The 72,089-nt window shown below is 38.1% G+C and overlaps 3 protein-coding genes, 1 long non-coding RNA gene and 2 pseudogenes across 4 annotated transcripts in view; 3 read left to right on the top strand and 3 right to left on the bottom strand.

Moving 5' to 3' along the window:
* Positions 1-5,198: 5,198 nt before the first annotated feature.
* LOC122149076 lies at positions 5,199-10,989 on the top strand. The gene is made up of 3 exons (XR_006162833.1): positions 5,199-5,733; positions 10,040-10,178; positions 10,825-10,989. It is a non-coding gene; the product is annotated as an uncharacterized LOC122149076 (long non-coding RNA).
* Positions 10,990-20,983: 9,994 nt separating this feature from the next.
* LOC122148913 lies at positions 20,984-23,031 on the top strand (annotated as a pseudogene).
* A 3,255-nt stretch (positions 23,032-26,286) lies between these two features.
* Positions 26,287-34,373, bottom strand: LOC122148914 (annotated as a pseudogene).
* Positions 34,374-35,772: 1,399 nt separating this feature from the next.
* Positions 35,773-41,879, top strand: LOC109057694 (protein FAM167A). Its single transcript, XM_019074927.2, has 4 exons — positions 35,773-35,883; positions 38,299-38,443; positions 38,546-38,887; positions 40,934-41,879. Exons 3-4 carry the CDS (start codon positions 38,549-38,551, stop codon positions 41,195-41,197), a joined length of 603 nt encoding a protein of 200 aa, XP_018930472.1. The 5' UTR covers positions 35,773-35,883; positions 38,299-38,443; positions 38,546-38,548; the 3' UTR covers positions 41,198-41,879.
* A 3,531-nt stretch (positions 41,880-45,410) lies between these two features.
* On the bottom strand, positions 45,411-56,316 carry LOC109057691 (cerebral cavernous malformations protein 2 homolog). The gene is made up of 10 exons (XM_042777579.1): positions 55,977-56,316; positions 50,890-51,066; positions 49,906-49,989; positions 49,638-49,819; positions 49,373-49,505; positions 49,010-49,145; positions 48,739-48,796; positions 48,516-48,657; positions 48,220-48,358; positions 45,411-47,057 (listed from the first exon to the last, which is right to left on the bottom strand). Exons 1-10 carry the CDS (start codon positions 56,004-56,006, stop codon positions 46,771-46,773), a joined length of 1,368 nt encoding a protein of 455 aa, XP_042633513.1. The 5' UTR covers positions 56,007-56,316; the 3' UTR covers positions 45,411-46,770.
* Positions 56,317-61,759: 5,443 nt separating this feature from the next.
* LOC122148960 (XK-related protein 6-like) overlaps positions 61,760-72,089 on the bottom strand; it is a 59,872-nt gene continuing 49,542 nt past the window's right edge. Inside the window, 2 exon segments of the mRNA XM_042777580.1 lie at positions 61,760-63,691; positions 65,093-65,289. Of these exon segments, the coding sequence (XP_042633514.1) occupies positions 62,718-63,691; positions 65,093-65,289 (1,171 nt within the window). The 3' untranslated portion in view covers positions 61,760-62,717.

The raw sequence follows: 72,089 nt of genomic DNA on the forward strand, positions 1-72,089 counted from the left end.
TGTCAAAGAGAAAGCTCCATAAATGCAATTACCTGAAATTGAAATTGTATTCACCCAGAGAGATTAACCAAAATTAAGTATGAAACTGATTCGGGGCATTTATGCAGTTAAAACAAATTTTAACCAAAGAATAGACTTTGAACCATAAAAGTTATCAGGCGCTCGAAACATTCATATACGGTTTCCGCAACCCCCTTTTCGGGAAGCGTGTATATATTGCTGCAGCCTGGAATTGAACTGCTGGTTTCGTCTGTGGTCAGAGGAGAACTGGCCCCCCGACTGAGCCTGGTTTCTTCCCAACCTGTGTTTACACCGACAAACTGCTTTGTGTTGCCATCAATCCATTCAGACATGGAGCATTGTCACTGATGGAAGTTTTGGTTATTGCCTAAGGGTAGGATAAACTGCTGTTATTGCCTCTGGCTTGGCTTGAGTTGGGGCCTAATAGACACAGACAATCTGATTACAGCTACAGCGATATTGTTGACAGTGCTTGATTGCAAATTACAGTTGCACCACAGAAAATACTATTTAAAACATGAACTGAGCTGCCAGGCATCTATTAAGCATGACAGCGCACGTACTCTCCACACCAGAAACATCACTGAATTCAATGAAAGCTGAACTGCCTTTACTACTGTCATTTTGCATTACTGACACACTGTTTTATCCTAATTAATGGCTGTTGTTCAGTTGCTGTAGCATTTGACGTAATCTTTTTTGTTTAAAGCGCTATATAAATAAAGGTGCCTTGAACTTGACTTAAATGCTAGAATGAGAGTCTGTTGACGAGTAAGTGTGTGTGGCTACCACGTCCACATATGTTCCCCCCCCTGCAAGGAGAAATCCTCACAGCATAAAAACACTAATAAAACTTAGTTTTGGAAAAGTACTTTGTATTACAAATCTTTATATTATTTTGCTTTCTGTTGCAATACAATGAATCACAGCCATTTAGTCTCCCCATGGCTTAAATTATTGGCAGTTTAGCGTTTAGTAAGTAATTTACACCAAAACAAAAGATAACATCCATCCTTTCATGTCCGAAAACATTATTTTAGTCTTACATTGCATAATAAATTCAGACAAGCTCAGTACTGACTTGTATTTCATCAGTTTATTTTCATGAAATGGAATGGGTACAAAGGATTGTGGAGGATACATCCAGTGGATCCTTCAAATTCAGCTGAATGAAGGTTGCGAAATTGCGAAATACGAGAAGGAAGGATGCCTTCCAGGGATCCTTGTGATTGAGATGACCTTCAGTGACATTTGATGACGTGGCAGCCGAGATATGCAGCCTTCGTAGGATGCAGCCTTAAATTTTGAGAAGAACCAATGGTGATGATTTGAAACGAAAGGATTAAACATAACTTTTTCAACATGAAAAAAAGACAAATAATGAAAATACTGATAGAGTAAGCAATAAATTCAAGTGGGGTAGTTGCTGGCGACTGGTAAAAAATTTTTGTTGGTTTTTTCTATTTGCAGGACAGCGAACAATGGTCTTCAAACATCCATCTTGTATAGGAATTTGGCATATATTTTATATCTGTTTTGGGTTATGTTTCATGTTCATGTTTTCATGTCTTTTATTTTATAGTTTGATTTATGCTGTTTGTGTCATGCTTCCCTTGCCCTCATGTATCTCTGCCTTGTGTATGTGTCATGTTCTGATTGGTTTATTGTCTTGTCATTTATCAGTTCTGTTTTTATCATTGGTTGTTTTAGTCATGTGCCTTGTTCCCCATTGGTTTGTTCATGTCATGTGTCCATCATTGTCTGTTATAAGTAGTCATGTTTTTGTCATTAGCCCTTGTCGTGTATTAACATTGTAACCTACTGTCGGTGAGTCAATTCTGTTCATGCCATGTCAAGTCTGTTCATGTCAAGTCTGTTTCAAGTCTAGTCCAGTCTGTTTCATGCCAAGTCTGTTCAAGCCTCGTCAAGTCTGTTCAAGTCAAGTCTTTGTTTATTGTTTGGATGTTTGGATTGCACTCTGTAAATAAACTGCACTTGGGTTCATCTACACTCTCCTTCAGTGGACTGATCGTTACAATATTGCATTCTTTTCAGTTTCTCTCCTTTCTCGCTGTATATTTTTGTTCATTTCTTCATTCCTTGAAACAGACTGTGTGCTTGTCACAGTCATGGACTTTTAGTTTGTTGTCTTTCCTCTTGTTTTCCTGTTTTGACATATGGTGTTTCTCAAACGGAAGGCTGCATCCTTTTTTTTTTTAATTAATTAAACATTTGTTCAGAATTACAAGTATGACAGAACATATGCCAAGGAAAAGAATCAGGGGTTCAAGGAACACCAAACAAAAATTACAAATCAAAAGAAAAAGAGTAGAAAAATAAATAAGATAAGATCAATAAAATAAATAAACAACAAAAAAATACTCTTCCCTAAAAAAATAAAAAAATTATCAGATAAAAATTTTATACAAAAACACCAAAAAGTGAACATACATTCAAAGTTTTAGTTGCCTTTTTGTTACAGGAGGTAGACAAAGATTTAATATAAATTTTAATATCTTCTTGAAAGTAAGAGAAGATGGGGGGTAACTTTCATAACCTTGCATTTGGGGATAAAATATTTTCTAAGTTTTGGATTTTTGGATATTACTATTCCAAGGTAGGTTATTGCCTCTTTGACTTGGATATTACATATACTGGAAACAGAGAGTTGCTTAACTGGCATCAATTCACATTTGTGCACTTAAGAAGAAACCCAGAAGCATTGGAGAACATTTTAATAGTATTAAGAGCTGGAATCCGGTCTGAATTTTTTAGGAAAAGGGTAGTAATAATCAGCCAATTGGCTGATGATGATCTCCCTTCCCATGATACTCATTCCTTGCGAGGTACTATTCTTAATGTGACTGGCTAATAATTGAGTAGTCAATATAACAAATATGGCTAAATGGGGCACCCCTGACGACAATGCTTTAGGCAAATTTGTTTTCTGAAATTTACAGTAGTATTTTCAGTGGTGTAATGTAACAAAGTAATAATACTTCGTTACGGTACTAAAGTATTTTTTTGGGAGTATCTGTACTTTACTTGAGTTTTTATATTTCACGCAACATTTACTTTTACTCTACTATATTTCCTAATTAAAATGTATAGTCTACTTTTACTCCAATACATTTCCCCAAAGCATATTCGTTACTTTCTACAAAATAGAAGTCAGAAGAACACAGACTGCAGGAAAGCAGATTTAACAAATCAGTGGTCTGGCATTTTCAAGTTACACTTCTAAAAACACCTTTGCTCATGTGCAAACAAGTGCGCACACGACCGCGGATGATTCATTTTACACTTAAGTCTGGGGCGTACGATACAGCATCGTCTGCGACAAGTGTTGTTGTAATGATGTGTGATCTGAAATTATCAAGTATATCATCACACACAGAGTGCATGCACATTGACTTATTAGTCTGTTAACACTCAAAATTTAAGGCATTCTAAATTGTAGATGGCAAAAATGCTTCTGTATGCTTTTTATATATATAATTTAATATAGTTAACAATCTATGTCACGCAAGAGTACCGTTTTTTCTGCAAATATCAGCATGAACACATTTAATAATCATTTTATACACGTTCAGTTAAAGCAATAAGTGACTTACATTTTAGACATAATATTGCTTTTTTTTTTTTTTGCTCAATTTTGACAACGAAAATAGTTCCAAACAAAGATCACAGCACTGTTTGCGTCTCTCTGAACTGATCAGTGACTCACTCAATGACAAACGCTTCAAATGCTTTGTTCCTGAACGAATCAGCTGTTTGAATAAATCAAATCAATCTAAACTAAAATGCTTTGTTCCTGAACGAATCAGCTGTTTGAATAAATCGGTTGAATCTAAATGACTCTCTCTTTAACAGTCGCTTGCTGTCACCTTCTGGCAGTTTTAATTAAACATTTCAATAATTTTTTCATATTTTAAATAATTTCAGATATCAGTATTCAACATTTTATGTTTAAAACAAAATTATTTATGCAGTTGTAACTGCAGGTAAAATGCATCCATGTCCCATCTGAGATACATAAACTGTGTAAATACATCTAAATGCCATTTCAGATGCAGATCTGAAATGTCGGCGACATCCGCTATGTGCCGGCCGGCACGGTGTGGGTTTCAGCGGAGCCTGGGACCTGGCCCGTAGAAATGGGCATTGTGTCCGATCTCCCTGTGCCGCTGCTCCTGGGACAGGACTGGCCGGGGTTCAAGAAGCTCCTCCACACTACCAGGACGCCAGGCCGCACCGCCCGGAATGTGCCACGGCAAAGAAGTCGGGGACCGCCCAGCCCAAAACTGGCCTATCTGCCAACGGATAGCGAGAGGGAGGGTGAGTGTCAACTAGCTAACCTACCGTCTGTCTACCTCGATGTGTTTTCGCAGGTCACGTAAGGGGGCTCCTTCGGCCGAGAACAACGAGAAGACGACCACCTGCGGAATTGTTGGGAACAAGTACGCTGCATTGACGAGGTAGACAGGGTACCAGGCTAGGGATGGGCGATATCTTATCGTTTGCGATATACTGGTACAAATTCTCCCCATGATAAGAATTAGTCTTCCCGCGATAATAATGATAAAATCTAGTTGTTGACGTATTTCTGTGTGCGACTGTGTGGGAGTGATGTGAAGGAAGGAGAACATGAAATTGAGAAGCTCCTTCTACAATCTGGAACAGGTTTGGATGGACACTGTACAGTGCGACAAAAATCGGTTTGAGCCTTGAATAAATGTACTACAGTAGCACGTGTGCAATACAGTTTTACATGTGTATGAGTCGGTTACAAACCTGTTGTCCAACAAAGATATTATTCATTGATGTGCCTTTTCTCCATATTAACTTCATAACATAGTAGAGTGTTTGAAATAACTTATTTTTGAGATCAGATGTGCTTTCGTATCAGAATAAGGCAGAAATCCTACTATTTTATAGCATTATATACAGTGATAAAGGCTATGTTGATTACCATTGCATTATAAATACACTTTACAAATACCCAAGATTGCTTGAAGAACACAGACCATGTATTTTGTGCAATCGCATGTTTATTGGCTTCAGGGTTCCTCAGTAAAGATTTCTCTATCTGCGTTTTATTCAGCTACAGCGATCACTGGATACCTCTGTCCATAATAGTGATTTCCTGGAGCATTACTTCTACTATGCATATGTGTGTACTGCTCACAACACCCTATTTTGGGTAAAAATAGGAAATATAATACTTTTCTCTAAAAAAAAAACAGGATTCCCTAAATTATCGTCGTTTGATATCGTTATAGCAATAAATTTCAGAAATTATCATGATACATTTTAAAGCCCATATCGCCCATCCCTATACTGGGCCCACATCCCCTCCCTCACTTTATTATAAGAAATGGTCTGCTGTACTGTGTCGCCCACAGGCAGGGGGAGGAAAAAGTGCTTCTGGTCGTGCCAAAGACCAAGACGGAGATAGTCATGGAACTAGCACATGCCCATCCGATGGTGGGACACCTGGGAGCCGAGAACACAGTCCAGCGCATCCGGGACCGTTTCCACTGGCCAGGCCTGGATGCTTAAGTGAAATGGTTCTGCCGAAGCTGCCCTACCTGCCAGAAGAAGGCGCCCCATCGACCGTGGCGCAAAGGATGGGACGATCCTTTGCCGTCTTCAGTTGCTGGAGAATGGATGGCTTGGCTGGAAGACCTTCATGACCTTGAAAATTGGAAGGTCAGTAGGTGCTTAAAGCCTGTGGACTGTGGTCGTCTTGTTTCTGCTCAGCGCTGCCACTTTGTAGATGCGAGTGAGGAGGGATTTGGGACTGTGACTTACCTGTTGCTCCATGACGATTGTGGGCGAACTCACAGTGCATTCATAATGGGAAAGGTTAGAGTAGCTCCTCTAAAACTTGTCACCATTCCCTGTATGGAGCTGACTGCCGCGGGGTGGGTGGCAAGCATGATGGATAAGTTGTGGAGGAAGGAACTGCAAATGGACCTCCAAAGAGTCAGTTTTTTGGACAGACAGCACTTCTGTTTTGAAATACATAAAAAACGAGACATCTAGATTTAAAATATTCATAGAAAATAGAGTGTCTGAAATATTGAAAATGTCTAACGTATCTCAGTGGAGGTACGTGAATACATCAACCAACCCTGTGGATCTAGCCTCCAGAGGTGTTAAAGTTCAGTTATTGCTAAAGACTGGTGCATGGCTCTGTGGTCCTGACTTTCTTCATGAGCCTGAGAGCAGGTGGCCCAAAAACCCTGAGAGCCCTGGGAGACTCTCTTGTTGTAGACCCGGAGGTCAAGGGCTGTGGTGGTGAAACACTGCTCAAGTTGAGCATGTCAGTCCAGTGGAGAAGCTCATTGATTACTTTTCCTCCTGGCTTCATCTTAAAAGGGCTGTTGGTTGGCTTCTCAAGTTTAAGACCTTGCTTTTGTCCCGGGTGCGACATCGCAAGCTGCTGAGAGAAACCCTTTCAGGATCGGACCTTTGTGCCGAGCAGCTGGGGAAAGCACTACAGGTCTAGATGGAAGGTCTTAAGGCTCAAGTGCCAAAGGATGTTCTGTCCATGGAGGATATGGTTGCAGCAGAATCAGATATTAGCCGTTTTTGTAAAAAAATAAGGTTTCCGGAAGAACTGGCCAACTTTGTGTAAGGAGGAAAATAAGGGTTTCCATTAGGACGGCTTAACTGGCCAACAAAACAGTCCCAGTTATTGGCTAAAGCGTCAAATGCCAACCAAGAAACAGGGCATGGTGGACAAAACCATATGCTTTCTCATCTGTGTCATAAATATTGGATTCCTGGTGCCTGTGCTGCCATTATAAAGGTTTTGTCTAGGTGTGTTAACTGTCGTAGATTGTCTGCTTCACCTGGACATCAGAAAATGGCAGACCTTCCTTACAATAGAATAACTCCTGATGAGCCTCCTTTCAGTCGAGTTGGTTTGGACTGCTTTGGACCGTTTGAGGTTAAACGTGGAAAAGCTGTGGTCAAGAGGTATGGGCTCATTTTAAACATGCTTGGCGATACGAGCCATACACCTTGAAGTTCTTTCATCTTTGGACACTGTCATGACCTGGCCTAAAGCCATGACAAAAATATGAAGGACGCAGTTTTAACCCACAAAATGAAATTTATTAACTAAACAAAAACACCAGATACAACAACTAACATAACATAATACAACCGTGACGTGTGAAAATCAGTAAGGTCAGTAGAATGAGGTGCATGTTTGGATGAATGGAACGTATACTGTTGCGTGTTGCATGAACAAAGCAATTAGTGCACGGGAGAGAAGGGCTCTCCCTTAACAAAGAGAGTGGTAGGTTTATAAAGGCGTGAAACACCTAGGCCCAGGTGTCCCCAATCTCACTGACAAATGCTAGCCACGCCCCCTGCAACAGAGACAGACCAGACGCAAGGAAACAGGCCAGACCAACAGGCCATCACAACAACAGACTCCTTTATCAATGGTTTTAGAAGGTTTGTGGCGAGACGGGGTCAAGTCCTTGAAATCCGCTCAGATAATGGTACTAACATTGTGGGCGCTGAACGTGAATTGAGGGAGGCCATTGAGAATCTGAACCATAACCTCATAAATGACGTGCTGTTACAAAAAGGTGTGAAATGGGTTTTCAATCCCCCAGTGGCATCACACCATGGAGGTGTTTGGGAAAGATTGATCCAGTCAGTTCGTAAAGTGCTAAACTACATTTTGAAGACTCAGACTCTGGACGAAGAAGGCTTGGTGACGGTGTTTTTGTGAGGTTGAGGCAATTGTTAATGGCCGTCCCAATATCAAAGCATCAACAGAACCCTCAAGACTTGGAGGCGTTGACTCCTAACCATCTACTTTTGCTTAAGTTCCAGGCGCGGCCGTTGTTGCCACCAGGATTGTTTGGAGCAGGAGGATGTTTCACTCGTCGTCGCTGGAAACAAGTGCAGTATATGTCGGATTTGTTCTGGAAGCGGCTGGGTGAAGGAGTACCTTCCTGGACTTCAGGAGCGTCAGAAGTGGAATGCTGCTAAAAGAAACTTTGTTCCAGGACATCTCATCGTGTTAGTGGATGATATGGCACCGCGCAATACTTGGATTACAGGAAGAATTGTGGATCCTGTTCCGGACAAAAATGGACTGGTGCGAAGTGTACGGATTAAAACTAAAACCAGTTATCTGAACAGGCCAATAACTAAAGTCTGCCTACTGCAGGAAGCAGAGGGGCAGTGAAGATCTTTGGATACAGCGGATATGAAACTTTGTCTTTAAAGGACTAAAAGTTCACTTTGCATTTTGATTGATGTCTGTCTCCCACAAGGTGGTTCTGGTGGTCAATTATTACTATGAAATAATTTGGGGCCGAATGTAGGAGCCATTCATTTGGGTTTGATTAGTCTTTTATGATATTTCCTCCTTTTGTTTTTCTATACTGTTGTGTATGTGCATGCGCATAGTGACGTCATTGGTTACTGTGGGTGTCACCGGGGGTGTGGTGTCTGTATTAATGCGTGTGTGCTCACCTGTGTGGGGGCGGGTGTTTGGATTATGGCTGCAGGGTGAGTGTGTGGAGAAACTTTCTGTTGACCGTCGCCATCATCATCTTCTGTTACTGCACTGTCTGAGGTATCTTTGCACGACTTATGAAATGCATCAATTCAAGTAAGTGTTGGTTCTTGCTAAGCTTGAAAATGGAACAATAAAGACGTCCCATCATGTGCAATGTTTCAGCGTGACGCGTCTTCAGTGTAAACCCACATGTCTTAGCCTGCTGCGGCTTTGAATTAGTTTTAAAGTTTATATGCCGCAATAGTTACTAATAATATATTTCTGCCTCATCATTTGACCAAAATCTACAGTGGATTACAATCAGAAGTTTTTACAAATACTTAATGGTGACTGATAGTGACTTTTAAATAAAAGTGTTTGAAATATGATTATATTTCATAAAGTATTTTATAAAAAGAAATGACATAAGTTCATAAGATTTTTAATTTTAGTAATATAATTTGTTTTGGGATCAGAGGGATGTGGGTGGGCAAGCCAAGTAATGCCAGAGTAAAGTAATACCACAACTTGCTCATCTGTGTTCAGATCACCTTTTCTCCTGACAAAATCAGTGTAATAGCAATATTTCCATCCTCTGAATTTAAGTTTTTCCATATTCCAAGCTTTCCTGATGCACTGGTGACTTCATGTCCATGTGCAAGTCGTGAAACATTATGAAAATAAATCTAGGAATTATTGGATTGTAGGATTTCAAATCTTTAGTTTGGTTTTAGAGAGGCATCAAAAGTAACTAACTGCATGTATTATGGATGGTAACTCTAATATTATTACTCAAAAACCACAATTAATTATAAACACTATATATAATCAAAAAATAAATACTATAAAAAAAACTAATTACCTAGTAATTAGTTACTGCCCAACAACTGGTGTCCCGTCAAAATTGGTTAAATAATGTTAACCACAGTCTGCTTTAAGTATTTTTGTCATTATCACATTGTTTGTTAATAGTTATGTTGTCACAATGATTGTTGGTCATCAGATTAAGTAGCAGTTATGTAACAATCACGTATTATGGTTAGCTGGGTATATTTTGGTTTACAATGCAAATTTAATAAGAGAAGTAAGTCACAGTCAATTTTGCAACAGGTACTGTATTCAGTTTACAGCATTACACATTCATTTCTATCAGCAATACCCATGCTGTGCTAGAAATCTCACCCTATTGTCTGCCCTTAAATAGTGCAATATTTGAGGGGACAGCCTTTTGTACTGGAAATTGAGTACATTCATTCAATCCCATAATACACCTCATTAAAGAGTGTACATGACAGATAGCTGCTAGAGAACACACCGAGTGTTGCACTGAATCAGTGCTAATCTGGTTGACATTCCCCAGTTTGGGTGAGACAACTTGACAATGTAGCAGTTAAACCAGCAGTTAAACAATTTACGTAACAACCATTATTTTTTATTGTTTTAAGATTTTAGATATATGAAGAGTGTGTGTCTGTGTGTTTCTAGGAGCTACTGGCTGAACTGCATCTAGAAGTAATGGTTGAATATGTGAGGCAAATGATGAAGAGAAAATGGAAACTAAAAAATAGACAAAGAGCAGCAAGAAGCAGCTGCTGAGTTCATCTGCTCTGTGTTTGCCAAAGTGGTGAGATCACATCCAGACCCACACTTATATGCATATGAACACACTGTATACTCACATGTGACCAAAACATATAAAATACTCTGGCTTTCTTCCTGGAACATTCAAGTAAACATCATGAATTCCCGACTCGTGTATTAGTAACACATGGTTGTCATTATGTTTTAAAACCTTCAGTTTCTCTCCTTTACATTTCTGTTTCTCTGAATCATATTTTTAATGTAATGTAGAAGACCAAAAAGGAAAGGAAATATGTTTTTGTGTGTGAGTTTGTGTTTAATTACAGTTCCCAAACCTCCCCATGAAGCCTGCTTAATTAAAATAACAATTAAATGTTATTTTATAGGCTTGTTTCAATGTTTATTGGTTACAATGGTTTGGAAAATTGAAAACATTTATGTGCTTGACATGCTGCCAATAACATACAGTAGTACTATTGTTTTAGACACAATATGATATTGAGTCCCAGACAAAATATGGACCTAATCAATGTATTATCTTTAAAGTATTGTCTTTGTAATAGCATAATGAATTGTGGGAATGCAGAATGTAAGAGCTGGGAAGAAGCACTGCAGATATACTGATTAAACTCTTAAGAGAATAAAAAAAATTGAGATGTCTAAATCAGGCACCATTCTCTTCTCTCTAGGGATCCAGAGAGGAATGGCTCTGTCAAACACTGCCCAAATCATCAGAGATTCTGAGACTGTAGGATCCTGGGAGTTTGCAACATAGTAAGAGACTGTTTTAACATTATGTGTGTCTGTTAGATAGCAACTGGCAAGATGCAGATGTTTAACCTAAGAGGCAGATGCTAGGCATTTCACTCTTTGACATTACTGACCAGAGTCGACATACTGACCCAGAGCGCGGTAATTTTTTTTATAATTTTCAAATGTCTGCATTTTTTCCCTTATAATATTATACAAATACCATTTTAGACAGTTCCAGTATAGATAGCATTAGCAGAATGAACAATTGTTTGAATTTAGAGTTTTAGAATTTGATGATCAGTCTTAGGCTGAGTTTACACTTTTGCTACGGTTATGCCAGTCATTTACACTACTCCAGCATTTTCAACCCTCAAAAACAGAGACTTTCAAAAATGCTGCAGACCCCATTTTAGTTTGAAAACTCTGGGGTTGCATTTCAGTGTAAACGAACCAGAACTGAGACTTTTGAAACTGATGCCGTGGCTGCCAACATTCCCTCTGCGTATCCTTGACGACCGTGTAAACAATTACATCATGCTCGTTGTTGTACCTGCATGAATGGTCATGTGACAATCCAAACACTTGTCTGATGTTATGAAGTGAGTTTAGAGTAAAAACATGCTATTAAATGTAGTATTTAAATCGTAACATATTTTTATTTTTACATTTTATATATATGTACATACATGTATTTGATATACTTTATATACATTTTATTATACTTGTTACATGTTTTAGCATATAGATATTAACAGCGTTTACCTGAATACTAATTTTTTTCTAAATATGAGCATTAGTCTTAACATCTATAAATACCTGATATTAAATAAGTTAAATGTATAGACATGGATCTCATGCATTATATGCATTACTGGAATTTGTCAGTAAGGTTTTATACTTATTTTTTTGATGGAAATTAATACTTTTCTTCAGTAAGAAGACATTAAATTAATCAAAAGGTCAAAGAGTGGACATTTTGCTATAAATAATTACAAAAGTCTATATATTGTATTTTTTTTTTTTTGCACTGCCTAGATGGGTGGTCAAGCTCGGTCCTTTCACTGTGTAATTGAAGCTGAATCCGATTTTTGTCTGGTTTATCTCCAGGCTAAAGGAAATTAACAGCATATACATATACATACAAATACATTAATGTGAAGCTACATAATGACTCTTTCATACAGTCCACTATTGGTATTTTAAAATATAGATCTAAATAAAAGACCCTAACAAAACCTCCTTTCTCTCTGATGTATCAGACATGTGTTGTATGTCAATAAGTCATCTTGGTGGGTGTGCTCGAGAAGTTGTGAGACCGTACTGAGTCAGTGTTTTTCTTCATCATCACTGTCCCCGTCGGGCCCTCTAATTACCAGCCTCATCAGCCTTTGTGACGTTTCTTTCCCTTCAGTTGTTCTAAACAACATTGTCTGCCTGTTACCTGGTGACGGTGACTCACGCTACGCAGCCTGTCCCTCAATTTCAATGACTGTATCACTGAAAAGGAGATCATCTTTGTGACCTACCTTAACTAACCACTCTCCATTGGAGTACACTTCAGTGTGAGCTTGGAGTCCGTGCTGTTGACTGGCTTTACTGCCACTTGTTGATTATACACATAGCTCATTTTCTTCCTTGTACTTACTTCATGGAAATGCCTGTTTGTTTCCTTTTTTTTTTGTGTTTTGGAGAGAATGAATAAAAAAACTTGGTGTCATTCTTCCCTTGATTATGGGTGCTCTTCACCCTGATATGCATGTAAAGGATTTTGGGGTAAACACCCAACAGACACCAAGAGGTTTTAGGAGCCAGATCATTAACCAAATTTAGCAGATTTGTTATACTGCCACCTGCAGTACATTTGTCAGGCTGCTAATGTTTTCAGGTTAGCATTAGTTGGGATCCATCATTGAACTGGTCTCTTGAGTTTTATTAACCTGGCACTTGACACTATCAGTGAGTTTTGGAGGGCGGTCTACACAATGATTAATTTCCTTACCTGTCCGACAAAAAAAAGAGAAGCAGCTTGGTCGTCACTCAGGGATTTTCTTTTCTCCGTCTTTCAACTGTGGTGTTTTTGCCAAGGTACGTTGTAACAGCACTACGTTTAGCATCGGTATGATTTCGCGTCTGTGCACACATGAACTCTATCTTGAGCTTTTCTGGCTTCTTCGACCATAGAGGGACTATGTACTGACTCTGCGTTCTTATTAATCAAACTACGAATGGTGCTTTAGAAAAGATACTTGGTTTTAAAATGGCGACTGTCATCCATCATAGCTATAATAGGATCCTCTCAGACGTAAACAAAGATCCTCACATACTTAAACAAAACGGAGAAACACAACTTTCAACATGGAGAAATACAAGATTTCTATGCAAATACTTTTAAGTACAAATAAGTACAATCTTCGTCTCATGGGTGCACACCATTATGTCTTTTTACAAAAAGAGTATTTGTGTAAATGTGTAAACCGTTTTAAATTAACACCAAATACCTGAATGTCACACCTTGGACCTTTGACTATTGTCCAGTTGAAACCATGTTGCGTTGATTGCACTGTTCTTGTGGTTCTGCCTGCGCCACTGGTCATTAAGTGTATAGCAACAAGACCAACTACAACAGTTCGCAATAACATCAGCAAAATTCAATAATATACCATTAAATAGTTAATGCTTACCATGATAGCAATCACGGAGATGTCCTATTTGACTATCTGTCATGTTGACATCTACTGCAAGACATATTTTTTAGAGTGTTTTGCTCATGCTGTCATATTCGGTCAATAGGACTCTTTCTCTTTCAGATGTCAAATAAAGACTTGAGAAAGATGTCTTTAAGATGTCTTTATTGGTGCTTAGAACATGTAAGGTATCGGGGCTGGCATGCTCAAGGACGTCTATCAATGTTTGGCGCCCATCAAAATGGGCCGTTCCATTGATGAAGGCAGTCCTTTAAACAGGACAATCCTCCCAGCACAGTACGAGGCCGCCATCTAGGGTTGTGTGCTGCATTTGATTAAACGTGTTACTACTCCTGGTGTGCCAAATGAAACCTTTTTGTCATTAATCAGCTTAACCGCCATGTCGTTCCCAACCTGTAAAAGCTTCGTTTGTCGTTGGACACAATTTAAGGATATTTAGTGGATTCAACCCGAGGACGGCTTGGAGACTGTCCCCATAGACTGGGCCAAATAAATAGACACTGTCAAAGGGTCCGAGAAAGTATAAGGAAAGGCCTCGGGGGGTCAGGATAGTGCTCCATCTGTCTCACGTGATTCAACCTGTCAGCGTCATTGGAGGCCGGGAACGGGCGGAAGCGCAGAATTCGGGTTTGGTACACGAAGAAAACAAAAATGACGACTTTATTCAACAAATCCCTCTCTCCTCTTTCTCTCCAAATCAATCGTAGCGTGCCAGTTTTTGGAAATCTCGGCAGCAGCACGCAGATGTCGTACGCTCTTCTGTGTCAGCCGCGCTGCGCTGATGCGTTGTTTGCTTTCAATCCAAGAGCGTGAATAACATGTAAAAAAAACGTTATCATTGTGTGCACGGCATCATACAGAAGAGCGATACGCCCTCTGCATATTACTCAGAATTGCCAAAATGGCACTTACCGCTGATTTTGCAAGAGACACAGAGGATGAGGAATTGTTGAATACTAGTCGGGATTTTTTTTTTTCTTTTCATTTACAAGAGTATTCTCGTCGCTTCATAACGTGTTACGGTTGAATCAAGGTTCTGATGGCAGATGGACTATTCTGATGATGCTTTTTCATACTTTCCTGGACCTTGACACTGTTATTTATTTAGGCAGTTTTCATATGTTCTCATATGTTTTCAAACCTTATAAGTGTGTAGTGAAAGGGAAGTTATGTTTGAAAAAATTAAACGGTGACAAGAAGAAAACAAGACAGAAATACCATTATGAGTTTTTATTTAAGATAGAAAGTTGTTCCAGGTTTTTTAACATTTAAACAATTTCTCTTTTTTTTTTTGCACAGAACTTCTGCTTTAGAAAAAACTTGTTCACATGGCACAGATGTTAGGCTGAATTTGACAAGTATTTTTTTGGCAAGTGTGTTACAAGATGAGGGAAGAAAGTTGTTTTGGTGTGTTTGACGTATCGTGTGTACCTCCAACCGTTGCATCTGCAGTGACACTGTGGACCTTTGGTGTTTCACTTCTATTATTATCCAAGAGTTCCCATAGGTTCTGCTCTCTACTGACAAAAGCAACGTCCTTAAATCCTGGATTCAAAAGGATGGCTTTTTGCAAGGGCACTGTGAGCAAAAAAACAAAAAAAAAAAATACGGCAAACCTCCAGTTAACAATATAACTCGAATCATGTCGTTGAGACTGGGGTTGCTTTTTTAGCAGAGAGCAACATGATAACAAAATGCATGCAAATCCCTTTTCAGCCAGCAGAGGATCTGTACTCGGGCAACAATCTTTCAATCAGCATGGTAAGCACACAAGGAAAAACTAATGAAGAGCAAGAAATGGTTGTTATATTCGGAACACCTCTATCCAGAGCACTGACTCCAAACCAACAGAGGATATCTGTAATAAACCTGAAGATACCCACAGATGTTCTCACCTGTTTTGGCAGAGTGGAGCAAATATTCCCTGGAGAATGTGCAAATAAAATCACAAACAAAACCAAAGTAAAGAAATGGTGCCTCTTATTTTCAGAAGACTTAACATTTTAATGCTTTAAAGGACTTCATAGTGGTGAAACTTTAATGGTTACATTTCTGATACCTATAAAGTATATCTTATGTTACCCTGTTTAGTTTTTGTTAAACATATATAGCCAGACATATTTTAAATGTCCGTTTTATTGGCTAAAAGTTGTGTCCACTTTTGACACTACATGAGATTAAAGGATAGTCGCATCCAATAATTACAATATCTGTTCATCCTTTACCTCACCATCCTGTCATTCAAATTACTGTCTTTGCTTCTGTGGAAGCTACACATAATACATCAGGAAGAATGTTGATAACTAAACAGTTTTGCGCTTCCTGTTGACATCATTTGTATGGACACAAAATACAATGGGCAAGTCAGTGGTAACCCACGACTGTTTATCCAACAGCCTTCCGAAATCTCTTATTGTTGTTGTTTCCACACAAGAAGAAAGTCATACAATGTTTTGCCGTTTCTATTTCTACAAGAGGTTGAGTAATTGATGACAGGTTTCCTGCGTAACGAGGTTACTACTGACTTTCAAGTTCAAACTATGACATGGTGCTATTAATTCTAATGGTTCAATCTCCAGTGAATGGCTTGTACGGATAATATATATATAATTATTGATATTATAATTGTGGATAAAGGCATCTGGCTAATCTAATCATAACTTATTGTCAACAGAAGGCCCATTCCACCTTAAATTCACCAAGGAATCACTTTATTTTTTCACTTCAGAACAAGTGTACTGAGTTTCAATGATAGAATTTTTTTTTTGTCTGTTTTGTTGCTGTCAACACACCATTATAACCTTGTATTCAGTATTATAATGCCATGCTAACAAATGTTTGTTTTCCCCTAATGTTATAACTTGTAGGATAGTTTTTCTTTGTATAGCCAACAGTAACCCTCTGAAACCTGAAATGCCACAGGAATCCAGTGAACCCACACTGGCTGCTGTCCTCTGCATTCCTCTTCTGGCCTACGCCGTGATGTGCACCGCCATGAAGCTTTGTTCCATTGGTTTGAAACACTCCCAGAAAATTCCTCGTGGTTGCAATCCCCTTCCCAGGCTATAATGTGGAAATGGGTGATGCTTTCCAAAGAAAATATTTACAAGGAGAGGCAATCTTAAAAAAAAAAACAGCTTTTGTAAATGGAATCTTTTCATGGCACTTTTGTTTAGTTTATATAGTTGTATCAAAAAAACACTAAAAAAAAAACATTTATACCACAAAAAAAACAATCAAAACTTATTTGGAAAGAAATATTTTTAACTTAGATAAAATAAAAAATGGCTCAAGCCAAAACCAATGTAATTTTCTACACTCGACTATGGACTTTCCAGTTCGTATAAAGTTGTGATTTTAGCCAATATATCAAGACCAAATAGGATGGGGGACTAATAATCCATAACCAGTAATTATTATGACAAATATTGTGAGAAATATTTGAAAATAGTAGTAAAAACAGGACTAAAGTCGCATTAAACAATATATTACAAAATAACACATTATCTGAAACATCTAGGTTCTTAGTCTGACAAAAGGGAAACTATTTGGTTGGCTATTGTCATCATCTTTACCGCTTCCATATACACTGAGAGAAAAAAAAAAAAAACATGTACAAAAGTAATGTTATGTTAACAAAAAAGACATCTTTTCACAATCAGCAAGTAAAGTGGCATGCCAACCTGTTCTCAATATGATTGATCGCACAATTTGACCCCAATTAACAATAGAACCCAGTGAGGGGCCAAAGCCAAATCAAGACATCCATATAGAAACCTGGGGCGGGGCTAGTTTGGTAGCCGAGTTAAGATTAGGAAGTCACGATGGTTGCTCTATGTGCTAATCGTGTGTTTAGCAATACTAGCAGAAGAGTGCGAGCACTGGTGAGTAAAACTTCACGAAAACATTATTGGCCTATCCATCAAGGAATTCTTCTAAATAAGGAATTCTTCTTTTTTTGGAAGTCACAGTTGTAAATATAGTCGGACTGAGGCTTAAGGAGATACTGCTCGTGTTAGGTTTCTGGTAACGCTTGCATATGTTAGCTGGACTAGCTTTCAATACGTCAGTCCAGTTGGGAAGCTCACAACGGCAATTATTATTGCAAAGTTGTATAGTTTTGCTCGAATGCTGTTTACACTTTCAGGTCCCATGAGGGCGTCGTGAGCTTTCTCTCCAGGTAATACGCTCCTGCTCCGCAAGGTGTAACGTTAACCCCGTCAGGGCACGCCGTTCCGACCCCTAACTAGCGGTTTCACACCTAAATCGACCAGATGAACCAGTAGTTCACTCTTCTCAGGGCGACCAGCGGTGTGTTTATGTCTTTTGTTTTGCGGAAAACGGTGTGAGTACCTGGACGACAGGAGCTACGGATGGGAAAGGTACGTTTGATCTCTGTATTTTTCTCTCGTGTATGTGTGTGTGCTCGTGTAATCTCGCGATAGTTGGCTCGTCTAATCGGAATGTAGGAGTTCGCGTCAGTTCATATGTAAGTTGCATGCTGCCACCCGATAAAAATGGCGTCCTCCCATTGTTGGTGACGACACTTTCGCAGTATGTGCTTGCTCAAAGAGAGGCCCTATTTGGGTGTTTCATTACATCAGCATTCAAGTAATTGCAGCACCCGAATGACTGGGTTCTGAATATGTGCCATTTGTTTTCTATACTTAACAGCAATATGATTCAGTTTTGAGTTGTGTGAAAACAGCACATTGACATGTAGACCCCATTATCACAATGACAGGTGGTCCTAGTAAAGATAACTAGCCAGGCTTACTGAGATGGGCACACCACACCTCGATTTATATGTCTGCTGTGTTGATACTAGGGTGGAAATGGTGCCAAACTATGCGATTACTAGTTGTTTCCTGCTCTTAATCCTCATTCTCATGTCCTTTTTGCAGTGCTATAGTGCAGTTGCCGGAACCTGTTGGGGGGAACTTAGTCAACGAGCCCGAAGCCTGGAGCCTCAGTGGCTGTGCACTTTTCATGTCAGAGACAAAACTACTCTTGCAGTCGTTTATGTCATCCCCTCCTCTTCAAAACAGAAGCTACTAATAATTGCCAATTCAAGATCTTCTCGTCTTGCTGATAAACCGTTACGGGAAGCCAAATGTCCATCAATGTCAATCGCAGCGTGTTAGACCAGTTCTACCGCTATAAAACATGCACCCGACTCATTGCTAAGGTGGGTGTTAAACATATATGGCTGGGGTTAATATTTATTTATTCATAATGAATGTTAATATTGATCAAATAATGATATGTAAATAAAATGATGGTATTGCCTATTAATAAATACACACAAATAAAATGTATACTTTCTTTGTCTATGTATATACATTAAAATGAATATCCACCTATAAATGTTAAAAATTACAGATGCAACTTAAACCATGTTTGTTTTTACAGGTGGAAGGCAAGGGGAATGGAATAAAGACTGTCATAGTCAACATGGTTGATGTTGCCAAGGCTCTGAACAGGCCTCGACATGTGAGCAAGCTTTTAAACGCAGTGTCACTTCTGTTTTCTTAAATATTGATTTTCCCATTTGACATTATATTGTAACCTTTGTTTAGATCCCACCAAATTCTTTGGTTGTGAGTTGGGAGCCCAGACCCAGTTTGATGCCAAGAATGACCGCTACATTGTCAATGGATCTCATGAGGCAAACAAACTGCAAGACATGCTAGACGGATTCATTCGCAAGTTTGTGCTGTGTCCTGAGTGTGACAATCCTGAAACTGATTTGGTGAATACATCCTCCGTTTCCATTTTGCCATATTCACTTAGACTTGCATAGAAAGGTCATGGTTGAAGTGAGACTATTGATGAACAGGTGCATGTTGAACTGGGTGCTCTTTATATTTTTAAGATTGTTGCTGAGTATGTGGGTCTCTGTGGGGTCATGCATGTTCCATGCTTCCATGTGTTAAGATTGTTTTGCAGGTGCACAGAGGAAATAAGCTGTGTCATTAACTGTATAAAAGCCACCTTCAGGTTTTCACTGTTACATTCAGTCTCTTGTTTTCAGCTTCCAAAACCAATCAGCCAATGGCAGGAGGGTCTCATCATATTGGGATTGTTAACCCAGAAATTAAACATTTACTCATGTCATTCTAAACCCATAAGACATTCATTCAAAGAGCACACGCATGTATCTGTCAGATCACCTGAAAGAGCAAGCTGGATCAAACTGTATGCTTATGAGTTTGATGGAAGTAAGGCAATATAAAGCATGTCTCGTGTAAAGGACAGCTCACTCTGTGTCCTTGCTATTTTTCAGATGTGCTTACAACATCAAACTACTGTTGACATAAACAGTATTTACTTATCCTAAATCATTTTTGAAAATACAAAAATACCTTATAAAGTCAATGTTCCGCTCAGCCCTACTTATAGAGCATCATATATGGATCACGTATGGTAAACGGAAGCTCAAACATACCTGCTTGATGTATGAGAACCAATGAGATTTTGATCTTGCATGTCATGCGAGCACATTTAAGCTTCTGCAAGAACCCAGTGAGGTTTGTTCTTTGCATCACTCAAGTATGGTTGAGTATGGACTTTCAGTGGAGGGGACAGAAGTTTCATGTTTCATTAAAAATATCTTGTTTCGAGAGATGAAAAGCCTTGGGTGAATTTTTTTTTTTTTTTGTTTTTGGACTTTTGCCCCTGCTGATTTTCCTCTGCAGTGCAGTACTGAGGACTTCATGAGATTTTTGCATAGTCCCCGCTGGCCTGGTTTCTGTTTCATGCTGCAGTCAGCCTTATATCCTCTCTGTAGGGTCATAAGACATACTGTAACACACAGCCTATACCTGTATACAGGCAAAGGATACATTTTTTTCAGCAACAAAATGGTTTCTGCAGGTTTCAAGTATACAAAGCAATTTGCCTAACAGATTTGTAGCTGGATTCATTGTTGCACAGCCTGTTTATAGTTTAAAACGGTCACTTCAAATGTTCTCTTCATTGTAGCACATTAATCCCAAGAAGCAGACCATTGGAAACTCCTGCAAGGCTTGTGGTTTTACCGAGGCATGTTAGACACCAGACACAAACTCCTGCACCTTCATTCTCAAGAATCCACCAGGTGATTTAATTAATTAATTTTGTTCATTTTGTTACTTTAATGTTGCACAAACCTTTCACTTTCAAATAAAACTGAAGGATGGCCTGGGTATTTTGGTAACGTAATCTATTTTAGACTTAGTATGTGATTGTAAGCAGTACGTATCTCTTGTAATGGTGGTCAAAACCTCTGATTTTCTGCCCCATGGCATGTTGATTTGATGTTCATGAAACTAAACTCTATTGCTCTTTTGTTAACTTCCTCTCTTCCTGTCCTGTTGGTGCAGAGAATGACAGTGGATCTGTTTAAAAACTAGAAAAGGAAAAGAAGAACCGAAAGAAGGACAAAGAGAATGGCTCAAGTGGTGGAGAGGCTGGAAACCATAATGACATAGATGCCCCTGATGCTGTGGTGAGTGCTGAAAAACCACTTTCAGACTAACCAGCGTGAGAGGAGATGAAAATACTGGTGTTGACTGTGATCTAATGATAGGAGGATGATGATGATGGAGACTGGGCTGAGGAGACCACAGAGGAGGCCCAGCGTCGCAGGATGGAGGAGATCAGCGAGCATGCCAAGGGTCTCACGCTCACCGAGGACTTGGAGAAATCCCTGGAGGAGAGGGTCAACATATTTTACAACTTTGTGAAGGTGTTTGTCCTAATATTAAACTGAAAATATGGGGAAAATTGCTCTTTATATATAGACACTTCTTATTTAGCATTGTTCATTGTTTCTGCTCTTTAGGGAAAAAAGGACAGTGGCGCGATTGACGCTGCAGATAAAGAGATCTTGGCTGAGGCTGAAAAGGGCTGGATGTGAAGGCCATGGGTCCTCTGATCCTGAGCGAGCTGCTCTTTGATGAGAACATCCGTGAACAGATCAAGAAGTACAAGCGTCACTTCCTCAGGGTATGTCCTCATAGCTGTTAACATTTAAAACCGTGTTTCTCAACCTTTTTGATTCCAAGGACTACTGTTTCAATAGGACAACAATATTTGAAGCAAAGTTTTAAGGGTTGAATGTTTTTTTTTTTTTTTCATGGTTCCCACTCTTTGTCCAATGAGTCAGCTCACTCTTTGGAACTCACAATTTAATGTAGTATAAAATAAATATTCTTATAAAAAATGGTTATGGAGTTTTAAGATCATAATTCACATTCACCTTTTCCAGAAATAGAAATCATACTTTTAAAATTAGGTTGTATCATACATTTGTTTCCCAAGATAATTGGAAACCGTGTTTTACTTCTGGTTTGCTGAGGGTGTGAAATGAATTGTCATTATTTCATTATTATTTTTTTATTTCGCCTGTATCGATGCTTTTTCCTCATTTTAAATCATTGAGGCGCCTTGAGTTAGAGTGTGACTTGAAACTGTAACTCTGATAGCTTGAATGCTTCTAGTTACACTAAAACAAACTTTTTTTCCCCCTTAGACGTAAAATATTTACTTGAAGTCCCCACTGAGATAAATATTGTTAATATTTCAGTAATTTAACAACAAATTCACATGCTATGATTTTAATATTATAGTAGTAGTATGATTTGAACCCCTGTTTGGGAAACCTGCACTACAGCAGCAGTCTTCCTGTGTGTACAAACCTCATTCCTTTTGTTAAAATGCACTAGTGCTGCTTTTACAAATAACACTGTCATACTGGCTTGTTAATGCACTATATTAAGTGTAAGAAGTATACATTTTCTGCCCACAGTTCTGCCACAACAATAAGAAAGCCCAGAAATATCTTCTGGGTGGCTTTGAGTGCCTGGTGAAGCTGTATCAGACTCAGCTCTTTACCCAGAGTCCTCATTATACTCAAAGACCTGTACGACGCGGATCTGCTGGAGGAAGATGTCATACTCGCATGGGCTGAAAGGTTAACGGCCGCCAACACACAGCCTCTAGACTTGACCTTCTAGAATCTCAGATGAACTATGTAGGCCAAAGCCAAAAAATCTGATGATGTAAGTAGTTAGATATCCATGAATCCAATTCTGATCTCTGGCAGGTCTCTGAAAAATCATAGATGGAAGGATGATGTGGTCAGTTACTTTTTGCTAGGCAACCCTTGTTATTTTAGCCTGAGCGTCTGCGGGGGTTGTAATATGATAACGTCTGTGACCTGCATGCGGCTGGAGAGCCCGGGTCTGATAGCAGCAAGCACACTTGACTAGTCTAGTGTTCTCGAGTTTAAGCCTGCTTGTGATGATTCTGCTATAGGTGTCTAAGAAGTATGTCTCCAAAGAGTTGGCTAAAGAGATTCATGCCAAGGCAGAGCCCTTTGTTAACAATGGCTCAAGGAGGCACGAGGAGGAGGAAATGAGTGAGGGCAGCGAGGAAGAGGAAGATGAGGCATGACAATGTTGAGGTAAAAAAAACTCATTACATTTACCATGTTTCATAACCAGGATTTTAAGATTTCATAATGAAAAAGTAAATATAGTAGTTGTTATATACTTGATAAACATTGTAAGATAACCCCAGAATTCACTTTTATCTTCCTATTCTCTAGGTGGTGTATTCCTCCTCTGCCCGATGAGTTGAAAAATGGAGACCACAAAACCACTGAGAAGTCAGACCACGAGGAGGAGACATTGATATTGAGGCCATTTTCAAGATGAAACCAAAAATCTTCAGTTGCCCTCTTCACAGACTGCTCAGCTTCCTGTTCTGTCAGACGACATGCCTTTCACCTCCTTTGGCCCTTTCCTTCAGCTGTAGGCCTGGGGTTTAGCGCTCTGCTCAAAGCCTCTTATTTTAGTTTTTTATCACAACAGTCTATTGATGAAATTTTGCTGTTGTTTGTATGCATGAGTTTCTTAGATTATAGAGCATAAATTTAAAACAAGTTCCCCTTGTATTTTTTGCAACTAATAAAGATTTGCCTGTGAGTTCCACCTTTTGGTCTGTGTAGTTGCATTTTGACCCTTTATAATATTAAATATTAATAGTGTTCAAAAGTTGGGGTCCGGTACTTCCTACAATAGTAACTAAGCAGCATATAATACTGAAAATGGAGTCAACTGAAGACTGGAGTAATGATGCTGAAAATTCATCAACTGAAGACTGGAGTAATGATGCTGAAAATTCAGCTTTGCAGTCACGAGAATAAATAAACATTTTAAAACTATATTCATAAAGTCATTTTAAAAATTGTAATATTTCACAATCACTGTGCTACTGTATTTTTAAATAAAATAATTGGGGGCCGACTTGTTGAGCATAAGAGACTTTCTTCAGAAACATTTTTATAAAAATCTTACCGACACCTTGAACTTTTCTGTATTGATAGTCAGCATGTGGGAGAGAACAGGGGTTGTGACTGCTAATATGGAAGTACACTGGGTAGATAAAATAAAGCACTCAGAAGTTTCCAAATCGGGCATTTTATGAACCGTTTAATGTAGCACATTTAGACGTAAATGTTTTAGTTTATTGGGACTTTTGACAGTGTCAAAAATCAGGCATTAGGCCCTACACATCCAGAATTACCATGTAATACATATGCAGTAAATCATAGAGATGCTTAACACAAAACACAACAGTCTCTGCACACGTCCCATAATTAGAACGTCATAATTTCCTTCTAATAACAGAAATTAATCCTAACATTCTGCAAGCAGCTAACTACTACTACTTTAGCAACCATTAATATCAAAGATCATAAATAATTATTTTCCTTTCAGTCTTTGAACCAGTAGAAGACAGATCACAGTGTTTTGCCCTACACAGGGCGTTTTGTTAAATGCTATTTTCAAAAAGTAACAAATTACTCTAATGCAGGACTTATACTATTACTACTTGATTGTCAATTTTTGGCACCCCCACAACCCTTTTTTATATAAATTTTGGATGGCATTACATTGTGCAAAACGCATATAAGCTAAACATCCCACTAGCCAAATACTATCTCTCTATCCTGATTTAGTACATTGATCTTAGTGCAACACGGAGTAGTCCTGACAACTACCAGCTTCTTTTCATTAACAATTATTAACATTACACTGCCAACTTAAACAACTGCAACTAACTGACAAACAAAACTGTGATGGATATGAGGAGAATAACAAAATCAGAAAGTGACTGCTACTAACCTCCCTTAATTTTTTTTGTTCAGAAAGTTAAATATCCATAACATTCAGTTAAAGGAATAGTCTGGTTTAACATTGATTTAAACTCAGTCAACAGCATTTGTGTGCATAGTGTTAATCAGCTTTTAACATTATTTGGACTTTCTTAATTTTATACAAAGAAAAAAGGAGGTTACATTGAGGAGGTCACTTACAATGGAAAAAAGTAAATGATACCAAGCTTCCCATTTGATAAATAATTAAATTGTGCATTATTTGAGCTTAAATGTGACATTAAAGACGTATAATGTTACAAAAGATTTCTATTTAAAATAAATGCTGTTCTTTTGAACTTTCTTTTCATCAAAGAATCCTGAGTGAAAAAAACTCGTTTATTTTTTTTATTTTTATTTTTTTTGAGGATTTAAAAGCAGAAATGTGAAGCTTACCATATTATAAAAAAATTTTTTTGTTTGTTTTGTTTTGTTTATTTATTTATTTTTTTTTTACTGTTACAGTTTGCATATTTTGCTTATTTGGGCTATAAAGCTATTTATTTATTTTTTTTTACAGTCATTTTAGGGTTTCAGGGATTAATCATTGCATTGCTCCCAGTTGTCATGGAAAAAAAATTTAATGTAAAATCAATTTACACAGAATGAATTTTTTTCACACTAAAATCATATTTTATGTTAACATACTATTATTTGCTAGTTGTGTCTATACTACTGAAACAGGTGAGTATTTTAATGTTTCATTTTAATAGTATTAAATGATTATTTTAATGCTAATGTTGTATGAATTGATCCAGTTTTCTATTGTAAGTGCCTTTTCTGTATCTCAGATTGGTGTTTTTTGTTTTTAAAGAAAAGGAGGGACAACAGAAATTAATTTTTTGTTATAATTAACATTATGCCAAGACAAATTGCTATCAATTTCAACCTGAAAAATTCATTTCGAATTCAGTTCAAGATAATGTCAAAATCTCTTTTATTAAATTAAATGTCGATTCAAATTGAAAGTAAAGCATGGGGATGCTAACATTTTTTCTTCAAATACTATATTTTAGATGACCAGATTAAACGGTATCACTGACAGCTTTACCAGAGGAGGGGCACTATTGGCTTAGCCAACTATGATTTTGATGATTGCACAACCTTTTTCCACTGTAGCATCTTTCCCCATATTGCTTTTGGTATATTCGGCTTTGCGTCGTACCGTGGATGTAGATCTCTTTTGAATTCAATGCCGACCGTGCTTGACTGCTTAAAAAGTGTTATCAGAATTATTTTCGAATGAATCGGATCGGTGGCACTGGATGAGATAATCAGTGCTACATACCTTGGCGAATCTCACATGAGAAAAGTGCTGACAACCCCTTGCGTTGACCCTACAGTAAGGGTTGTGTTATTTAACTATTGGACAGAGTGCAGTGGTGGAAGCTGCCTCTTTCACTGGGGGAGTCACCTGTTGCCCACAAAGATGAAGAGTGAAAACCCAATCACGAGGGTAGCGCCGAGGATGGATCCCGCGGCCAGAGGCGTTACCGAATGCTCTCTTGGCCACGGGTGGGCCCACTGGCTTTGGGATTGATGTCTCCACTAAGACATCCCTGCACACTTGACAAAGAGCCATTGTTGGGCAAGGGCTTGAGACCAAGAATGCTGCACATGAGAGGATAGAGGTCGACGGAGCGCATGGAGGCTTTGTTGTAGTCGCAAAAGCGGAAAGCGGGTCCACGGGCGACAAACACGGGGCGCATGCTGGGAAGGCTGTTGTTATAACCATGGTTTCCCACTGCAAATCAAGCATGCATTCATTAAAGCAATTGCAAAGATATCTCTGATACATGATCAGTAAACACATATCAGATATTGAAACAAATAGTTCACCAAAATATATCCATCCAAGATATAGATAAGTTTGTTTCTGTTTCATCATCAGAACAGATTTGGAGAAATTCAACATTACAGCACTTCTCAACCATTGGATCCTTTGCATTTGGAGGGTGCCGTCAGAATGAGAGTTTTATTAAAACATCACAATAACCTCACAACACAACTCCAGCCCATTAATTAATGCCTTGTGAAGCAAAAAAAAATCTGCGTTTTTGTAATAAACAATACATCATTAAGCTTTTTGCTTCAAGACATTAACTGATGGGCTGGAGTTGTGTGGATTACTGTGATGTTTTTATCAGCTGTTTGGACTCTCATTCTGACGGCACCCATTCACTGCCGAGGATCCACTGATGAGGAATTGATGTAATGCTAAATTTCTCCAAATCATATTACAATGAAGAAATAAACTCTCGGATGGTGGCCTGAGGGTTAGTACATTTTCCCGCAAATTTTCAATTATGGGTGGCACTATTCTTTCGTAACTATTATCATATTATGTTCTGCTTAAATTATGAGTAAATATTAATACTCACACATAAAAAGATCCATTTTCTGTTCTGCATGACCGTCCAGCCCTCTTTGACCTCGATGATCAGAGGCATGATCCTGACATTGTTCTATAGTGGTAATGATCTCTGGGATCTCACTCCTTTTTATAAACAACCATGTTAGGATTGGCATTCTTCAACAAACTGTAGACCTCTTCAAGTTTACCTGGGTTAAGAAGAGAATAACACTCAAAAACTATAAAGCATGTGTCACCCAATTCTAGAATATAACATTAGTAACTGGGTGTTTCTTAAACTATATACACATTTTATTCTGTGTTATTCTGATCTGTGATGATAAAAAAGGGTAAATGTAAATTTTCCTTCAATTCATTTTTGGAATAAAAACTAAAGACTCGGAAGGTTAATTTCATAGCCAGGTTTTATGCATCCTAAATTATCATTTTTTTTTATTTTTTTAGACTTTTTTTTGCATAAAGTTTAAAACTTGATTGGAAATAATGCACAATAAAAAAATATATTTTGCTCACAAATTACATGATTTATTTACTGAAACGATTTGTTTTTTTCACTTTATTTAAACCTAAAGACCCCTGTGACAGAAAATATTTATCTGTCATGGGACAGAGGTAAGTTGTTTAAAACATGGTAAAACTTTCCAATACAGTATTAATGGGATCTTAATTTAATTTAAAGAACAGAGAAGGAAGTGGAAGAAACACCCCAATTATATAATTAGTGTAATAAGCAATAAAAAAATGCTTTATATTCATTCATACCTTCTTTTGGCAAAATACCAAACTACAGGGCTCTTGTCTATCCATGTGTAAAGATCACGCCTGAACTAGGTGTCCCAGCTCAATAATCTTATCATGTGATAACTGTGTCATTCCATGATCACTCGTAACAATGAGATTGACTTTGTCATAAAGGCCAGTGGTTTTGAGCTTTTCTCTGAGGAATCCCAACTTCTCATCGATGTCTGCTATGACTACATCCATTAGTGGGCTCTCTGGCCCCAAGTTATGCCCACTCTCATCTGGCTCCTCCCAATACAAGACACCAAATTGTGGCCTCTGGCCCTGAGACCAGCAATGATTTTGTCGACTCGGGTCTCAAATGGCATTGACGCATTATAAATCATATAATGTGTGAACGTTCCACCAATCGCAACGTCTGATCCAGGCCACATGGCAGCTCCGCTCTTCCGCCCAGCCTTTTGATTGGTGACCCACAACGGCACAGCCTCCTCCCACCACCATGCATCGTAGACTTCAGGTCCCTCCATAGAAAAGGAACGGTTGTGAATGGGGTCATACATTTCGTTAGCAACAATGCCGTGGGTTTCGGCGTGTAATCCTGTCACTAAGGTATAGTGGTTCGGGTAGGTCTTGGTGATGTAGGTGTTTTCCACTTGTTCCACCTGCACACCTTCTTCCATCAGGGCACGGAAATTGGGTGTGGGTACTCGATTCACATAGTCCCAGCGGAAGCCATCAAAGGACACCAGTAGCAGCTGGCTTTGCTCGTCCTGCTGTGAGCTTGATGTCTGAAGCAGTACTAATAAGCAACTCAGGAAGCAGCTCTTAATCACTAAGAGTTCTGGCATGATGTAGATGTTCTACGAAAGGGAGACCTATAAAAAGCAAATTCATTGTAGGCATGAATGGGGAAGGAAAGAAAGTTTTGACCATTAACCACATTTAATTTTGTGATTAATGTCAACAGTGTGGGTATTATAATGTAAAACTTTATTAGTCGAAATTCTGGTGTACATACAATTAGCAAATTGCAAATAAATTAAGATATGCATGTTAATTTCTAATTAATATAAACACACTCACATAAAAGTGTATTCCTGTTACGTAAAGTTTGTAATATGTTTTTAAAATAATTCAAATCTAGTTTCTCCTAATATATATATTAGGGATGTCAACGATTATCGATGATCGATTAATTGTTCGATAAGAGATACAATCGATTAAAGCTATAGATGGTCAATTAACCGATTTAATTTTGGGCTGCGTGCGGCTCATGCGCACTCAACACTTGCGAGCGGCTGTGAGTGACGGTAACCGTATATAAACGCATCATCATTCGTTCACAATGCACAAATTAAGCTTTTAATGTGATTTAAACTTTAAAATACGTTAAAATAGAAACAACACAAAAGTTCTTCAACATGGAAAGCAATAGAAATGTAGTAACTAAGTAATTTCCCAGATAATTGTTTCATATCGTGTGCTTTGCAGGGCTGCGGGACACAGGACAGAAAGGCTATCAACTTGTTAATCCATTCCTACGACTTATTTATGTGTGGCAAATGTACATGTTTCATTAATTTTGTTCCCTAAATAACCCATGTTTTAACTGAAATAAGGGAACAAATTAATAAATCGAACAAATTCTTAATTCATGAAATCTTAAATTTCCCTTACCGTATGTTTACCACAGTAAGAGATGCGAAAACAGTGATTTAAAGTGAAAGACAATAAAATAAACCTGCAAAATTAGAGGATTAGACTGTGAGGATTTAGGAAAAGAAACAATGCCTAAATGTTATTGTATTTGTGGAAATTCATGACCAACCGGCAAACCAGAACAAAGCCACATAAATAGCCTAAAGGATATAGGCTCGAAAGGCATCCAGAGGTATGGTCGCGATGTAACATTTTCCAGTTAACCTATTATTCCTCTAATAGACAAAACTTTTATACTACACTTGTCATAACCAGAGTATATAATTTGTAAATAAATAATTGCTGGATTCAAAACAGCAATTAATAGGCGCTGTGACCGACACTGACAATACGCTTTCCTGGAGCATTCGGAGATGTCACTAAACGGTGACGCCACAACAAGCATTGTTCACAAGTTTCTGCATGGACCTAACTAGGGCACAGGTTCTCAAGCCCTGGGACAAAATGGGATATTAATAGGATGGGATGGTAATGGTAATATATATATGTGAAATATATCTGATTTAAATAATTAAGATAACGGATTTAAAACAGAAGTCTGTGGCCGCGCATCTCTGCCCGCCCACGGCCATTGGATGGAAGGCCAAGGCCAACCATCCACCCAAGCCCTGCCGTACGACGTAGGTGCTCGCCAGATGTGATTATTCGTCAGCGGGACAAGCGGCCGCGGCACTCCACTCCATGGCAGTGTTACAAGTCTTCCAAGCCAAACTCCTCGCTGCCACTGACGAGTCTGGCCCGGAAACCGCAACTCTCAGAGAGCTGAGAAGTGCGAACTTGGCACTACGTGCTACTAAGAGCACTGCCCAGGCCATAGGGCGCTCGATGACTAGCCTGGTCATCCTGGATCGTCACCTATGGTTAAACCTGACGGAGATCAAGGACGCTGACAAAGTCCCGTTCCTGGATGCACCAATCTCCCCCAGCGCCCTCTTTGGACCAGCAGTGGAAGGGTTCGCCGAACGCTTCACTGAGGCACAGAAGTCGTCCCGGGCGATGCGACACTTCCTGCCAAAGCGTGCTTCATCTGCTGCTGCCAGTCGCCCCAAGCAAGCTCCGACTCGCCTGCCTCCAAAGCAAGCGCCCGCCGCTGCTGCTGCTGCCCAGCCTGAGAGATCCGAGCCTCGACACGTGGCGTCACGGACGTTTGAATATCAAGGTGAGTCAGAACTGCATTTTGGCCCTGACCCCTTGGAGGGACATGCAATGGATGGAATGGGGTGCCCCGCTTGGTATGGTTTGCAGAAGGAAAGTAATCTCAACAGATGTGTCCAACACAGGTTGGGGCGCACTGTACGAGAGGAAACCCACTTTTGGCCGATGGTTGAAAGAGGAAAGCAGGCTTCACATCAACTGCCTCGAGATGATCGCAGTTCGGCAAGCCTCCCAGAGCTTCCTGTCAGACCTAAAGAGCCACCATGTGCTGGTCAGATCAGACAGCATGACGGTGGTGTCATACATATATCACCAAGGCGGGCTGTCATCGACGCGACTCTTCAGGCTGAAGTCGTGACTGCTGGAATTGGCCCAGAACAACCTGGGTTCACTGAGGGCAGTGCACATACCGGGCAAACTGAACCAGGGTGTGGACATGCTGTCGAGAAGCGGACTCCCCTCAGAGGAGTGGAGGCTTCACCCACAGAGAGTTCAGAAGATATGGGAGTTCTTCGGCGAAGCAGAAATAGACCTCTTCGCCCCAAAAGACAACTCTCATTGCCCAACATATTTTTCCAAGTTCGAGGACGCGTTGGCCCAACCGCCTTCTTTACGCTTTTCCTCCGATTCATCTGATTCCCCAAGTAATCAGGCAGGTCAGGGATCAGGACTCAGGGATCAGAGATGCAGAGTTCGTCTTGTGGCCCCACTCTGGGGGAAAACCAACATTGGATAGCCGACCTGTCACAGATGCTGACAGGCGGCGGCCCCCCGTGGCCCATTCCTCTGAGACGGAACCTCCTTTCTCAGGCGGGACAATTTGGCACCCACACCCAGAGCTGTGGGCTCTGCACCTTTGGTCGCTCAACGGGAACCCACGGGACTCCCTGAGTGCATACTAGACACTATTTCACAGGCTAAAGCTCTGCTACAAGACGCCTCTATGCCTCTAAGTGGTCGGTGTACTCTGCATGGTGTTCAGACCATGGCGAAGACCCAGCCTCCTGTGATGTATCAGTGATACTGTCATTTTTACAAGAGCTCTTGGATAAGGGGCGGCCCCCCTCCACGCTCAAGGTCTACGTAGAGACTATAGCGGCATCACATGCCCCTATAGCAGGCCAGTCAGTGGGCAAAAACGACCTTGTCACGAAACACAAGAGATGCCAAAAAACTCAAAACACACCTCCCCCTCACAATACCCCCACATGACAAGACCACACTGCTCAGAGACCCAAAAAAGCCCCCCCTCTGAGCCACTACAATCCATCAGCCTGAAGGCCCTGTCGCTGAAGACCGCTCTGCTACTGGCACTAAAGCACGTGGGCACATCCCGGCACATCATGCTAGGGTACTTTCTGTGTAAGGTCACCTTTTGTTCCTCAGTCTCATGCTCTTGGCCATTCTTTGCCCAAGACTCAAATCTGCTTGTGTGCGCTCGGTCCCTTAGGCACCGAGGCGATATGAGCATGGGACGATCAAGCTAGGCCAGAAATAACCTCACTGAGCTTATTCTGCTCCTGGTTGCTATTGTCATATCTTGGTATCATATATCAAGTATGATTGCATTGGTCGTTCCCCCTTCTTAGCACGGCATGATTGAACTGGGTTCCAATAGTGTCTTCGACGCAGTACGAGTGTAGTATTGAAAGGGAACATACTTGGTTACTAACGTAACCTCGGTTCCCTGAAATACAGGAACAAGTACTGCGTTCCTTGCCATGCTAAAAGGCTGCATGACTCAGTCATCAGTTCAGTCGATGTAACCTGATGCGTGTGGCAAAGTGGCCGCTTATATAGCCAGAGGCCCCACCCATTCTGGCGGGCTTTGGCAGGCTTTGCTGCCATAGGTTCGTGCGGCACCGCTGCCGAGCCATTGGTTCGTTTCTATACACTGCACGAACCGATGGACGTGCAGTTTCACTGCATGATTGAATAAGGCTTCAGTTCAGGAGAAAAAAGGGTTTTTTCATCTATATGCGAATGCGTGTAAAGTACAAGCCTAGTTTACATTATAAATAATAGTTTAACAATAAAATACTTAATGTTTCTGAATATGAAAACATTTGGATTTGTGCCGAATGAGACATGAGCAATAACCTCCAAATAAATCTAGCCAAAGCCGCGCTCGCTCCATCCTCGTATGCAAGCACACACGCACTGTCACGATCGAATGCACTGTATGCTGGATTTTTAAAAAAAATAGGCCTACCGGAACACCGGAACGCAACAATTCAAAATCTGAAATTTTCCAGAACAGAATCCAGAAGGATCAATTAAGTACTGGTCATAATAATCACATAAAAATATTTAATGTGAGCAACAGTGTGTTTTGTAGTTAACAGTTAACACTGTTAACAGTTTATGATTAATATTTTAATATTTTTAACAATTCAAGCACTATATTAAAAAACAACAATTATAATGATTTATCTCAGAGGAATGCAGCTTGAAAAGATCAATATTTAAAAAAAAAAATTAAACGGAAAGTTTTAAAAGATGGCCACTATAAACAAAATAAATAAATAAATAAAAAAAATGAAAAGGTAAATATGAAAAATACTGTCGATTTATATTCAATTACCTTTTCACTTTATTTTAATATATTTTATTTTCACTTTTTTATTTTATATTTTCCCTTTACTATATTTTATCTTATATTTTATTGTATAATATATTTTATTGTAAACCACAGTTTTACAATAAATTACACAGGAGAATGCAGCTCTGCAAAAGATTTGACTCAGAGTAAAATAAAATAAAAGATAAATGTGGGGAAAAAACAAATTATGTAGTTTTTTTTAATCCGCTTGTATCTGTCTTTAAAAAACGCTTTTTTAATCCGCTTGTATCTGTCTTTAAAAAACGCATTCGGTCGCGCACTTGTTCTGAAATGGCACTGCATGTATGTACGGTAGCTTGTATGTCATATTCGGTCATGGCAGTGCAGCCTACTTTCAGCGCGCCTGCCTCAGTTAACAGGTTGCATCTTATACATAATGTAACAAACTAACCGGATATATTTCGAACTAAAAAATGCTTTAAAAAGGGTGTCAAATGTATCAAAATATTTCAATTGTTCAGTGCGTCAGTAAAAATGGAAGATGATGACATCATACACAATGCAGCGCATTTCTGTCCCCCGTCACGCTGCTGGCTCGCTTCACTCGTGTCCTTCTTTTTGTAAACATCTACAACACAATCTGTTGGGTCTAAAATAATATTCTATACCATTATCCTCAAGAACCAGTGTGGCTCCCCCTCAACAGCAGCTGCTGTAAGCGAACAGAAAACCATTACAGCTCAAGTTAGCGCACTGCGTGATGTATGACAGCGCTTATGCCATTACAATACACTATGAAAACGTCTCCGATATCAAGCACCTTTACAGTGAAAACAGATGCATTTGCAATTAAACCAATCTAAGCTGTGTGTATGCATGCAAGTAAACGTTCAGCTTACCTCCGTGGACGACAGCCTATTTGGTACTGCAAAAAAATAAACACAGGGTCGAGCACAGGAAGTCCCGCCTATTTCTCTCTCACCCAAAATAATCTCATTAGGAGGAAAAGTCATTGGAAAAAATCATCAGCTCTAAACGCTAACAACACTGTTTATTTTATTTTTTTACTGAATAGATTGTTAGATTGTAAGTGTGTAATAATATTTGTTAGGCTAATGTCTACTGAAATCTAAATGCAAATCATCTGCTGTCACTCTAAATAATAACTTTTTGTTATAATTGTATATAAATAATTAATAATTGTAAATAAAATAATTGTAGCCTAATCCCTGATGGCACATGCACATCACCAGGACGTCTACTTGACGTCTGCATTTACATCTGCAAGACGTATTTTTTGGTGTTTGCTCGTCTGCAATACGTATATAGGACGTTTCCTATCAGATGATGTCCTATCCTATTATTCAATCAGCGCCACCTGCTGTCAGATAGTGGATTTACAGAGAGTTACATTTACTGTATATTCAGTTTGTGTGCAGTTTTTCTCTGGCCAAAAAACGGACTAGCATGCCCTGCTGTAAATTTTGACCAGCTGATAAAAAACAAGCTATTGTACACATTTAAACAATTCGGATAGATGGAGCAGATAAAATAGGCCTACATATAATTATTTATTAACCGATTATCATTTTGACTTTACCCTTTTCTTTATTTAAAGGCTGAAATGCGAGGTTTACCATTTCATGAAACTTTTTCAAAGCTTTATTTGAACATTTTGCACATGTTATTAGATAAACTGTTGTCATCATTTTGCTATTTAAAATCCAAACATCATTGGTAATGTTATTGTTTTAGTGTTTATGCAAAAAAAAATATTTTATACGTTGTTTGTTGATTTTAAGTACGATTTGTGTCAGTACTTTTTGAAAATATCCAGCACATTCTAGCAATACCGTAATAATACTGATAAGAGTGACCATTTTGTTCGCTATAATCGTGATAAGAAATTTTAAGAAAAAAGAATATGACTAATGCAAGTTTGATTATCAACATTCTCCACCAGAGGTCACACAAACATAGCATAAGTTAATACAAGGGCATCAATAGACCGTTTAAATATTAACCATTCATGCATTTCCAGAGTCTTGAATAATAAGTATTTGGAAATAGACCTGATGATATCGCGACAAAATGTGGTCTTTTACTTTTCTGGAACTTTTCTGGACCTTCTATGTTTTAAAGAAAATGAACTGCATATTACTTGCATTCTCTGAATGATATTTTTGAAGTTCTATAAATAAATATTTAGAATATGGAAGCAGATCTAAAATGGGCCTTGTAAAATGTTTGATAAAATAGCTTATTATGATCATTAATATTCCTTATGTAATTGTTTAACATGATGCAAGGGTACAAGTGTTTTAGAGGAGTGTAAAGCTGTGAAAGATGCTGCTGTACTCGCGCTTTGTGCAGTTTCTTACCGTCTCCACGACAACCACAACCTGACGCAACTTACGCCCCTCCTCCATCCAAGCCTCTCATCTCATTCAAGAAACAAGTGTGGAGTAAGAGCAGTGTTATATTGTGCTCTCCAGCTGTAGGGGCGCAAGTGCCTGACAAACTTCTATGAAGGTAAGAATCATCTTTTCTTTAATACTATCTGCATTAAGAAAACTGTCCAGTCTCTCTAAAGTCCATATAAACTAGATAAAATATTCAAACGTGCTAATACTTTGCCTGTCCCACAGGGTGCAGTAAGTTTTAGATGACTTTCAACAGCCTAAACGACTTTTCTACACAGGATGCATCTGCTTCATGATGTTTCATTCTAATCAGTTGCATTCACTAGCCATGAATAGGTTGACTGAGATGGTGCATTTTAAAGTAAAAACTTTTATGAAGTTATATTGTCTTTAAAAAAGAAAAGCAAACAAATTTCATGTTTCTGAATTGTCTAGACAAGAGTTATTCAGCACCCAAATAGGTTTTCATTTAGTCTGTATTTACTTGGGCTCAGTTAATCATTGCTATGTGACGTGTAATAAACAAACTATTTGGTAATAATCAAAGAAATGTTTTTACATGTTGTTACACAACTAACAGTGTCAACGGAAAGTTATTAGTCATCAAGACCAATAATACTGGTCATGGTATTGAGATTCTGGCCAGAATAGTTCATTTTCACTCTAAATAGCACAATTATTTTATGCTGAGAAACCAAGATTTGCACTCCAGATATACGACAGTAGGGTTCACCGCATCTAATTAGACATGGATACATGCAGTCATGCTTCCAAACTGTCTGTTTGGCCCAAATAACATTTAATATGTCTGGAAAAGGAGATTTTTTCCCCCCTTGAGAATGATATGCATTCTAAAACATTACACTTTGTGGAAAGAGACAGCACTCAAAACCAATATTATTCATGAAAAGAGAATAAAAAAGGTCGAAATTTTGCAGGTTATTATATTACATTATAATAAGTACATACTATGTACATGCAGGACAGGACTGAAAAATAAAGTGCTACCACATTATATTATATTTTATTGTTTTATTTATATTTTATTATATCAAGTAAGTGCAAAAGCAAAACCTGCAAAACTTTTATATATATTCATGCTGCAATTTGTTTCTTACATTCCATAAAGTATTTCCATTCTCTTTGTGGAGTCTCAGCCCTCATTTCACCACGAATTATCATTAGTTGCCTCATATTTTAAAGTCTAGGTATTTAGTCCCTAAGAAGCATATTTTGTCAGACTGAAGTGAGAGTGGTCTGGGGTAAATGGATCCCCCTGTGAGATGAGTCACGTTACTGCTGCCACACACAGAGCTGGAAAAGTGCGGGAGGCGGAGCAAAGTGCTCAATGAGCCGAGAGTTTAGGAGTGTGATTAGTCCCACAGCCATGTGGAGGTTAATGTGAGGCCAATTAACAACCAGCACATGCCTCTTATGTGAAGAACACATTCCTAGAGCAGCTGGGATGATGAAATACATCAAGGCACTGTGCCAAACTCTATATCACACATATATTAGACAGACAGCTTTGCGGGAACGCATTCAAAATATGGGTGGTCCTGAGATCAATTACGTTATAAGCACAATGCTGATGCTTTGGTGTGAAACAGAGCTTCAAGTGATTGTCTTCTCAGCAGTAGTTTTGCTTGTCTGTATTAGAGAAATGAGTGGCTGTAATTGAGCAGCAATATATTCTTTGGTGATTGTCACAGGCCTGGCTGCTGTAGTGAGGAGTGCCATTTAGTTCTTTAGAGCAGACAGTCTTCAGTGCTGCTGACTCATATGCTGGGCTTAGTTGCTATGGCAACCGCCAGCTTTCTAAGATCCACAGTGTGATATGAGGCATGGGTGGAAATCGTCCATGTGATCAGTAAACTTCCCATTTTAAACCATACTTTACCTCCAATAGCTTATGGTTTTGCAAAATTAAAACCAAATAAACTATCAAATACATAATTTATTTTTCTTCTCACCTAAACAAAAAAAAAAAAAGTTGTCATGGTATAGTTTATTAATAGGTATTGACATCTACAAAACAAATAAATAAAAAAAAAGTGTAGGAAATAATATATTACTCAGAAAAGTAATGCACTGTGTTAAGCATGTAATTTTGACGCTTCTTTTAAAACACTCCAATAATCTTTTATTTACAACTTAAATATTTTATTTCAAACTCAATCACTTAAAAAGTATGATCAATTAGTTTATTTTCTTAAAACGTTTGATTAAACTGTTGAAAGAATAATTATAAATAGTTATCAATAAAAATAATAAATATATTATAAATATTTAAACCTGGTTATTATGCATCTTTTATCGTTTATTGGGACTATGACATACATTACTGGTTTCATTTATGTATGACTGACAAGTGTGCATCACATTAAGTGTATTACTTGTTTATGTTAAAACTGTCAAATTGAAAAGTATGGATGTTTTATATGCTATTAAAATTGATAAATCTTTAATATTAGGCCTTAAACCTTAAATGATAAATAGGTAACCAGGTTTGTTTCGATTGAAGGAAAGGACCAAGAAGCAAGATGTATGAGGACGGCTACGCTATGGAGATGATACTGCTGGAAGAATAGAAGCTCAGTATCTGCATTGTTGATTTATTTTATAGTCCCACAGACACAACATCCTGGTTACTGCAAGCAAATCCAAAGGTCTACTGTATCTTTATTAATCAAACAAGGCAATGACATCACCTGACCACTTAAATTGATTTTCACTCTTTATTTTCTCGACACTAACCACTTCCTCAAAAGGCCATGGATGCCAGCTCAATACCTCAGATTAATATAGAGGACTATGATGGCCTTGAGGTTGCCCCAGATGATCATTTGAGAAACTTGAAAGCACTGACTGAGAAGCTCAGACTTGAGACCAGAAGGCCGTCCTATCTTGAGTGGAAGGAAAGAGTGGAAGCTCAAAGCTCCAAAGGCTTAGCCGTGTCAGAGGGCTCATCAGAGCTGGAGAAAAGTGCTGGACTGAAGCCCAACGTCACACCTCAGAATTCCCAAGTGACTGCAGGAAATGCCCTGATTTCCAGAAGCCTTGGAGGGTTTGATAATATTGACGAGGCTCTTGTTTGGCTTAGAAAAGAACTGGTAAGTCAAAATGTTTCATCATCTCCATTTGTTGACTGAAGTTAAATGGCATTATTTCTGAATTTAAATAGCATACAGTTCATTTTAATATTTTTTTGAGAAATATAAAGCCAAAAACATCAGGGTAATAAAATTAAGTATTTAAAAGGATGAAATTATTGAAAGAAAAGCTCATTGCATAGACTGGCATAATCTTTTCATTATTATTATTTATTAAAATAAGTAATTTCTATAAAAAGTCCTTTCCTTTTTTCTGCCAAACATTCATATGCTGTCCATCATTTGTTTGTAAGTGTCCTTGGGTTCTTAAAAGGCGCTGTATAAATAAAATGTGGTATTATTATTATTAACCAGCATGAACACATTTGTATAAATAAAAAATACCTTGAAAAATAGATTTTAAAAACTTGATTTTTTTTCAGTAATGATTATCAACGCTCATATGTGTAGGTTTTTTTTTTCTTAATTTTTTTTTAATTAACACAACTCATTTTAAACTGTCATTTTAAAGTATTTTTAATAAGACTGTCTTTACCATAGACGCTTGTATTGGTCATTACAATATTCGCACAAATTAGATTTTTCAAAATACTTTCTGCTATTTTGCAGTTGTCTTTCTATGAAGGAAGAAAATGAACAGCATCTCCATTAGTTAGCTAATTTGAATGAAACAATGGAGTGAATGCACAGGCCTTCATTACCACATCACTACGCAAGATTGCCATTCATGTTAAATTGAGTGGAAAAGATGGTGAGCAGATGAGCATGAGAGGCGATCGCTCTCTGTTCCTCTAAGTGTAATCAGTTCTCTTCCACTCAGCCATGTGGTTCAAGACATACTTTTATGCACAGGCCATTACAGCCAAGGCCACATCAGAAGCTTTTCTTCCATTGCCTTTGCCCTTCTTTTACACAAAGAAAATTGGACACAATAACAAGTTGTAACAAAGCCGGATCTAAATACCAATGTTTATTTAACTGGTTAGTAGCAATTAAGCAGCAAGAGGTTCACGCCAGGCATTTTGCCATGTGTCTGAAAGGTAGAGTAACACCACTGTTCAAAAATGAACTAAAATTAAATTAAATTGAACAAAAGTGACAGTAAAGACATTTAAAATGTTACAAAAGATTTATATTACAAAATAAATGTTCTTTGAATTGTATAGCCATCAAAGAAACATGAAAAAAAATTCATGTTTCCACAAAAATATTTAGCAGCATAACTGTTTTCAGCATTAATGATAATAACAAAGGTTTTATGAGCACCGAATCATCATATATGATTTCTGAAGGATCACATGTGACACTGAAGACTGGAGTAATGACTGCTAAAATGAAACTTTGTCATCACAGTGTAGAAACAATTTTCATTCAGAAATGGCTAGTAATTTTCACAATTAATAACAAAGAGATTGCAAGTAACATTGAATTAAATGTGAAATTTTGAGGAAGAATAACTAAAAGCGTAATTTATTGTAAAAAGTATTCAAATGTTAGAAAACAGTAAAAAAATAAAAAATAAAAAAAATAAAAAATAAAAAAAAACACTAACAAAATAAAAAACTAACATAAGAATAATTTGATTTTGAAATGAAAATGGCAGATCAAAATGATGCTTTTTCTATGGTTTTGTCTCAAATTTTTTTAAAAGTCATATATGCTGGCTGTCAGTAGTGTTGGTAGAGAGCATAAAGTCTGATTTTAACATACAAACCATGACGATGACTCTTAACAACTACATACAAAATCACAGTTAATACAAAACCACACAAAGTAACTTTAAAGATCAACAAACACAACAACACCAATGCAAACAATGCAGTAAACAGCAAAACAGTGAACAGTAGAGTGAACTCTGCAGGAAAGGGGGCCTTGAGGGCCAGAGTTAAGAATCCCCAATCTAAACCTTTGACTGTGTACAATAAGTAAATACTGTCTCATAATGTCTCAGTAAGTGCTTCATACTATTCACTATGAAATTAGAGGAGGCACAAAGTCATATGATTAAGCCTTAATGAGTTTCTCCTACCTGTTATTCACTGACAGATGGAGATGCGCATCCAGGACCAGCAGTTGGCCCGCCAACTTATGCGACTACGCGGAGACATCAACAAACTCAAAGTGGAGCAGACATGTCACCTGCATCGCCGGATGCTCAACGATGCCACCTTTGGTCTGGAGGAGCGTGATGAGCTGTCGGATCTTCTGTGTGATGGACCCGTCACTCCAGGGTTTGGCCTCTCTTCACCACTGCGCCTCATCGGTGTCACCAAGATGAACATCAACTCCAGACGCTTTTCCCTTTGCTAGCCATTTAACAAGTGACCCAACTGCAAAAGAAAAGAATCAGGGAGTCAAAATTGACTACTCTGGTAGTCAGTGTTTAAGTGAATAATCTTAGACAACTGTTTAGGAACTCATAAGAACTGTTGTCACAGAACATCCTGTGCCTCTTGCTCTATGTACTTGTGCCAGTGAAACCTTTTCAGTTAATCAAATGAACAATAGACAATGACTTCTAAAAAATGTCTGATCCACTAGCCATGGCTCTATGCCTTAGATACAGTCCTTTTTGTGGTCATGAGATATCAACTGATGTCACTTACCACACACTGCTGGCTCTGTTTCAAAACCTTGTAAACTATCAAATATGCACCCTTTGATGCGAAGACACGAAGCCTCCCAAAACACATTGTTTTAGCCAAATTCTAAAGCAGCATTTTTTGGAACAGAGCTATAGCCTTAATTCTGTTTGCTTTTGTATGAAACAAAATATCTTGAGCAGTTTTACATCGATCTGCAAGTTTGAACTCTATCCTAAGATTTTTTTGGTTTAAATATATTAATTTTATATGGAAGAATGCACCAATATCTTATAAACATGACTCGTGGTTAGATACAGTAAAGCTATACCTGGTGTATTATGCTTGGAATGTACAGTAAAGATTGCATTTGTTATGTACAGTATAATAAAATCCCAGTCTGAAGATCATCTTTGCAAACATGCTTAAAGAAACACGGAATGTTTCTGTTAATTCATATATATAATCCTGAAATAAATGTTTTACAGTACATTGCTGCTAAGTTAGGATGTTACTTAAAAGGGATCAGGAAGGCTCATCCTTTTACCGCTTTGTTTAGATTGAGCTGATGCCAATCTCTAAGTATGTAGCCAATTACTCTTAAGTGGTTCCATTTTGCCCAATTTGGGAGGAGCATCTCAGCTGACCTCCATCATTCAAATGACATGTTTTCAACATATGTGCAAAGACTACGTTAATAAGTGCCATTAATACACTCAATTTCCTTATTTGGGGATGTTTAGGTGCTTCCTGTTTGTTTAAACACTGGGGTATTTTGGTTCACTTGGTTTTCTTTTTGATCTTGAACATTTGCAGTAATTTTTTAACGAATGTGAACATTGTGCTGGCTAACTCAGTCAGAACAACAGGCCTACCTCAGAGAAAATGTCTTGGCTTTCTCATTCACGTTTCTTCAAAAGATGGAGTGAAATCAGCCCTGAACAAAAGCTGAAAGGATGTCCTTTTTCAGGAAGGTAGTTTTTCACATCCTTTCACAATGACTGAATTTTGTGTACATCCAAACCATCCTTGATCAATGATAAACTCCCAAAGCATTCTGGAACTTGACATATTCTGTCTCACAATTAGCAGTCTAGCAAAATATCCACACTGGTGTGATATTGCTTAATCAGATTATATTTTTTCTTACAAAACTGCATGTTTCGTGTAAAGCAATAGAGTGCAACAGTCAGGCTCCGGAAGTAAAAATCCCATTCTTTTTTTCTCTTTAAACACTCTTAGGTACAAAACTGTCACTTGGGTGGTATCCTTTACTAATATGTATATTTAAAGTACTTTCATATAAGTAACATTTAGGGTTAAAACTAAGTTACAAAGACGTACCTTTAAGCTTTTGTATTTTACCGCACCAGTGACAGATTTGTACCTTTCTTTTTCTGAGGGTGTAGGGGAACTGATTTTAAATGATCATTTACTACAAGGTGGTTAATCAATGGCATATGCATTTGTTGAAGCCATTAGTCCACATGATTGCAATCATTTTTAAGTAATTGTGTAAAAAATGACATTACCCATGATTCAGCAGAGAAACCTCTTCTAATCAGAGAATCATGACAAGCAAATTGTTGAGGATCCATCAACTCCCATGAAGCACTGCAAATGATGTAATAGAGTCGCTATCCCTACTCTTTCAAAAACTACTGAAATTTTTAGATGTATGTTAGGGATATTTTAAAAATAAACAATATATTATACAAAATAATTAGTTTCATATTTCTCTGATGTTTTTGAATCCATTATGCAATTTGCAGTGCTTCACGGGATTGCCTTTTTGTCTGATTTTCAAACACTTTTTTGCTTCAAATCAAAGTTGTGATTCAACTTAGCATAGCTGGTTGGTTTGGTTCATGGCTTATAACTTAAGATTTTTTTTTTTTTTTTTTTTAAATCCCTAAGGAAAAAATGAATTGGACAAACACTTCTGAAACCAAGGCTGTTGAAAAAGTGGGTGGGCACTAATGCACTCTATACTGCCTTTATAAGCTATCAAGACACCTGCTGTTTTAGAGCTATTGTCTGCCCCATTCACCAGACAAAGTCAGCTCTAATGAGAGACCGAGTCTCTCTGTATCATTGTCTCCAGTGCAGCTGTCGTGTTGCAATGACATCTAACATGACATAAGCTCCCAGGTCCTTGTTAGCTCAGGATCAGGGTACTGACCTTTAACATTCTTTGTGTGTTCCTATAGCAGCTTATTTTGTCAGGATGTGCTTCTTGGCTACAGTGAGGAATGAGAGTTTTATGCATGAATGCACCCTGGAATTACAGTTATGTGCTGTGTGAGCAAAGTCATGCACCATGTTCATCTTCAAGAAGCGTATTATGTCTGCAGCTGAAATAAACTTTTGGCTCTGTCATTTTAAGGACCACCAATAATGTGATTTCATGTACAGGTGCCAAAGTTCTGGAGCCATGTGTTAATGCCAGTCTGTCTTTGAGGACTCTAAGGACTCTCTAGCACAAAAGAATTAAAAAAGGGCATATTTATAGCACAAGTTTATCTTATCCAAAATTAACCCTCCAGGTAACCTGAAAAAAGAAAAGCCAGTACGCTGTTACACTGTGGGTCACGTTTAATCCTACTTATCGTTGCGTGATAGCTTTGCTCGGATAAATTGAGCAGGCTTATGCCTATGTTAGGGATTCTTAAATGCCTATTTTTGTCAAGGTTTTCACTGCTCATTATTCGTGAGTGTATGTCTTTTAAACAAGAGTGAGGAATTTGGAGCAGTTGAAGTCATTTCCAGGTCTATCTGTCTGTCTGTCTATCTATCTATCTATCTATCTGACTATCTGTCTGTCTGTCTGTCTATCTATCTATCTATCTATCTATCTATCTATCTATCTATCTATCCACAAATGATTAATTTAGGCTAATGATAGTCAATCTGTATTGTTGCTGTAGGTCGAGTGCCCTCTGCTGGTAACAATGTTATATGGCCACCACAATTCAAAACAGTTGCTTTAGCAGAAATTATTTCCTACTCCATATTAAACATCAAATAGCATGAAAAAAATGGAGGGGAAAAAAATCACTTTTTGAAGCAAAATTACCACATCATATCTAGTTAGGACAAGCAGTAAAAAGTGTACATGTTGTGTTTTGTTTTACATCCTCTGAAATGGTTTTCCTTTAAAAACTGAAATAGTTAATCCAGTATTATTTCCATGTTTCACACTGTTCATACTTAACTGGAACACTTTACACCTTTGGAACCAAATGAGAATCAATTACACCTATTCCAGTTCTGGAGCAACACTAAATAATGCAGATTTAAAGACAGTGAAACCTTTCAGAATTAAAAACATAATGTTGCTTAACCCACGGTTAAAACAAGATTAAAAGAAGGCTACATGTAAATTCAAAAGAAGCCCTACGAATACCATAAAATGTGTGCAAATCCATTCTTGTGAAATAACCCCTATAGTTCCTCTATAACGTGCTCAAATGAGACAATAAAAAAGCAATGAAAAAAAAGGTGATCAATGAGGATGTAAGTGCTGCACTTTTTAATAAACTCATACTTCAGTCATGTTCTGTACAGATTACAGAATATTACTTACATCCATGTCGGATGATACAATCAGTGATTCTGCAAGGCACAATGTTAGATTACTGAAACCTCTGAGGAGATACAACGAATGACAGGACATGAATGTAATGCAGTATACTGAATATTGCATTCTCTATCAGCCAGAAAACTGACTTTGTCTACTATCCAAATTTTCCAGGTTTTCAAAACCAAAAATATATAGTGCTACATTTCCTACCTGAAGAAACCCACATGATAATAACTGGGTAATTATAACCAATCCTGGCTGAAACAAATATAAAGGAAGTGAAAAATATATGTAAGAGGAATAACAAGTGTAACAAGAACAATGACCAGTTAATATAAGGGTGTAAAAGGGTCAAATTTTGATTAGCACTTTCAGTGCAGGAGGAAATATACTGCACCTCACTTCCCTCAGGTTACAACACACATAAGGTAATGCAGAACACGCTTTAGGAAGGCCACTAGGCAATGCTCCAAACTGTGTCTTCACACTGATCAGATGTTGCATTACTATTAAATCAGACACAGGACACTGGTCTCACATCTATGGAAGCTTATTTCTGGGACAGAATTTAAAAAAAGTAACCTGCAAATTAACATTTTACAATTCAGACTATTTCTCACAACTGAGCGTTATAAGTTCACAATGGTGAGTAAACATCTAGCAACCAACTTATATATATGTGAGTTTCTGTCTCATAAATCTGACTTTTTCCTCACAGTTCTGAATTGCAAGATATAAACACAAAACTCCGAAAAAAGGTAATTGCGAAAATTAAATTTTCTCAGAATTGTGAGTTATGATTCAACTTTTCTTACAATTCTAAGTATATATATCTCAAAATTCTGACTTTTCGCATAGTTCTGAAGTCAGAATTGCGAGGTATCAAATTCTGAATTGTGAGATATAAACTCACAACTGAGACAAAAAAAACAAACTCAATTTATATATAAATCTCATAATTCAGACTTTTCTCTCAACTGATTTATAAACAAATGTTAAAAAGCAATTTAAAGTTTACATCTCACAATCATCTTTTCTCAGAACTGCGAGTTCATATCGTTTGACTTTCCTGCAATTTTGAAGTCAAAATATAAAATCAGACCTGTGAGATTTAAACTCAATTTTTGACAATTCTGACAAAGTCAATAGCAAGTCTACATTTTTGAATAAAAAGTCTTAATTACCTTTATTTTTGAATAAAAAAGGTAATTATGGTAATTATGATCTCACAATTCAGACTTTTTAAGTTAACATTGTGCAATTATGACTTTTTTCCTCAATTTATATCTTGCAATTCTGAGAATTTCTCAGAACTGTAAGGAAAGAAGAGTCAGAATTGTAAGATAAGATTACCTTTTTTATTGTGAAATAAGCTTCCATACAGATCAGTGTGAAAGAGCAACATCTACCAGCAACAAGGTTTCTTATTAGTGGTAGCAGATACTGCCAATAAACATCCCAGAAGAACAAAACTGCTTTCTACAGCAATATATGATCCTTCTGTCACAGGTCTTAAAAATCACAATTGTCAAATCTGAAAAATCTGCTTGTGTTAATATGGCACAACATATAAAAATAAGGATGATGGCCAGGAAGTGGTATCCATACAGTATCCAAACTCCAGCATTGTCAGATTTGATGGACAGCAATATGGACCAGTGGCCCATGTGATTATCTCAAGTGGTGATTGGCTAAAGCACACTGCGAGTTCTGTGACATCAAGACAACAAGCCGTCCTGGTCCATACTGCTTCCTAACGCTTCAATGTCATTGCTTATGTCTGAAATCATGCGGTCCCATTCATCGCCCTCAGAGGTGCCCATTCCTTCATCCGAACCGCCCGCAGCACCGTTTCCATTTGTGGTGGAGTCTGACGCAGAGCTTGTTGTACGTTTGTAACGCCCAAAGCTGTCCGTTATGATGCCGCGGCCGTCCTTCACGCCGATGGTTTCCAAAAAGTTCTCAAAGTGCTGGCTGTCCTTCTCAGGAATGAAAGGCCGCAGTCCTGGGGTGGAGAAAACTGAAGTGAATTCAACAAATAAAGAAACTCTCTAACATACGTCCATATGAACAAATGATTCTGTAAGTTTCAGAAGTGGACAAGCAGCTGTTCATTATTTTTCAGAAGTGGAGCAGTTTGATTTTTAGTAAACATCAGTATAACAATTTATAATTTAGCACGGAATCGTTTGAACTGTCAGAAAATGAACTTTAATTAGTATAGCAAATACTATTATAGTATTATAGTTATAGTTTTTATTATAGTATTTTTTAACAGTATTTTGCTTAACATTTTTATTTTCAGTTATTTTAATTTCAGTTTGAGTAAATTTGTAATGTTTATTGTCATTTTAATTAGTTTTTGTTTTTTATTATTTATATTTAGCTTTAAACGGGACATGAACTGAGAAATCTTTTAACATATAACATGTCAATGTACTATTAAAAAACATCCTGTAGGTTTTAAAACTCAAAACTTTCTTGTTAGTTTAAAAACAGCTTTTATTGAAACCAAGCTCAGAAAATGACTCGTTTTGGGAATGTGCCACTTTAAGATCTAATAATGTTGCTAAAAAATTTCCATTTAAAACAAGAAAAACCCCTGCTTCTACGTCACTACCTGTTTAGCCCCCCCCACTCATACGCGCTTGAAGTAGGAGGAGAGGAAATATAAGAGAGACGCAAACACAGGATTACTCCACCAACAGAACCATACAGATGACATAAGATTACAAGACACTGTGTAATGTAAGTTATGAAAAATAGTTTTTGAATTACTTTCCTTGACAACATAACATACCTATATATAACAAAAACTCATACGAGTCATGTTGCGAAAAAATTTCCATTTCAAACCAGAAACAGCACAAATGCTTGTGTCAAAAATAGAGCGGGACATCAGTTTATACTGATATATACTGATTAATTATAATTAATGAAAACAAAAGAAGTATTAAAAGTATTAATTATTAGTCTTGAATTTCATCTAATATTAATATTTTATTTCAGCTTTATTTCAATTAATGAAAGCAATTAAAGCATTAAATGCAATTATTAGTTCTAGCTAAAAATAACAACTCTGCATACATTAATGTTCTGGATATAAAGTCAGTTAGCACAAAAAACAGCTGTTCAAGAGAAACTGAACACCCCAACATGTAACTAACCCAGGAGGAGGAACTTCCTGCTGTCTCCGTAAAGCTGACGCAGGTTGATACAGAACTCATGGATGGAGGCTCCGTTTCTGTACTCACGTAACAGTGTGGCAAACTGCTGGATCTCCTGAGATGACAGCTTTGTCCTCAACTATTGCAGAGGATGACAGGAAAACAGTGTAAAAACTGAAATCTGAAATGCATGATGGGATCATTTATTATGCAAAGACTAATTACAGACACAGAAGACAGAGAAACTTACAACAGACATCCAAATGCATTTTTATACACTGCACTCAAACACTTACTGTGGTCATGTAGTCTTGTAGCAGTTCAGCAGCCGTTGTGCTTAGTTCACTGTCACTGGCTGTTATGGTTTGTGGTGAGGCCGGGGTGGAGGAGGGGGAGGGGCTAGAGGAGTGTCCTGCCTCTAGAGAACTTTGGAACGAACTGAGATTGGACAAAAACACAATGATCACTCAATTGATAAAATGGCACATTACTGCAGAGGACAGTTGAAGCAATACTCACAATGTGCTTGTCTCGGCCTCAAACGCTTCTTTGACATCAACTTTGCTCGAGGAGTCTTCTTTATTGGAAAAATAAGGAAAGTATTTAGAAATATTTAATTTTGCTGCATGCTCAGTGTGATATTAAGAGACTAAGCGTCAGGAAACATAAATAGGATTCCAACAAACCACCCCAGATTAATTAGTGAGGTGAAACTGTCTGCGGTCTCTGGTGTTGGACAAGTACAAATTTACTGGGAAATCCCAAAATGATGAAGCTGTTGCCTACTCACCACTGCAGATCGAGAGATGCCTGATGGGTGTTGTGGCTCCATCAAAGATGGCTCTGTCCAGGAAGTCAATGGTGGACTCTGTATAGACGATCTGGAAGACTTGACTGAGTAGAAGACAGAGCTCCTCTGCTGCAGCCTGTAAAACCAGAGTTCACGATACTCAAACCACAGCAGCTTTTATTAACTTCAAAAGTATGAGTACAATGCACAATAGCTGTAGTTTTTGCAATAAACGACTTGCACAAAAACTCAATTCTGTATGGCTTATCAAGACAGTTCAAGCTGGATGTAAAAGATGCAGAATTAGTCACATATTATTTGAACATGAAGAAAATAAGGTCCTTTTAAATGACCAAAGCCAACCTTGTTGTCAACGGCCAGCACAAGCAGGCAGCAGACCTCCACAAGCACAGCCCCGCTCTCAGAAAGAGAGCTCAGAGTGGGAGATTTTGACATCTCTGTACTATGACATGGGGAACCACCGGCCTCATCAGCAAAAAAAAAAAATAATACATATTAAAAAAAAACCAAAAAATAATATTTTTACATACACTTACAATATAAAACTGTCCATTTGTGTGTTCTGTTTAGTTTTTTGTGTAATGCTCATCCACATTACTGTGTACCTGTTTTTAGCACCACGAAGTGGAGTGAGTCGTCTCTGATGTAGGACACAGCTGCAATGTCATGGATGGGTACGCGAAGAATGATGTCTTCTCCGTCACGCCACACAAGCTTCACATTGTATGCGGACAAACTGACAACAGCATCCTGCTCTGATGTAAGCTGCCCTGCCAATTGATGAGACTTCTACAAAAAAAACACATTAGAGAAGCAATGTGGGAATTTATCTTCATATTGCAAAATAAGGCAATGTCATTGACTGTCACTCTTACCCTGGCATTGTCAATAAGCTGCAGAACTTCTGTGCGGCTGGAGGGATTCAGATATCCAGGAACTGAGGTTAGCTGTCCCAGATACTACAATAGTAATAACAACAATAATGATATAGAGCCTTTCTTTAAAAAAAAAAAAAATTATCACTTTACAGAGCATGATAAACAGGAAAATAATATGAAGAACAATTATTTATATAAAAAAATAATGGCAAAAGAAAATAATAGGGACGCAGGGATACACCAAGAAACTGCACTGCACAGTTTTTTTATTTTATTATTATGTTGTTTTTTTGTCTATGGAGTTCTAGAATTTAGGAGCAGCAGTGCTAAATAACCTGCTGCCCATGGAAGTCCCTAATTATTTAGCTAAGAAACTAAGGGAGCGAGGGGAGAAATCACAGGAGTTGATATAATTGTGGGTGTCATCAGCATAACAGTGGAAACCTTGGTGTCTCATTATTTGTTCAAATGGAGGCATAAACTACAAACAGAAGTGGACCAAGTACTGAACCCTGGGGAACGCCACAAGTTGATTAGATAAAGGGTTTGTAAAAAAAACAACTTGCTGCAAGATGGGATCCTGTGAAGAGCTTGTGGCAAACACTGTCAAATGCAGAGCTGGATTCCAGAAGAAGAATATTAAGGTAACTGAAGGTTGAGTCTTCTTCAAGCTCTTAAGTTTGATTGGACACACTGCCTTTGATGCCAACAACAAAAGATACGGGAAGTTCTTTCTCTTCCCTGTTAAAACGTTAAACACCAATTCAATTTCATATGTTAACTAATAACTATGCATGACTATTTGGTTAGCAGCATTTTTTTTGCATTTCCTATGTTTTAGTTTTTCCTAGTCTGCAATCCTACCAGTACAGTTTTGTCCCTTTCTACCTTTGCCAAGCCCCCTGACCCCCCCCCCACCGAAACAAAACGGTAAAATATGAGCACATAATGCAATAGCATAAATTTGAAGGTGAGTAATACCTTAACTTCTTTCTCAATGTAGTCATTGAGCAGAATGTCTGGGTCGATACGGTGGTCCGGGAGAGAGAGGGAGAAGGTGTGGAGGGCCCTGCGCTCAGTAGACTTCTCCAGAGCCTTCTTATCTCTCCCCTTCTCTCCTTTCAGAAACACTCGCTTGAATGGAGACACAATACCTGGCTGAAGAAAGAAAGAGAGAAAGAGGAAATCACATCATGACCAGAGGAAGTCAAAAACCAGAGAGCATTTTTCAGTGTGACCATAAGTTTATGAGTTTGGTCAGTGGCTGGCTTTGCCAAAATAATTCTTGCTGATACACTTCACACTGACATACCGGATTTCCACTGACAACATCTTTGAATTATGTGTTCTGGACTGATGGGGCAACTGTTACTACAACAATCCCAAGCCTGTAAATACATCAGCCTCCATGGAAGTACCAGTTATGTTAAATTAAGTTTAGCAATATGCGGTTTCTTTAAAAAACACACGCTGTTAACACTCCTTTCCCTTCCCATGCACTAATGGCTTAAAAACAACAACATAATCAACTAGTCTCAACACTACATTGGTTTGAGGGCTTTTATGAAACCCTATACCTTTGCAAAGCATAATGAGATCGACATTCATGGAAAAAGGCTGCTACTTACTCTGTGGTAAACCTAACCACTAATGTCAACTTACTATCCAACAAGCTGAAACCTGGAGGCGGACTGAATATTCAGGCAACCACGTTGTATTTCAAAGTCTGTGGATTTGTAATGGTGAACAGCATTCTAAAATTACATTTAAGAAAAGAAACAAGATTTCTGCAAACCCTACCTCTGTCTCCATGATCAGTCACATCGACAGCACAATGGAAACGGGTGGTGCACGACAGCTGTCCTATACAACAGTTGACTACTGTTGTGCGCTGCTCTCAAAACAGGTTGCATGTGGCTTGAGACAAATGAGATGGGGGCAACTCAAAGCAGCAAGAGAAACCACACCCCGCGACACACGCGTCTCTTCACATAAACACTCACGTTCTGCTTCAAGCTATAGTTCATGCAATCAGGGGGAATAGAAACCATTTCCTGTGATGAAACACTCAAACAGACTGTAAAATGGTACGTGAAACTGCCATCTTGCTATAAGTTAATCTCCAATAATGCCATTCTGTTTAAATAACTGCTTTGAGGAAACAAGACTTCAGGTGTGTGTGTGTCTGTAAATATTGCACACTAGTAGGTGGTCAAAATACTGGGCTGGGTAGGAAGTAACTAATAAAGAGGATCTGCCAAAAAGAATTATGCTATGCCATTTAGAGAACAATAACACAAACAATCCAGAAGTCCATTAAAGTTAAGAAGTTAAGAAAAAATCCAACATTATAACTAATTTAGTAAAATTCTAATGTAAAAGCAAATGGCTCTTGACAATAAATAATTATAATTTTATTGTATTAAACATTAATACTGTACTATAAGCATTTTATTATAGGCCTGGGTTTAAATGCACATATCTTTTCATACAATATTCAACAGGGGGCCCGTTCCATGTTTATATCCACCAAGGAGTCTTTGGCCTGAACAAGGTGGAGGAGCCCTGATGCAAAGTATTCAAAAACATCCCATGCAACCTAGAATATCAATGCTAATTCATAACTTTTGATGTTTTCTTGTGCTATTCTGTCTCAGACAAGCCTATTTCTCTCACATACTAAATTATTGAACAGTAAAGGAAGGAGACACTACGGGAGCATCAACATTTCATGAGTCTGTGTCCTGTCAGATCAATGTCAGAAAACAAGGTGCACAGGTGATCCTTACCTGGATTCAAAAGACATACCCTTCAAAAGTTTGGTGTCAGTAAGATTTTTTAAAAAGAAATTAATACTTTTATTCAACAAGGACACATTAAATTGATCAAAGATTGTAAAGACATTTATAATGTTACAAAAGACTTTCAATAATAGTAATTAATTTCAATTAAATGCTGTTAATTTTCTATTCATCAAAGAATCCTGAAAAAAAAAAAAAATTTATCTAGGTTTCCACAAAATAAGGTACAACAGTTTACAGCACTGATAATAAGAAATGTTTCTTGAGCTGTATCAAATCAGCATATTAGAATGATTTCTGGAGGATCAAGGATTCACACTGAAAACTGGACTAATGGTGCTGAAAAATTCAGCTTTGTATCACAGGAATTTTTAAAATATATAGAGGGCTGTGCAAAAAATCGAATGCTCAAAATATTTCTGTATTACTGTATTTCTGAACATAAGGGACTTCGTTCAAAACCATTTAAAAAAATCTCACCGACCCCATACTTTTAAATGGTAGAGTATAGGGCTGTGCAAAAAATCGAATGCGATTTTCATGCGCATCTCCTCAGTAAAGGCGCTCCTGTAATTAGTAGTATATCTCCAGCACGTGCGTTAAGATCAGGGTTGCCAGGTTTTCACAACAAATCCTGCCCAGTTGCTTCTCAAAACTAGTCCAAAACTAGCCCAATCGCGTTTCCAGGAGGTTCCTCGATAAAAATCGCATCCCGGTAAAATTCACATTTTAGGGGCTAAATATCACGTTATTGGTATTGGGGTCGCTTCAACCTGCGGACATGAAAAACAACCGCAGACTTGGCAACACTCGTTCAGGTGGAGCGGCATTTACTACACAGAGCCGTAGTCCACCGACAAGCTACACAAAATCGCTTTCAAAATCGACAAAGAATCGCCTGCTATTTTAAAATCGTAGATTGTCAGTGAATTACGGCTCTGTGTAGTAAATGCCAACCAGTGTTGCCAAGTCAAGCCAAGTCTGCGGTTGTTTTTCATGTTCGCGGGTTTATTTATTTATTATGCATATATAAATACACAAACATACATATATTTTACAAATATTTACATACATTTTAAAATATAATTTATATTATATATAATTATATTAATAGTTTATATCTAAACAAATCATATTTTCCTTAAATATATACTGTGTGTGTGTGTGTGTGTGTGTGTGTGTGTATAATAGTGACCATAATATATATATATATATATATATATATATATTATATATATATATTAGATATATATATATCTATATATATATATATAAAAATAAAAAATAAAATTACAATTCAAAAACACACATATATAATGTGAACAAAATCTTTTATTTTGGATGCGATTAATCATTTGACAGCACTGATATAAAAAGACTTTATTGCTATAAGTTCGATGTTTGGATATTTCACGTTTTACAAAAAGCTGGTGTTTACATTACCAACAAGCAATCACAAAAAATGAATACCAGCTTGTGTTTGAGCTTTGCTAACAGTCAGTCCAATTATACAACTATTTGTACCCTAATTGTGGATTTGCAGTGCATTTTCAAATGATTATTAATATAAAACAAACTGAGTAGACAAACCCATTCACACTATTTCACACTGATTCTGACAGTAAATGACTCAATGCCTCCTCCCTGTGGCCATTTGGGGGAACTGATCCTCTCAGCTAAATCAGACAACCAAAACATTCATTCAACAGTTAATAAGATAGCTGGACTGAAAGCCCATCCTTTGAAAGATTACACATCATCCTACAAAAACTGATTTGCTTTGACTGAGGGAAAGAAAGCATCCGCCACACAGTGGTGATTAAGAGGCAAACACAGACGCTTCCTGTCTGAATCTTTGGAGAACCCAACCCTCCATTCTCCTGTGTATGAGGAGGAAAGTCTGAGCTTAGCATGGAAACACCTCCCCCACAAAAACCCTGATCTGACAGGAAAGGTCACATCATAAGAACTGTGCCTGTGATCCTTCCATTCCTCACATCAGATAACACTGTTCCTGCAGGCTTATTAACTTCATCATCGGATAGATGAGTAATTCTCTAGATCCAAAATAGGTTCAGAGAGGAGAGTTTTTAGGTCTGATAAACTGTACTCTCAGTGTATAAATGGTTCCTTCATTTGAAAAATAATGTTGAAAAATTTGTAAACTGTACCTTTAATTTTGCAACTGATTTCACAAAATCACAAACACAGATTTGTAGAGCCATTCCCACAAATTATAAATCTCTACTCCCTTAGTAAGCTAAAATGCATATGTTATCATTAAAAATAATAATTTACATTTTAATATTTATATTATTTAATATATAATATATATATATATATATATATATATATATATATATATATATATATATATATATATACACACACACACAAACATTTAAAAATAACAAACAGAATTTAACAATCTTTATGCAAAATACTGAGTGTGTGTGTGTGTATATATATATATATATATCCTGCTTAAGTTACAAAATGTGTATTATTCAGGATGTATTTTACATTCTAATTTTAGGTTCAAAACATTGCACTTAAAATACATTAAGATCTACGTTATTATGCTATTTATATATATCTATTATTATATATATATATATATATATATATATATATATATATATATATATATATATATATATATATATATACACACACACATATACACACATACATATATAAATATATATTTATATATACATACATACATGATACATAAACATACATGTGTATATATATATATATATATATATATATATATATATATATATATATATATATATATATACAGATACATATATATATACATACATGATACACACATATACATATAAGACAGAACAGATTAGAAAAAAGAATGATTTTTGGGTCTCAAATATTTTTCATCGTGGGCTCTGTAAATCTCTGACCGAAGTATGAGTGAGAAACTATAAAGCCATAAAGAAACGACAGGCGACAGATATGTAACAATCACAGTAAAGTCACACGCTGAGATTCTCGGCTTCTTTTGGGTCTCAACCTACGCCTCAGTAGCGCGACTAACTAAAGCACCAGCATCTCCCCTACTGACCCAGGCCAGGTAGAGACTCCTCATAATATATTCAGTGATATGAATAACATGTGAGTGTTTTTATGAGGCTGAAGAGAGTAACGCAGCGGTTTATCTGTGGTTAGGCCAACACTTGTCAGTTACTAACCGGTTTGTGGATCATCATCGTGAAATCTCGTAATATTACAGTGTTGACTTACCTTTTTGACTTTCTTTACGTCATCCTCCATCTCTATGTACACATACTCTTCATTTTAACTGTATTAGACGCAGAGCTGTCCACGAGCTCGGTGCCATCTGCCCCACACACGTCACCGGACCGGAGGCGCGTTACCGATCCAAACTAAGAGAAACACCGATCCAAACCACGTGCTCCTGGATCGGAAATAAACAACTGACCTTCTTAATCGTGATAAAAACGGGGATTTATTCAAAGCGGGTCAGAGACCGATAAAATGTCATAAAATAAAACAAAAACAACAAACTTTTCAATCCTGCCGCCATTTTGGGCGTAGGGCGTCTACCCACAGTGCTTTGCGAGACAAACAGAAAACCTCATAAGCGCATACTAATCTACAAATTAATGCATATGGTTTTATTCATAAACTCTGAAAGTTAAAGGTTTAGTTAAGTTAAAGGTTTCTGTTTAGTTTGTTTTATATCGTGCATTTTTACTGTAACTTAATAGTAGGTCTGTTCCTAGTACAGTTGCTCTTTAAAGAGGGGACCGGGGCCCTCTAGGGGCCCTCAGCAAACTTCTCAAGAGGCTACAAGACTTAAATCACATACTTATAACGGTTTACCTTAATTAAAATGGGATACACATCTGAAAATGTTTATTTCGAACATATAAACTGACATAATTTGAATCTGTTCCATCATCAGCATTTGGCTTCACTGCTGGATTTACGCAATTATTTTAGTCTATTGATAGTAACCACCACCAAAGTAACTATTACTTGCTATTGTTACTCATATCCCCCCCCAAGTCCTGAATGTGGTTACATAAGTTATGAATTCTGAATATATTAGAGGTCTTCATACCTCAGTAAATGTTCTTCACGGTAATTCGATGGAAGCAGTTTGATAATAAATATGAATTATTATAATAATAACAACATATCTTTATTAAACAACAATTTGTTACTCTGGGAACTCTATCTCTATCATATCAGTATACATTCACATACACATCTGAACATATACATTAGTATATAACCACTTTGATCTGTCATTGGGCAAGTTCTGCATAAACATAAAGCATACAGTTTTGTATATATATGTACTCACTTTTAAATAATATACTTATTTTTCCAGTCTTCAGTGATGAACAGTCTCGTATATAGGTCTACAGTAAGGCTCAACATGTTCTTTTTTGTCAATATGATATTCCCTTTTTCACCTAAAAACCAAAGTTTACAAAAACAACCGTAGCACCATATGTTGTCAGTATTAGTAATATTTTCCCCCAAAAATAAGGTCTAATGCATTGCTAGACATCACATTTGTTCTCAAATAATGGCAATCAAACAAAACAATTTACTTTCATTTGTATTTGACAACATCAAATAAATCTTTTTTTTTTTTTTCTCAACATAAGTAATGAGTACAGTCAGTTAAGAAAAAAGAAATGTTACAGACAGTAGCAAATAATTTGCTTAATAACTTTGTGCCTTCTTTCTTTAACACTCCATGTGAAAAATACAAAGACGATCTAACACAGTCTGTTTTACAGGTAATTCACCCGTTTCCAACAGCATGGATAACAACTCTAAAATCAGCAGCCATTCATCTGACAACCATAATCATTAATAAGATCATTTCCCAACAAAATATACAGCCAGATCTACAATAACAGAAGAAATACACATAGGTTTAGGGCATAGAGATGACAGGAATATACAACACAGCAATCACCTTCTGTTTAACGATCCCTTTTTACCAGTAGTACTTTTAGGCCTGTAGATGAATGTCAAAATGATGCATTTTCATCTTTTTTTTCTCTCTCTCTCTTTTAAGAGAAATCCTAGTGCAGATTCTTAACACCTAAACATATTTTTTAAAAACAAATATACATAAAAATAAACAGAAATTCGGGGTAGAAGTAAAAAATAAACATATTTGCTGTGTACAGCTTGAAACATAATAAGTGGCACCATATTTCAAAGAGAGATGTTTGGCTGTAAACTGTGTTGAGGTGCTTGTTCTTCCAGAGAGGAAAGTGTCCGTGAGCTTAAAGAGGCAGGCGTATCGGACGGTGGCCTTGCTTAGTGAGCCACAACAGGGTTCCTGCGGTCCACATTCGTGGTAGCACCTTTAGAATATGTTGATAAGCACCAGATCAAGAAACAAAAATGCACCGTTTTGTGGTTGTTTCGCCAGCAGAACTTTTGGCTCTATATCAATACCAATCATTGCGAAAACACTGTACAGAACTGGATTTGATGAGCGTGTAGATGCTCTTAGAGAACCCTGGAGTGATGGCTGGGACATGTCATTGAAGAAAACATGCACGTGTGTTGGAGGGGTCATCATAGGATGCATTTTGCGGGCATGCTAAGAATCCAAAGGATGTAGAAGCAGTCTAAAGATGGTTCAGCACTAGAGGCCTTTAGCAATGTGTCCAGTGCCATCTTAGATTTAAGTTAAAATATTCGACCCAGTGAGCACCATATTTACGTACCCCACTTCTTCTATTCTTATTGGTCTACACACATTTTTTCTTTTTTTTTCTTCTTCTTCTTTTTTTTTTTGCAGGCATAAATCCATTTGGCTAGACATTTTTGTTCACAAGACAAACGACGGAGAGAAAGATTAACTTGTTGGCACTACAGCTCATTCGTTTTGCAAGACAGAGGAAGGCATAGACAGAAATACATTAACAATCATTAAATAAATTGCTAACTTCATCATAACTGTCATTTAGTAGCTACCGAATCAAACCAACTCTCATTCCTTTTTCACATCTGATCATAAACAAAACCCTTGGAAATATCTGAATGGAACTGGTCTGTGTGTTTCGTCTTCAGGAAAAATGTGGAACCCAACATTCAAGTAGATGTTAAGTATTGCCTTTAAGTTGTAATAAACACATAATTTTGTTCTGCGAAGATTTAACTGGAGAAAACTTCCAGTGTAGGTGCGGGACAAAATTGACTGGCTTGTTACAGTACTGAGCAAAATATGAACGAAGATAGAGACACTGGCATTGTTGTTTGCTGCACTGGCTGCCATGGCTACACAGAAGCACCCAAAAAGACAAGGCACCACAAAGAATCAGATATTAGAGACTGGTCCCACTTACCCATCCCACTCTCAATGTGTACAAATGGTGGCATGACTTCAATATCTTCCAATCTGATGTGTAACTTCTTTGACTTGTAAGGCAGTAATCTAAAACGAACCAATTTGGAATTATATGCGTACTATTCAGGGTTGGATTTGTTGCCAATCCTGACCTATATCTGATCAAAACGTGGCGATGTTGGTCACTACACATCATGCTAGTGGAATAATAGAAGAAAATATCACAGTGTAGTTGAAAATATCACCTGGACTGTCTTACCTCAAGTGCGTTATTAGTTACCGATTCTGTAATTGGACTATGAACGTATCATGATGGGATGCCAGGCAGCCGAGTCACGCAACCGTAAAAACGAGTAGTAGTCGCACACATCGTTATGTAACAGGGTTGGTGATATCCCAGCAAACAACAGTGCATCAATGTGCCAAGCACCTACAGAAGTGAAATCTCAGTGACTTTTTTGGCACTGGTAGGGAACAAGGAACAGGAAACTGAAATTACTGTAGCTTAAACGGAAAACCTGATATTGTGAGGGTTACGGATTATTGATGTTTTGGAATAAGAATTGCATGAAATTGCCTGCCCATCCCCCATTCCCCTTGGCCAGGGTATATATCCAAGTTGTTATCTTGAAACATAGTCTTTGCATCCGAATATCCCAGATAACACTCGCATGAGAGGGGTGGAGGGGTCAGAGCAGCAACCAAGGATGGAGCTTAAGAGGTAAGACCTACAAAGTCACATGCATACATACACAGAATTCACACACTCACTGATAGCTATTGTCTATCCTCATTCTCTTTTCCATCCCTGGCAAAAAATCCCTCCACCTCGTCCACTACAACCGATCTGAAGTCTGCTTGGAAAATTTCAGCAGGCACAAATGGAGTTTGTAGCAGCCCATGCGGTGAAACTTGGCATCCCATGTTAATGTCTGCACTTATCTCACCTGGATGCTAAACAAAGCGTCAGAACAACAAAAATTACCTCAGCCCTCACAGAGCAATTCATTCATTCTCAACTGAAATGATGAAATCTGGGGAAATTACCTCAGGATTGGCTTTTTGTAGAGGAAACCCTCAGGTTTGTTCTGTTTTAAGTGCACCGTATATAGGATACTGAAAAAAAAAACATATAAAATGGGACTTTTAATTAAATTATCTTACAAAGTAGAAACCCTCTTTTGTTGCTTGGCACCTGGCAACCCCGTCAATCCTCAATATGCGCTACCTCAGCATGCATTTGATGATGGTGTATAAACTTAGCTAATTTCAGGCAAAAGCAACACCTTTTTCTCCAATGATTTCATAGTACATTTAAAAAAAAAATATTGCACAATTCAAATAAAGGACCTTTTTGTTTTATAAAAAACGATTATAGTACATTTTGAATGCGAATGGTATACCATTTACACGTGTAAATGTGTTAAGGTTCTTCACCTTTTGAAAATCTTTCAGCCTTTCTCTGAAGAAATGGTTTAGGTGGACAGAAAAATGCAATTTTGTACAGGGAATGATGGAGGATTACTAAAGGTTAGAGTTAAGCACCACACGCGGCAAACATTTCTGTACATTATTACACTGTAAAAATGGTAACAAGCAATTGTTACCTTAAAGATTAGTTTTCTAACCCATGATCTAAACCTCAAAAATACTTTGTCGATGTAACCTATTTCATTGAGGTTGGTTTAGATGTATTATTTTTTTTCTTGAATAAAACACTCTAAAAAGTGCTGGGTTAAATACAACCCAGCGCTGGGTAAAATATGGACAAACCCAGCGACTGGGTTGTTTTGACCCAGCAGCTGGGTTACTGTCCAGAAGTTTGGGTTAAACTTTTAACCCAACTGTAGGTTGAAAACAACCCAATTGCTGGGTTTGTCCATATTTTACCCAGCGCTGGGTTGTATTTAACCCAGCACTTTTTAGAGTGAACCAATAAATTTACATGTTAAATCACAAAAAGCACTTTTTTTAAAAATTATATGACAAAATATGTTTAACAGAGTATTGGTATTTTGTTAAATGTGTGTCTGTGTTTATGTGTGGAAGGATACAAGGAAATATATAATATTATATAATATGTCCTATTTATTCTGTCTAGCTTTCATCAGTTGCACAAATACACACACACACACACACACACACACACACAAAAAAAAAATGTATATATAATATTTATATATATATATATATATATATATATATATATATATATATATATATATATATATAATGTATATATCAGTGGGCCATACAGTATGTTAAAAAAAATCATGCACTACTGTCAAAATTTTGGGTTTGGTAAGATTCTTTCTTTTGATCAATAAAGCTACATTTATTTGATGAAAAATACAGTATAAACAGTAATAATGTGAAATATCATTGCAATTTAAAATAACTGTTCTATTTTGATATATTAGCCATTATACAGCAGCCATTACTTCAGTCTTCAGTGTCACATGATCCTTCAGAAATCATTCTAATATGCTGTAATGGTGCTCAAGAAACATTTCTTATTATTATCAATGTCGAAAACATTTATGCTGCTTAAAATTTTTGTGGAAACCTTGATAAATTTTTTGTCAGGATATTGAATAGATGAATGGATGAATAAAAGGAAAAAAAATTAATGTATTTTTTTTTGAGACAGAAAAGCATTAATATTATTCTTTAAACAGAAATAGAAAATTTACTGTTTATTGTTAGTTTTCATAAATTGAATGCATCCTTTTTTTTCTAAAAAAAAAAAAATCGTACTAAGCCCAAACTTTTGAATAATAGAGTAGTGTAAGAAAATATGTCCCATTCATTCAATCTAATGGTCATAAAGTGCATTTTCACATACTATAGATGGGTTAAAAAAATAGTGGGCCATATGTAAAAATAAATAAATAAATAAATCAAATATTCAGCTCTTTCAGATTACAGAGCTGTAGATATCACATCACTAGTGAGATTCAGTAGGAAAAGACATGTTAAGATAAATATTAAGGACCTTGATGATCAAAATTGTGGTGGCAGTGTTATATCGTAGGCCAACACCAAAATTTTGCACCAATGACATCATTGCATTTTACTTAAAAAAAAAGCGATTGTACCTTTTTGGCGCTATTTGACAACAATTTCAAGTCTCTTCCCCCTTAATCACAGGAGAAAAGGAGTGGGGCATCATGTGCTTTTTCTGACAATCAAATGTGCTTTTTAGTGTCTGGCTGATATTGACTCACTTGCCATCTTTAAGATCAGTTGTCACCACAACTGTTTGGGAAAAATGTAGGCACAAAATGGTAAAAGCAAAATCAGAATGAGGATGCTAAAGACTATGTTCCTCCATCATTCCCATCATGCACATGTCAGAGACGACAGGGCCACAAACACCATCAAACATACACATTAGCTAAACTTTCACACCATAGTAACCCAAATTAGGGAATGTTGTATTTCGAACTATCTGTTCTCCAACTCTACACTGTGTTAGTCAAAATATATGTTGAATATTCTCTGTTTAGACTCTTTTAGATGCACTCTTATAGCTTAAGAGTACAACTAAATAAAAACTCTGAAGAAAAAAGCACCAAGGGAAGTGGAGAACCAGAGAGGGCATGAGAGTAGAGAAGGAACAGCATTGCATGCCTTCACAGGGAGGACTCGTACTGGAGCAGCTCGTAGAGGAGGGGTCCATCCCTGTACCTGATGCCCACCGCGTTGGGGCTGATGTACTGGAGGATGTTTATGGTTCGCCGCAAACGTCGGTCCACAAAGTGAGCATCCCAGGCTGGGTAGCGCTTCCTGGGCATGTCGATCTTGATGAGGGGCCCCTCGGGGGGGATGGGCCGACCTGCCGCATCGGTGGGTTCTGTGGATCTCACCTGGAACACCGGTAGACAAGTGTCTGTGGCAGCCTCCTCCGGCTCGCCGTAGTCCCCTGAAGCCATACCCCTGGTCGGGGTGGCTTGGGAGCCCCGATGCCCTGGAGTGGGTGCCATGGGCTCGGCCTCAGGTGGTAAGGGGAGGCCCCAGAGCAGCTCAGCACAGCAGGAACTGGCCAGCACCCTCATCCGGGGCCCCATAGGATGCAGGACCCCATAGTAGAGGACCATGCAGGCCACTCCTGAGGCAAAGCACAGGAAGACGCCACAGAGGGCGGATGCAGCGTAGGAGTCGGTAGTGACCGGGTCTCTGTAGGTGTACCACAGAGCAGTAAGGATGGTATTTTCCACCAGCACCAGCAAATAATAAACCACCATGCGGTATCGGGTCCTTCCCTCCTTGACGTTAAACCAGCAGAAGACGTAGACTACGCCTACCACCATGTTGAATAGCACCTCCTCCCACTTGGACATACAGAAGTCGGTGCCTCCGTGGATTACCCAGAAGGCCATGGCACACCAGTGCAGCACCACAAAAATGCCAAAGTAGATGTGGAAAACTGAGGCAAAGAGGGCGAAAGATAGCGCCCTAGAAGAAATGGTGAAGAAACGCCATAGAAGATGCACCACCGCTCCCCTGTAGCTCATGCTCTTTTGGTCATCACGGGAATCACGCAGAAGCTTGTGGTACGAGGCCAGAACCCAGGAAAGAGAGAGGAGGGATGCAACCGCTGACACACCTGGGGAACAGAAAGACATACAATTATTCTGATTAAATACGTAAAATATCATTGCTTATTATATTTGGAATTAATATGAATGTCTTTAAAAATTATAGTATTAATAATACTAAATAAATGATAAATAATATTACAATTATTGAAGTAAAACATAATGTATATAAAATAATGAAACAAAAAACAATGGGGTCAGTAAGACTTTTTTTCTCAAAAAAAAAAAAAAAAAAACTTTTATTCAGCATTAAATTGATTTATATTTAAAATAAATTCAGTTCTTAAATCTATTCATCAAAGAATTCTGAAAAAATATGTATCACAGTTTCCACAAAATTATTAAGCATCAAAATTTTTCAATATAGATATAAGCAGAAAATCATGTGACACTGAAGAGTAATGACTGCTAAAAATTCAGCAATAAATGCATTAAAGTGTGGTTCAATTTCCAGGTTCTAATCTATCTGTTATTGTAACACCTGCAATTTTAAGAACTTTTGTGTATCAAAAAACCCCCAAAACAAAACCACAATGCCATATATGTGTACTGTGATGAATAACATAAACTATCTGCATCCAATAATGCTAATGAAAAGCACGCTAATACATAGAAACAGCATCATTTCTACAACACCTGCCTACCATTTGTTGGAGCCATTTTCCAAAACACACCTCTGTCTTGTTCTTTATATCTTTTTTCTAAGATGTTTACCATTCATCCTGCTGAGCTCAGACTTCATGTTCATAAAGGCATCTGCACTGCTGGCAGTGCTGTCACCTTAGACGTAAGAAATGGTCTTACGGCTCAGATTATCTGCTGCACAGCAGAAAAAAACATGCTGCCCACAGACACAGTTGATCATTCAAAAAGTATCAGCCAGGGAGGGCTTTATTCTTAGATTCATCCCCAAGTCAGCCTTTTTTCCAGAAACACAATATGGATTTGCCATGATGTGTCCGGTTTTCTGAAAGATTAAGATGGTCCTTGGATGTGTTGATGAATTATTACAACACAAAGCTAACCTAACTGCGAATTGCAGCCATGGATCATGTTGTTACAGAGCCTTGATTTGCACTCATAAAAAATAAAAGGTATATTTCCAGCAGTATTTTTAATCAGGAAATGATGCTTGAGCATGTGATAAGTTACCAAGTAATTAGAAACAAATTTCACTACTGTAATTATTAACCTATAATTGCATTATGCTACACCACAATCACAAAATATGGAAACATGAGTAAATACATCTTCTGAAAGGTATACATTGTGTCACATTCTTTTTACCAAGGTTTCAGAGTTATCTCAGTGAAATCTACACACCAAAAAAACATTCATCACTGACAAACAAAAGCAGTACTGTTCGAAATGTCAGCGGTCTCAGTACAGAGCCTAGAGGCACTCCTTACACTGCAGAGTTTCGGCCCGGTTCTTCTGGATCATGATGCAGAGCTGGAGAACCAGCTGTGGAGCGCTTTCCAGAAATGCCTCCAGTAGACGGAGCATGTTGACATCGGCATACTCAAACATCATGGCCCAGTAGAAGCGTCGCTGGTTCTCCTTTTGTCTGCGGCTCTGGATGCCAAGATACATTGTTCTGATGTACCTGCAGAGGTGCAGATGCAGAAGAGAAGGAAAGCAGATATAGTATAAAGCTGGAATATACAGAGAACTGATTACATTTCAGATGAAAATAACAGTAAGCACAGAGGAGAAACAGAGAAAGAGAAAACAAGGTGAGGGATCAGTTAACCAGAAGGATATATCACATATCCATTATGTATACATTCTCTTCAAACTAGTGTTGTGTTGGGGAAGAACTAAAAGTATCAATGCTGCTAATTTTTACATTTTTTTTAAAGTGTGACACCAGCTCAGCTGTTCTTGTAGTGTAGCTTTTCTTGTAACAATCTACTACAGTAGTGTGAAAATGCACTTTGCTGTTTTTGTCACATTTTTGCACAGTTTTGTGACTGAGATAGCTAAGGCTAATTACAACTGCTATCAAACACAATCACACACACACTCTGCTAGAATGTCTCACTCAAACTTCACTTGTCTGTGTTTGTTCCAGACAGAGTGTCAGTTTGTGTATTATCTGTGCGCTTTTTTCAATGTTTTTTTTTTTTTCCCAGGTTACATCATTACTAGAAGGTAACTGTCACGGGGATGCGGGGATGAACTCAAGCGCAGACAGGATGCACTACACACAAGGTTTATTACTGACAAAAGGGAAAACAAAACCCACGAGGGGGAAAACAACGACTAGGGAAAAGACAAACACTTAACAAGACTCTGACTTGACTGAAATCACACAGTAAAACAAAAAGACTCTTCACTCTGGTTATCACACGACAGAAATACAATCCAAAGGTCAGACAATGTGTAACAATGAACCACACCAGACAGCGAACACAAGGGGATTGAAATAGGGAGACTAATGATAACATAACAGGTGACACAGGTAAAGCAATAATGACAAAACGAGGATAACAAGGGGGCGGGGCAAGGGAACGAGACAACACAAGCACATGACCCAAAGACAAGGCCATGTGCTTGCACACAAAACACGGGTCTGTCATGATCCTGCCTCAAGACTAAAGAAAATCAAGGACAAGAGGGCAGAATCATGACAGAAACCCCTCCCTTAAGGAGCGGCTTCCAGACGCTCCTCAAGGGGACATCAAACGCGAGACATGACTGACTGAGACACAGACACAAACCAACAAAACATGACAAATAACAATAAAGGTAAACAAGAATACACAACGACAGGGTTCGGGTGACATATCAGAAACAACAAACAAGGAAGGGGAGGAGGCGGGACAACAAAGTTCGTGGGGGGAAGTCCATGGTGGATGGGTGGAGCGGAGGTCTTAGGTTGACGGGATGGCTGATGACGAGGGGTCCGGGCAGGTCTGGCTGGCGTAGAGTGGGAAGGGAGCTTGGGAGAAACAGTCCGGGGTTGTACTGTGACAGGGGGTACAGCGGGCAACTGTGGAGCGAAAAAAGGTGCTGGGCTCACAGAAGCAGACCCAGAGTCGATGCTTCCCCACACTGAATCGACACTCGGCAATCTCGGCCTCTGAAGCGGCGTCGATAGAAGCTGACTCTGGAACAGAGCTCTCTGCAGCCGGCTTGGGGTCAGCGCTCTCTGCAACCGGTTTGGGGTCAGCGCTCTCTGCGGCCAGCTTGGGGTCAGCGCTCTCTGCGGCCAGCTTGGGGTCAGCGCTCTCTGCGGCCAGCTTGGGGACAGGGTCTGGGGACAAGACAGGTCTGACAGGAACCTCTAGGATTTTGACAAGGCGTGACAAATACTCCGACAGGGTCTTGGCAGCAGTGACGACAGGCAACTCCTGACGAGCTGAAACAGACTGTAACACTGCTTTAGCAGCAGAATCGGCCGCGGCTCTCTCCTCAGCTCTCACGACTGCAGACTCAGATACTGCTCTCTCGGTTACTGGTTCGGAAACCTCCTTCACTGCGGTAGTTTCAGGAACAACAGTCTCTCCCCGCAGTCTTCGGAAAAGCCTTCCCTTCAGCAACCTCTGGAACAGTGCTTACAGCGGCAGGCTCAGGAACAACGCTCTCGTTACAGTGGCAGGTTGGGGAGCCATCGCGGACTCAGGGGGAGATGGGGACGAAGGACAGAGAGCACCCCTCTTCCTCCTCTTTCTCCTTGGCCGCGGAGCAGAGGCAATAGCCGGATCTGTGATCGGTTGGGGAGGTTCAGCAGGAGCCGTGACTGGTAGTGGAAGGACAGTCTCAGGCAGGGTTGACTCCGTTGCTGAGGACTCCGAGGCAGACTCCCACGAGATCCGTCTCCCACGTTTCCTGCAGAGACTGATAGGTGAGGAAGATGCCTCGGGATTTGAAGAGGGATGAGCCTGATCCCCCAGTGTTGCCACGGCTAGGACCCGACCCTCTGAGATCACAGGCAGCTTCGCAGAAGGTGGGGACCTCGAGGAGGAACCCTGCAGCTCCTCCTGGGAGAAACTCTCCCAGAGTCGGGCATACTCCCTCAGGGTCCACTCACTCTGGGACGAGAATGGAAGGTTGACCCTCCTCTTGTCGGTGGGGGACGACAACCAGCATTGTTCCCGGAACTCTGATTGTCTCTGGAGTTGGGAGGACATCCTGTCTGCTGGGTTCATTCTTCGGTGGTTCATTCTGTCACGGGGATGCGGGGATGAACTCAAGCGCAGACAGGATGCACTACACACAAGGTTTATTACTGACAAAAGGGAAAACAAAACCCACGAGGGGGAAAACAACGACTAGGGAAAAGGCAAACACTTAACAAGACTCTGACTTGACTGAAATCACACAGTAAAACAAAAAGACTCTTCACTCTGGTTATCACACGACAGAAATACAATCCAAAGGTCAGACAATGTGTAACAATGAACCACACCAGACAGCGAACACAAGGGGATTGAAATAGGGAGACTAATGATAACATAACAGGTGACACAGGTAAAGCAATAATGACAAAACAAGGATAACAAGGGGGCGGGGGGGCAAGGGAACGAGACAACACAAGCACATGACCCAAAGACAAGGCCATGTGCTTGCACACAAAACACGGGTCTGTCATGATCCTGCCTCAAGACTAAAGAAAATCAAGGACAAGAGGGCAGAATCATGACAGTAACAAGTGCTTATCTTTATTAGGGAGTCATTTGAATTATTAACTCAGTTGATTCACTCAACTTGCAAGCAACTGCAACTGAATCATTAGTAATCTGTATCATTCACTTAACCGATTCGTTCAACAACGCTGATTCCTTAAAAAAAACATGAGAAGGGCTCAAAAAATCTGAAAAATGCCACCTCTGCAGGCAGCATACATAGGAAGGAAGGCAACAAGGCACATCTGAATCCCATGATCATCTCACATCCTCTCTGCTGAGATACATTGATCTGATCCATTTTTGAAGGCAGCATAGATGAATCTTTTGGTGCCTATGATATCCCACTATTCTGTGCATTCTGTTCCATGACAGTTGAGCTTATTATTTAAAAATATTTAAAAGGCTTTGTGAAAGTGTGGTTGGTGGTCAGTTTGTGTGTAAATGTCTGTTTTGGCCAACTTTTTCCACTTTTGATTAAATTTCAAGGAAGAAATTAGTATTGTAGTAATTATATATTCACTTATTCATTTAGCTATTACAAAAGCTCACTCTGTTTTGTTGTAAATCAGAATTTTTTTGTTATGCTCAGAAGTCTGTTTGAAATCAGTCATATGCAAGTGCTAAGCTTTCATGCACAGCCACTCCATATCAAAATAACACAACTGAATCATGCTCAGAGACACGACGATTTTCAGCAATATTTTATATATATATATAATATATATATATACCATAAATATATTTAGATATATATATATAATATATATATATATATATATATATATATATATACATATATATACATATATATACATATATATATACATATACATATATATACATATATATACATATACATATATATATATATATATATATATATATATATATATATATATATATATATATATATACATACATATATATATATATACATACATATATATATATATGTATATATATATATATATATATATATATATATATACATATACACTCCACCTAAAGGATTATTAGTAACACCATACTAACACTGTGTTTGACCCCCTTTCGCCTTCAGAACTGCCTTAATTCTACGTGGCATTGATTCAACAAGGTGCTGAAAGCATTCTTTAGAAATGTTGGCCCATATTAATAGGATAGCATCTTGCAGTTGATGGAGATTTGTGGGATGCACATCCATGGCACGAAGCTCCCGTTCCACCACATCCCAAAGATGCTCTATTGGGTTGAGATCTGGTGACTGTGGGGGCCATTTTAGTACAGTGAACTCATTGTCATGTTCCAGAAACCAATTTGAAATGATTCGAGGTTTGTGACATGGTACATTATCCTGCTGGAAGTAGCCATCAGAGGATGGGTACATGGTGGTCATAAAGGGATGGACATGGTCAGAAACAATGCTCAGGTAGGCTGTGGCATTTAAACGATGCCCAATTGGCACCAAGGGGCCTAAAGTGTGCCAAGAATACATCCCCCACACCATTACACCACCACCAGCAGTCTAAACAGTGGTAACAAGGCATGATGGATCCATGTTCTCATTCTGTTTACGCCAAATTCCGACTCTACCATCTGAATGTCTCAACAGAAATCGTGACTCATCAGACCAGGCAGCATTTTTCCAGTCTTCAACTGCCCAATTTTGGTGAGCTTGTGCAAACTGTAGCCTCTTTTTCCTATTTGTAGTGGAGATGAGTGGTACCCGGTGGGGTATTCTGCTGGTGTAGCCCATCCGCCTCAAGGTTGTGCATGTTGTGGCTTCACAAATGCTTTGCTGCATACCTCGGTTGTAACAAGTGGTTATTTCAGTCAAAGTTGCTCTTCTATCAGCTTGAATCAGTCGGCCCATTCTCCTCTGACCTCTAGCATCAACAAGGCATTTTCGCCCACAGGACTGCCACATACTGGATGTTTTTCCCTTTTCACACCATTCTTTGTAACCCTAGAAATGGTTGTGCATGAAAATCCCAGTAACTGAGCAGATTGTGAAATACTCAGACCGGCCCGTCTTGCACCAACAACCATGCCACGCTCAAAATTGCTTAAATCACCTTTCTTTCCCATTCTGACATTCAGTTTGGAGTTCAGGAGATTGTCTTGACCAGGACCACACCCCTAAATGCATTGAAGCAACTGCCATGTGATTGGTTGATTAGATAATTGCATTAATGAGAAATTGTACAGGTGTTCCTAATAATCCTTTAGGTGAGTGTATATATATATAAAACATCCAACATTAAATAACATGTTCATTAGGGTTTATTCTATGTGGTTTAGTAATCAGTAGTGCATGATAACTGGAAGTGGATAGTTATTGCAGCATACATACAGACTGCTAATCTAGCCCTATTTTTTCTTCTCATTCTGTATTAAAGACAACAGTATATACCGGTGGGGATAGTGGCCCACAGGCGCCTGTCTAGGCAGGGATGGAGTTCTGTGTCAGCGACTGTCAGGGATTGATTATCTGTGATCTTGACATGCATGATCTTCTAGAGCTTAACACCATGGAGTCACTTATATTTATTTGAAGGCACAATCTTGGGCCACAATTCTCTCTCATTTCTTACCTAAAGCTCAATTACTGTATGATGCTTCATGAGAGAAGCTGGGACACATTAAGAGCCTAGGTGCTGAGAGGAGAAAATTGCATTCAGCCATAATAACAGGACTGAGACTTTGAGGTCAACATGAGGTAAATGGGACTCACAGGCCCAGTATCTGAGAAAATGAAACTGCCTCCTAAAAAGAGTGTAATGATACAACTACACCACTAGAGGGTTCACTTTACTGTTATGTAAAACAGGGTGTAAAATACATTCTGTAAAAACTGCAGACAATCAGTTACTTAAAGGTGCTTCAAGCTAAAAAATGTCCCTACTACCTGACAGATATAATTAGAATAGCTATCCTGAGAAACCACACCTGTGGTGATAGTCCTAGTCTATGTATACAGATACCAAATAAATATGTAGCTAATTATTCAGTGTAACATAATGTTGAAGTATCACTTGTTGATCTGATTAGCAGTTTTATCCCTGTTTATATATATATATATATATATATATATATATATAGAGGGATAAAACTGCTAATCAGATCAACAAACGATACTATGTTACTTCAACATATGTGTGTGTGTGTGTGTATATATATATATATATATATATATATATATATATATATATATATATATATATATATATATATAGAGGGATAAAACTGCTAATCAGATCAACAACACGATACTATGTTACTTCATATATGTGTATATTCATATATTCATATGTGTGTGTGTGTGTGTGTATATATATATATATATATATATATATATATATACACATACATACATACATATATACATATTGCATTCTAAATTGCTGTGTGGACTCCAGAACAACTGGCAACCACTTTATGGAAGCTAATGAGCATCTGCATATAAAGAACAAATATAATAAATAAAATAATAAATTGTGAGATACAAAGGCAAAGTTACAAAATAAAGCTGCACTTATAAGAAATAACACACTCTTATGTCAGTTCATTACTAATTCATAACTATTTTACATTATGGCAATTTGGTGGCGACTTATTATGAACTCATACAATATAATTTGAAAACAATTATGAAACAAAAGTCACAATTACAATGTGTAATATTCACAAAAGTAAATTCACAGTTTTAAACAAAAAGTTGCAATTGTGAGATGTAGTCACAATTAAAAGAAATAAAGTCAACCATTGTATTATTTTTCACTCTGAAGTTGAA

This window comes from Cyprinus carpio, chromosome A20, assembly GCF_018340385.1.
Source record: "Cyprinus carpio isolate SPL01 chromosome A20, ASM1834038v1, whole genome shotgun sequence".
Classification (NCBI taxonomy): Eukaryota; Metazoa; Chordata; class Actinopteri; order Cypriniformes; family Cyprinidae; genus Cyprinus; species Cyprinus carpio.

What these genes read in the sequence shown, in the direction of transcription:
- LOC109057694 (XM_019074927.2), top strand. Translation starts at nt 38,549, where the DNA reads ATGGATGCCAGCTCAATACCTCAGATTAATATAGAGGACTATGATGGC. An exon ending in TTTGGCTTAGAAAAGAACTG is followed by an intron (nt 38,888 to 40,933) that starts GTAAGTCAAAAT and finishes ATTCACTGACAG; the next exon opens with ATGGAGATGCGCATCCAGGA.
- LOC109057691 (XM_042777579.1), bottom strand. Translation starts at nt 56,006, where the DNA reads ATGGAGGATGACGTAAAGAAAGTCAAAAAG. An exon ending in CACTTCGTGGTGCTAAAAAC is followed by an intron (nt 49,506 to 49,637) that starts AGGTACACAGTA and finishes ATTTTTTTTTTT; the next exon opens with TGCTGATGAGGCCGGTGGTT. An exon ending in CAGGAAGTTCCTCCTCCTGG is followed by an intron (nt 47,058 to 48,219) that starts GTTAGTTACATG and finishes TCTCCACCCCAG; the next exon opens with GACTGCGGCCTTTCATTCCT.